Consider the following 61,868-nt stretch of genomic DNA (forward strand, 5'->3'; position numbering starts at 1 on the left):
AATGGAAAAGCAACTGATGGTAGATAAACAGGTGAGTCATCTGAGTACCTGGAGTGAACAGTCTGTGGCATTTCTGTTGCCAGGTTCAGTGCATGTTAACATCTGGGAACATCAGGACAGGTTGCACATTTATACTTAAAAAAAAATTATAGGACATGATAGGACTTCTTATTGGAATGATCCACCACAAAATTAGACAATTATCTCTTGCTGAAGCTCTATTAAAGTTTTATTGGCAATCACCAAACATAAAGCATTCCATCCAACCCTTATCTTAAACTGCAGAAAAACCTGGATAAAACTTTTCTACACAAAAACATAGTCAGTTCATCACCCTCTGTGTCCAAACAAGACTAGGAATTCAAAGCAGTGCTAGCGGCTCTATGAAGCTGAACAGTAGTGCTTTGAGCTAAATGCTAACATTACCATGCTAACATGCTCGAATTATAGTTAGTTATAGTAGCTGACAGGAATGTCATCACTTTAGCTGGTATTGGACGAAGTAAAAGTTTGACCTGATTATGGTCAAGGGATTCACCAAAATTATTGCAGTTCATCCTGAAGGGGTCATGAATGTCTACACCAAATTTAATGGCAATCCATCCAATAGTTGTTGAGCCATTTCACTCAAAATCAGAAATGTAAATGTTATGGAGGCACCATGGAGGAAGAGTAAAGGGATCAGGATACTGTTATCTGGGAACCATGACTGGCTGTACAAAATTTTTTGCCAATTCATCAAGTAGATGTTGGGATATTCTTTTTATATCTATCTTTTATACATATTTTCCTCATAATTATGCCTGACATACAGCATTTGGAAACTCTGGGACCTTGAGTATAATAAGAAAATTGTGGGGTTGAACAATGCAGCACAACATGTATTTATAGTGGTGGACAATCCCTGGGTTTAGCAGGATAAAGGAGGTTAAACGATGTGGAAAACACAGATATGGAACTACTATGTTCTGATGCAGTAGATGTTACCAATTTTTCTGTCAGTCTTGTTCATGAAATACTGTAAAGATCACCTCGGGAAAAAAACACATTTAGCTGCACACACTGTAGATTGGTATTGTATTAACTGTAGGTAATACACCCTTGCACACACACAGAGTACATTACGTGTTAACAAAAAGGGCGTTGTCCCAGATGATGAGGCAAATCTCTGAGGCTCCCTACTGAAAGCATCTTGGCACAAACATAATGATTACTTTGCCTTCCGGCAAAATGCAGCGGTGACTCCCTCTCTGCCTTTAAACTGTTTTATTCTTCTTGCTTAATTGTTGACTTTTTTTCTGTCAAACTGGCAGGTTTCTTTTGTGTCACGTAGCCACGGCAGAGCTGCCCGACGGGGTTACCTTTCACCTGCCACGTCACGCAAAGACAATCAGGTATCTCAAACCTGCAGAGTATAATGGAGGAGTCAATGCAGGGAAATGATTAACCCTGTTTCTTCTCTGTTTCTGTCAAAAACTGTCAATAACCTCTTATTAATATTTTACCAAATCTTGTATCTCCTCATAGACAGGATGTTATCAGCATCTTGCAAAAAATGTCATTAACAAATGTTTTTTAAAGCCAAGATTTATGATTCATATGGCCAATGGTGAATGGACTGTGCTTATATAGCGCCTTTCTAGTCTTCTGACCACTCAAAGTGCTTTACCACACATCAACATTCACCCATTCACACACACATTCATGCACTGATGGCTGAAACTGCCATGCAAGGTGCCAACCTGCTCATCAGGATCTAATCTAATCTAATGCACATTCACACACTCACACACTGTTGGGGGCTCAGTATCTTTGGGGGTTCAGTATCTTGCTCAAGGACACTTCAACATGCAGACCCGAGGAGCCGGGGATCAAACCGCTGATCTTCTACCTGCTCTACCTCCTGAGCCACAGCCGCTCATATCAAACTTGCCAGCTGAACTCGGCACTGATGCCAGCTATTCCAAAAATTGTAGCATATGTTCACACAAACAGTTTGTTTCTTCGGTCTGAACTGTACACATCAAGTTTATTTTTAACACATTTTTGCATGTAGTTCATTTAGATTCACAACCGCTCAAATACAAGCAGCGTATGGCCTCCAGTAGCTTGATCACTGGTCAAAGCTTTGGGATGTCATTTTTCAGAGTAGGTTCAGTGAGAGACACATGTCAAGGAATTGACAGTTTATAGTATAGTTACAATTAGATTTGATGGAGCTCTCAAAGAGTCTGAGCAGCAACACAGATTTTGCTGGCAGAATTGATCCCCCTTAATAAACATACATGAACATTAAATCTCAGTTAAATCAACAATATCAAAAGCTTTGCATGTGGCATAACAGCAAAGTAATAGTGAGAAGCGTCAGGTTATAAATGCTGCCTTGTACACCTGTCTGATTGTAAGATGTGCATGCATTGGCCCCTCAGTTCAGTCTCTGTCTGAAACAGGCTGTTTAAGCCCCTGTCTCTTTAAGGCCTCCCTCCCTTGGTTAACTTCAAGAAGCTGCCCCTAACCCTAACCTTCAGCAGCCTGCTCGAGAGGCTACGTAAACAAACAATAGCAGGATTTAACTTCTTTTTCTTGTTCTTTACTCAAAATGTCAACTTATGAAATACATCCGTACATGTTTGAGTTGAAATGTGATCTGAAATATGCAAGTGGACAACGTGAAGAAACCATGGAACAACCTTAACAACAAGTAAGTAGAGTAGGGAAGTAGAGGTAACCTTGCAAATGAAGTGTTCGGAGCAGGCTGAAGCCCTGGCTTTTGACTTAAAGGCGGACTTTTTACATATGATCACCTCATGTTTTGGAACTTTGACCACATTATTATTATTATCAGAAAATGACAAAAAGCATGTCCCCTTTAGGATCAACTAAAAGAGTAAAAGAGCTTTTTTTTTTAATAGTAAATTTGCAGGCCAGAAAACCAAAACAATGGGCTGAAACACACTAAAACACTGCAGAACTGAGGTGAACTAGTTAGGTGATAATTCTCACTATCAGAGACGCCTCTCACTTTACATATAATCATTTGATCCATTATTAATGTATAAATATTGATAGTGCACCTTGAAGTGACCAAAAAGTCCCAGTTTTGAACAATACATTTATGAATAATACACAAATATCCCAGAAGTCAATAAATAACACTTTGACAAATGACAAACCATCTGCTGACATTTTTATGGTTCCTGAATATTTCTCAAGTTCCTTCCTGTTCATGATATTTAATCATAAAATAATCAGTAAAGATTGAGAGCTTTGATATCTTCCAAGAGGTTCCTTATCAGGACAGATGCATCATCAGTTTGGATGAGTGACAGCAGCTAATGGTTTATTTGCACAGTAGATGAGTGAGTGGCTACATTTGAGGGCTTGTTTGTTTAAATGATGTTCTGTCATCATTGATTTCTTCCTAAATTTCCGCTCACTATTTACTTCCCCACTTTGACTAAAAACTCCTATTTTTGAAGAAAAATTGCGCTCAAACATCAAAGACACGAGAAAACTGATCTATTATTTTATGAATTATTTTATTTCATTGCAGCATCAAACAGAAAACAGAGAAAAACAGCATTGTTGTTCTTATTAATTTGTACATAAACTGGTGAATTCTTGTACACACAGTAAGTATCAAAACCAGAGAAAATTAAAAACACATTTGCATACGACCGATCTAAAATCCCATTATTTAAAAAAAGAAAAAAAAAATATTAATATTAGAATGCAAACAAACAAGTATTTACAGTCATCTGAACTAAAAGTACAGTTATGTACACTTTGTGTGGTCACTTCTCCTTCCATGAGAAAGACAGGAGAACTTGTTTCCTTGGGAAGGAACTTAAAAAAAAATAAAATCATAGTGTTGAAATAACAGGATGCGTTTCCTCTCAATGAAAACAAGTCAGACAGATCTAGGTCAATCAATGCTTAACGCTTGTTTTATCCTCCATGGAGTACTGTGTGGGTGCAGCCTCCAGCCTCGGTGCAATATGAACCGATTGAAATAACAATCACATAAAAATGCTTATGTGACTGTTTAAACGTTCTGCTATCACCGACTTGTTACTTTTAATTAAATGCCAAGTGTAAGTATATATTTTTTTTCAATTTTTCTTTTAAGATTCCTTAATGACATTTTTCCAAGACTTTGAATGTTTCAGTTCAGTTCAAACTGACAACTAATGTCATGAAATCAAGCGAATGTTAATCTGCTGCTCATCGTGTTATGAGGACTGACATCCGTGGGAGTCTTTCACCAGCTGCACTGTGCATTAAAACAATCAGGAAAACAATCTTGATTACAGAACAGGTCTATCCACCCATCTCTGCCTTTCTTGAGTTCAAGTGTTGAACAAATATGGGAGAGAAAAAAAAGGGGATAAAAAAAAAAAGCGCTGAATAGAAACTGCAAGCAAACCGCAAACTGTTGTCAAAGGAGCTTGGTCGCTGTGGAAACGGGCAATGTCATGGATACAAACATTGGCAAATCGCTCTGCTCTCTGAGCTCGACAGGTATTACCTGTGCTGAAACAACTAGGTGATTATTAACTTTTCCATGGAGAGCTCTCGGATTGTATCTGTTGATAATTTTACTACTTTTTTTTAAGGCCCTGAAAGGAAGTTTCAACATGGTAATATTTCTCATATTAACATTAGTTTGATGAAAAAACAAAACAAAACACAACTTGTCAAGTATAAATCTCAATACATTCATTGTACTCACACACACACTTATGCACACATATATAAACAGGTATTTACAAAAGGACGGAGTGGATGTCTGCTTGATGACCGTTTCCACGTGTCCTTGAAAGTTCAAAATGATCAAAGATGGCGACAGTGATGATGATGTTGGCAGTAGATTTGTAGAAAACAAATAGTTCATGTTGTTTACAGAAGAAGGAAGCGTTTCCAGGATGTAATCAGAAGGAGTCCTGAATGCTTCATAAGAGCCTGTTAACCACAGTTCTCATGACAGCAATATTTGCAATAGTTTTTTAGTGTGTGTGTGTGTGTGTGTGTGTGTGTGTGGGCATGTGTGCGCTGATTATGTACCGCATGTTTATTTAAATCAACATACTAGGTTCTCGCCTGATCAGTGATGACGGCACGCACCAAAATCATCTCATAGTCCCTGGTAGATCATTAGCTCTGGTGCTAAGACTTCAGCAAACAATGTATTGACTGATAACAGGTGACCAATAAAGGAAACAATGAGAAAATGGAGAGGTTATGAAGCTTGACAGCACGAACTTTTGCATGATTTACATGACGGTGGCTACGACAGCAACTAAAAGTAACTGTGCAGCAGATGAAATGTCTACAACAGATATACTGAGCATTAAAAGATCCCCTTATAAGTGATGGAGGACAAAATCCACAGTCCTCGTTTTGTGTAAAAATGTATTAAAAAATAAAGTGGATATCTTCCACAGTTAGTCTTTTTAGTAAAAGTTCCCTCTTTGTCTTTCCCTGGGCAGTGTTTTCCTGTTGAGACGCAGTGAAAGGACTGTAACAAAAAGAGGGAACTTGGCACTAAAGAGACTGCAACTTTGAAATATATTGACTTGATTTGACTAATTTTGGCGGCTGAAGCTTCATATTAGGTTCAAACAGATATTTAAATACTTTTTCTGCACAAAACAAGGACTGTAAGCGCTTTAGGAAGGATCTCCTAATGGTCAGTACGAACAGGAGTCAATTCAAGTCAGTTTTATTTATATAGCGCCAAATCACAACAGAAGTTATCTCAAGGCACTTTCACATAGAGCAGGTCTAGACTGCACTCAACGTTCCCTCTTGAGCAAGTACTAACTCCCTTTCAACAGGAAGAAACCTTGAGCAGAACCGGGCTCTAGGTGGGTGGCCATCTCCACTACAATTGTCACTGTTCACATCAGATTCCCGTTGGCCTATAGAAGGTGTAAACTACCAGGTGAACCCTGTGACACATCTGCTTCTTTCCCTCGCCAGAGAGGAGTTTCACCAGGAGATCATAAAGTGTTACGAGAGCTCACTCGATCTCCCTCAGACTCATCCACTGAACAGGAACCAACCAGCACGTGTTGCAAGTGCAGAGACAAAGACACGGTCCCTTCACTGGCCTCCCACCTTCAAAAACACCACTAGCTGCATTTGTTGGGAGCACCAGAACAAAACCACAGGTCCGCAGGGATGATTTTGGGGCTGTATCTGTTCATGATTCCTTTAACGCTGTTCAGGTTCAGGTGGGCTGTCGTGTGTGGATACTGCTCTATTTGTGTGTGCTTATGTGTGTTTGTATATACAGGTATGTCTGTGTTAATTCTGGTGGCGTTTCATGTGCAGGGCAAGGTGGTCGGAGCGTGAGAAGCAGCGGCTGCAGGCGACACATTTGAAAGGTTTGGCTCCGGTGTGTTTCCGGTAGTGCCTGGTGAGCTCGTCCGATCGGGCGAAACGCCAGTCGCAGTTGTCCCATGTACAACGGTAGGGCTTCTCGCCTGCAAGAGAGAGGAGGAGAAGTTGTTAGAAATATACATAACATTTTCTCTACATTAAAAACAAGATGTTATTTCCTGCCATGACAAGACAGTGTCCTTGCTCATGGACAGTTTTTTAGGATTTTAACCACTGACATTTAACCACCAGACATTTCACCAGACACTAACCGGATTTGGACCAGAAACTCCACACTCAAAAGACCAAATAACACCACGATGGCAGTGAAAATTCAACTACAAAATGATTTAACATGAAAACTATCAGTAATACAATAATGTAAACGCTGAAATTCTATAAACTATCAGACTTAATTCCTTCCTTCCAGGCAGTGATTGATTTCTCTTTACATCCATTTGCAATAAAAATCAACTCCCGCACACTTGAAACTTGCTTGAAATAGATAAATCATCACAATATGACACCTTCATTTTTTTTGCCAAACGTAACATTATTGAATGGTAACGCAGGAAATTTGTTTTTACTTGACATCCTGGGGCTTATTTTTGTAGTTCTGTCCATCATTTCTATCAGTTAACATTTTAATCACAATGTAATTGCTGAAATCTGGCAGTTTGTTTCCTACCAGCCTGTTCCTGTATTATTGGATGCGGCTGTACGTCTAAGTGGGGGTATAATCGGTATTTAGTCATTGTTAAATGGCAGTTAGCTGTGTGAGTGAGAGAGTATGTGCTTGTGGTTTTCAGAGCTCCCTTCTGTAAACACCCCGCTCATTTCCATGAAGCCAAACGGTGAGATAAAAATTGCACGGTGCAACATTTGAGACAATGTGCTCCACCACTATGTCAGGTGTCATGCACCCATGCACCCATACACACACACCCACACCCACACAGCATATAACAAGATATCCAGGTTGTTTTGCTCTGTTAATACATACAACTTTATTTGATATGAACAACAAACAAAGGAAGAGGTCGCTTCATTCACAAACCGTCACAGAATTAAAAAAAATAAACCGTCACAACTGCAAGATGTTGCTTTCATTAAATTCTTGACAGGGTTCAGTTTGTGACAAGCTGACAGCAGTAACTGCTGTGTGTGTGTGTGTGTGTGTGCCATCACAGCTCACTTTGTTAATAAAGAGTAAAGGTAACTGACACACCTTTATTTACAGTTACATTTGTCATTATCAGACCAAGTGCATGTGGTTGCATGTGCCTTAGGTTAGGCAATCCTAAAGTAAAAAACATGTCTTAAAGCAGGTTACGCCTGAAGCCTGGAGGAACTCTAAAACGGCTTTTTTTCCATCCCTGTAGTCTGTCTGCAGTTTTATTCTCTCTGATCCTCAAAGGCAACGTGAGTGACTGATTTATTTGATTATTTCAACATCAATTCCTGACATGCTACCAACTCTTTTGAGTTTTTGTGAGGTTATTAATTCATAATCAAGATCATTTTATTTTTTCACAATCTGATTAATGAATGCCTTATGTGAAATTCCTGCTCGCTGGGGTAAAAGCCATTATGCGTGGGGGGTTTCACCTACATCTACAGAAAAACTACCTGTGTGCAAGGAAATGTGTGCGTAGCCTAGGATGTGCTTAAGACACACAGGACCTGGGCCGACAAGTCCTCATAACTAAATGACAGAATGGGTTGTTTGTTTTGCCTGCTAAAACCACTTTGTTAAAGGTACCCAGTGGAGTTTTCGGCCACTAGGGGCACTATTGAGCAATGTTTCACGAGTGATGAGGATGCACATGCAATTACATGCAGGCAACGCAATACACATTTATGCCAATGGTTTTATACTATTCCACTGATGGACAGCTGGTGGTAATGCACCAGAGAGAGTAGCGTTACACTGTCAAAAAATACAAGGAAGAAAAAGACTACAAACTAGCAAACCTGGATGTAACAAAAGCACAATTTAAAATATTAAAAAAAAAAAAAAAAAGTCTTTGCAAGTGTTTTATGAGGACAGAAATGCATTCATTATGTTTGTGAATGTAAACAGAACATTGTTTATTTAGAAGAAAACCCTATAATGTACCTTTAATATGAAAAATACTGATTAGAGGAGGTTTAAAAATGAACCCTACACCGGCCTTTCACAGTGTGCTTTGCTCTAATTTTTTGTTTCATTAAAAAAAAAAAAAAAAAAAAAAAAATCCTTGTTTTGGAATGAAACTTTTGATAAATAGCAAAATATATCCCTAACTCATGCACTTACTTATTGTACCTGTAATGTTGATCATCTTGGAAATAAAGTGTATGCCGCCGTTATATAATTATGAGGTGGTTCGGGATACGGATGTATGAAGAGAAATAGCATGTAGATACACCCAAACATTGACATTTCTCTGCTGTGGCACAACGTGCTATTGCCAAACAGTGAGCTAATCATCAACAAAGAGAAAATAGCTCTGTTGAATAGGCCCGTATGCACACAATAGGGAAAAAAAAAAACATCTTTCATAGCCAAGCTGGAAATTAATGCCTGAGAATCAATGTGAGGCATGAGCACAAACAAAACTGAGAAGGAGATAACTAAACAATGAACATCTGCTGAAGCCAAATTCCTTAAACTGTTTGGTACTTTTCTGAGCCAAAAGTAAAAGAGTTCATGTCTTGAGCAAAATATTAAATGCTGTTTATTTGTTTTTGAAAAAAAAAAATATCTGAAAGTTCATCATACCAGGATATAAAGGATCTAGTCTGTGTTAATCATTGGTTTATAAAACAAGGACTCAAATTAATGTTAGCTCAACGTCCTCCATCTTTTTCAAGAAGTGTTTTTCTATTAAAAGTGTTGTCTTGTAGATTTTTAATGCCTCAAAATGTAATTTCTAATCTGTGTCCTTGGCTGAAAATTCTTGAAGAAACCCTTTTATCAGCCAGCGTCGAGGGAGTGTGACTGTCTTTGGCCATTTGGGTCATCAACTGCTCATTACCAGCATCGGCCCCATTAGTGCTGATTAGATAGCTTCTGCTATTGACCATCAATCACTCTCTCATAGCCATTAGCAAAGTCAAGGGGTCCAAAGAGCAAAGGGGTGAAGCAGGTGACAGGAAAAACTGAAAATAAAGATAAAAAAGAAAGGCTACATTTGTATGTGAGAGTCAATGTCAACAGTTTTTAACTGAAAAACAGCTTTTTGAATCAGCATATTTCTTAAATATCCCATCCACAAGTAGTTCAGTAACTGTTATAAAATGATTTTGGGATGACTAAAAGTTAAAAACAGTATTTCACAAATGTTTTTGAGTAAAGAATAGATGTTTTTTTACAGCTAGAAACAGGATAATAGCTTTAAAACACTTATTTGGGGTACCATGGATCCCCACGATTAAAACTGAAAAAGTTTTTTTAAAAATCCAACCAGCACCTAAAGCCCACATGAGAGGCTCAGAAGTACTCCAGCCTCCTATCTGGACAATATCCTGTTTCTAGAGTTAACTGCTCTTAATGTGTGTGTAGAGGTGGAGTACAAATGTCTCCATATAAAAGGTTGAGGCTCTTGACCCGCAGGTGTGTTTGGTTTTGCTCTATAGCTGCGCCGTCGGGGTCAAAAGCACAACCGACTCTATCAGACTATTATCCCTGCGGGTTAGCAAACAGGCTGGTGAAATACGACACATACACACACACAGAACAAACACACTTCACTGGTATATATTTCTAAACAAGCTGCCAAAAAGGTCAGGTGCAAGCCTTCCCTCTATCCATTCATCTGTTCCTTTCCCTTTAGTGTGAAGCTGAGTTTTGGGGAAATTAACGTGTTGATCGACTTACTACCTGTGAAGTGATAAGAGCAATGACACCAGCATCACTTGTGTATGTTTGACGACCCTGTCCGCATTATTGCACATTTAGAAAAGGTGAAATTTATATTTTTTTCCCTCAGTTTCATTGTTTTTTACCACTTAAAGCTGAGTCCCCCTAATAAAATACAGTAGATCAACTTGAAAACAAAGCTTTTGCACTGTTATGTGGAGAACATAAACTGAGCTTGAGCTGCATAATGACTGCCATGTGAAAAACCTTTCAGAAACATGGCCGATATCTTTGGGATTGTGAGCAGTGCTGTAGTGTTAAAAGCCAACTTTTTACGTTTGGTTTTCATTTTCATTTATATCAAATCTTAAATCATTCTCTAAAAACTGAAAATGAGTCATCGAGCCAGGAGAGTTAATGTAACTTTTATTCATGTAAGTTTTATTTTTGGAAAATATTTTCTTTGTGCACTGATTTGTGGTTGTGTTCAGTTTGTCTTCTTCTTTCCACTTCTTACAGAAACCAGTCTTTGGCATTTGGAAACATTAAGTGAGCTTTATTTCACACAAGAATGATTTTGGTATCTATGATCTCATCTCTTGACATATAAGTTCACCGCAGCTCCTGCTGTGCCCCCCCGACCATGCAGACATCTTCCTCAAAACTAAAAAAGGCATTAGCGCTGATAGGCCTTTACAGGCATTTCTACATAACAGACAGCAGCTGTTTGATCAGGTGGCTGATTAGAAACGGCCAAACGATTATCTCTCTCTGAAATCCACAAACACACTAATGTAGTATGAGTGCACATGTGAACATGTCATGAACCATAACAGACAAACAACAGAAGTCTCACCCACACAAAACACAACACACTCAAATGTACAGCTATAGTGCATCAATCATTCAGGGACACAAAAGGCTTTTGTTTCTGGCTGCTACGCACGTTTTAAGAAACGTACACTGTATATTTACTCTATAGGAGGCTTCACGTCTCTCTGAACCTGCTGGATGAAAACACACTTACTCCTCCTCTGATTCCTAGTGATTCTATGTACAATAAATACACTAAAATAATTGTCTTTTTTTTATTATTCATATTACTCAGTCTGACTCAAGAATTAAACATTAAACTTATGTTCATTTCCTGAAGACGCATCATTAATTGCCACCAACAGTAAGCGCAAGTGCAAAGGTCAGAATCATAGTGAAATAACAGGAGATATAACAAAATGTTTTCACTGACCTTTAATTATCTTACATAAATATTAGACATTTCTTAAAAAGAAAGAAACAATGAGGACATTTTCAAGATTTTTCAACAATTTCATCAACTTCAAACTATTCGTGCCATAAATGACTACACCCAGTCCAGTATAATATGTTTCACTGAGTCAAAGAGCAAACATATAAAGGCTCTCCAGTACGCCCATAAACTCTTTGTGGACCTCTTAACTTTATCAGCTCAGTTAGTGTTTGTGAAGAGGGCTGGAGGGATCCTTAATCAGGTTGATAGCACTCTACTCTTTACACACACATACACATACACACATGATTACACAGGTCAACGTGCAGACCTCTGATGGCTGCTGAGGCCATGGTCAAGGTTGGCTCCCCGCACCAGTGGGAGAGGCAAGATAGTTATGATAGCAGAGCTGACAATGACCACAGATAGTGATGCAGTCTCCCTGCAATTTGAATCTGTTTGTTAAATCTAGTTTTGTTTACCATTGGCCTTCTTCCTTGATTAAAACTTTACTTATCCAAGTATAAAGTTGACTCAGCATGCTCATTTATATGTTTTGCATTCACATTTGCCTCTCAGCTGAGACTGTACACAACCAAACTGGTCATGTGCTGGCTGCGGCCACAGGAAGTGGTTCAATGCATTCGTCGGTCAGAGGCGTCTCAGCAGTAGTCGCTGAGGGAGGGCTGAGCTATGCTGCATTCATGTCATATCTGAAATACCGTTATCACGAGTTTCAGACTTGTAAATAGTTTTCGCGTAATTATGAAAGAGAAACTGGAATCTTTTTGAAAGCTCCGATATATATATATATAGTACCATTCACAAGTTTGGATACATTTTCTCATTCACAGATTATAGACATGAAACCTGTAACAATGGGTTGCAAGTAGATATAACTTAATTTTAAGGGTTCCTAGTCAAAAAGAGTGGGAACCAGTGACCTGTTGAGGCTGTTGTGCATGTTCATTTCAACAATGTGTGTCTGTCAGTAAGTCAGTTAACGGGACGTTCACTGTCCGCATCGCCTCAAAGCCCTGCAATAACAACAAATAACCATGCTTCCTACGGGGAAGTGAGGAACTCTTTTCTAAAACAGGTTTAAAACTTCCCCCAGGTGCCAGATGGTTTTATAGCTGTAATTTGAAAGACAGCCACAGATGATTCAACTATTGAAAACTGGAATGCTAAACATCTAAACATTAATCCATACTCCTTCCTGATACTGATATTTCCCTCTAATGTAATTTACATTTGTGTTGAAGTTGAAACAACATACTGCTCTCTTATTGCTTTACTGTGTTGTTTTGTTTATCATTCTCACTGCATATTTTACTGCCTATTTGTTTTTTTTGGCTGCTTTATTCTGCTGTCCAACTTCCCCACCGAGATCCATAAAGTTTCATGTTATCTATTTATGACCACAGGGAGATCTGTTTCTATTTGCACATTCATTCACGTGTTTGCTCTTCATCTCTGTCACTTTTTTCACAATCCGAGGAGCTCTGCAGCTTTTATCGGATGAGTAAATCTCCAAAATCCACATCTGAGGCTGCTGGGAATCCACAGGTTTCATTTTACAGGAGGGAAACACATCGATACCAGCCTTCCCCCATTCTACAACCCCCCCCCCACCACCACCACCACCTTCCTCCTCCTCCATCCTCTGAAAAGGGACTGAAAAGCAGGAGTAACTGGTTTGGCCTTTGTTTTAACAGCGCATCATCCCTCCTTCCCTTTTCCCCTTTTCTTCATCCTCCCCTCCTCCCTCCTTTCTTTGTTCTCTCTCTCTCTCTCTGTCTCTCTGGGGAAGCTCAGAGGACAGGTATGAGCATGTATAAAACATGGTGGAGAAAAAAGGCGAACTCTTAAGCAAACAAATGTCGCTTCTATGTTGTTTTTTCCTTCATTTGTGTTTTTCATCTCTATTATAGTTACTGGGCGTAATCGAAACTGGCGATGTGACAAAATATGCAGCATACAAATAAATAAGCTGAAGCCAACTGAACTCTGCACCTAATGGTTACAGAGGTGAGATTGTGACTAGATGGTAGCTGGTTTGAACTTTAAGATTAGCCTGGAAATCTGGACAGAGAGGGAATAAATGTTTTTTTTTTTCCTCACCAAGGTTGAAAACGTGAGTGACCTCACACATTTTAATGGATTTTCTAGGCTCTCAGAGTTTAATATTTTATTGGCCATCAAGTGACATTAGGTTGTATTGTATAAAGTCGTCATTTTTACTATTTTAAATCAGATGGCCATCTATCAGTGACTGAATCTTAACTGGAAAATCCAGGCACATGTTGCTGATGTTGGAGGAGGTGAATTGGACCTAAAATCAGCCTGGTTATGTTCTGGTGTGTTAAATGGAGCGTTGCATGAGGTCAGGCAGGGCACCGACGTTGTGCTTGCTTTAGCAGCATTCGTCAACTGCTTGGCTACTAGCTGACTAGTAACGTTTTTGCAAAAAATGTTCAATTGCCATAAGTGTCTCTGACTGTATGTATACAAAGGATGTTATGTTCAGCAAACCTGCCCTGCATTAAGAAAAACATAGGAAGCAAAATAAAAGTATGTGGATCTGACGACTCTGATCATTTACCCGTCGGAAAGTTAATGCAGTGATGTGCAATTATGGTATACATATCATGGCAAATAAACACAGGCAGATAATATCTAACTTTAAGTTTTCTTACCTGTGTGTGTCCTCTGGTGTGCCTTCAGATGAGAGCTCTTTGTGTAAACTTTAGTGCAGCCTGTAAAGAAAGAAAACAGAGAGAAATCATGAGCCAGGCAGAAATATGCTCACCTGACACAAACATAAAGCTCAACATAAAGCTGGGATCCAAGGGGAAAATGTGCTGCAATTTACCAAGTTGTTGGTGTGTTCTGTAATTAAAGCCAATGAAATCCTGCATGATTCAAGCTGCCGATTGTCAAAAAAGCATGCAGCAGTAGAGCTTTATTATTTACTGAGTGTGTCTGGGGAAGATATTAGATTGCATACTGTATTATATATGTTGCCTAAGGGTCTCTACGCATGGACAGTTGAATGAGCTGAGCATAGAGCACAGTGCAGAGGCAAAGTGTAATGTAGGTTTACATCACCAACATGTGCCATGTAGCAGAAAAGCGCCGGGCAAAGGCTATGAATTTTGCATGTCAGTCAGTCAGTGAGCGGTAAGAGCCCAGCGAAAGAAAGGTTTGAGAAGAACATCCTTGCTCCCGGTGGAGGATTATTCTCTCATTCTATGAAATATTTTTCTTAAATGAAGACAAACATATAGTGAGATCTACTGTATTTGCAGTGAGAAGTAAATAAACCACAACAGACCTGGGTAGTCACAAAAGTGGATCCTCCTCTTCTCCAGCTCAGGGTTGTTCCGCCTGTTGTATTTGGGACCCGTCAGGACGCCCTGGCCGTGTGTCATCAGCATGGCGTGAGGAGACAACCCTTGCACCTTTATCCCTGCCAGACGCTGTTGGTATGGAGGTGGAGGCTGGGTTGCTAAGCTGAGCAGCTCAGCTTGACCGTCTGGGCTCCCTGGTTGGGAGTTTGGGGGCGAGGGTGGCAGGCTATGGGGGGCCGTGTGCTGGGATGAGTTGGTCACTGAGGCCTGATAGTAACCGTGATGCTGATGATGCTGCGGTAGCTGGTGCTCTGCCATCATGTAGTTTCCATTTGTTGTAGGCAATGTGGCGCTGCTGAGGTTCAGCATGGTCCTGCCGCTGGAACTGGATGCTGCCGGGCTGGTGTGCGACAGGGTCATGGTGAGGTCGGCACAGCTGCTGATGGGCATGTGGTAGACCTGCGGTTGGGGAGCAGGGGGTCCGATGTGAAGCTCTGTGTCCAAATTCTGCTGCTGCTGGGACCCTGTGGCTACGCTGACCACTCCGTCAGAGCTCATGTCTGGTTTGATGAAAACGTTGTTGACTACAGGCGGCATACTGAAGACGGAGGTGAAGTCCGGCAACGCCTGGGTGGCGGTGGTGGGGATTGAGCAGGGCACCTCCAATCCAGGTTCTATCTTAATTTGCTGGGGTGTGAGGGTCTTGGTGTTGGGCCGGTAGAGGCCTGTGCGAAGGTGAGTGGTACTGGGAAGGATGACGTTGATGTTGAGGCTGTAAGGGGTGCCGGGTTTCTCATCTGAGAAGTACTCATCGACCACGGAGGCGCTCTCTCGTCTGTACTTCTTGTCACCAGTGTCTATCATGGGACTCAAGAGAGGACTGTTGACCTGGGGGAGGTATTTGTCCATCTCCAGTCGAGTCTAAACAAAGGAGAGAGGAGGATAAAGGAGGAATTTAATGTGTGTAATCAAACTGAAATTTACAACAACGCTTCACTCATACTCTACAATGTTCTGTACTGTTTATTGGTGCATCAATTTTGCGCTTTCCTCCAACCTGCTTTATCTTAATTAACTAAGCAATTTACCAAATTTCCCAGAATACCTTTCAACTTACAAAAGAGAAGGAGCATGAACCTGGTCTCAATGAAAGGTGAACAGACGTCTATGTAAACAGACACAAGCCATGAGCACTGAGCTGTGTCCAGGATTGCAGCTGATCAAACTTACAAACCCCACCTGTCTAGGAGTTGCAATACATTCAACTTTAACTTAAGGATAAAAAAAAAAAACATGTGTCATGTGACAACAGCTTTATAGGAAATTAACATCATTTTAAGCCAGGAAAACTATCAGTGAGTAAATTGCTGCACCATCACCGCTAGAATTGTGGTACAGCAGAGCACTTTGGGTAAAAACTTGCAAATGCCAATCAAATGCTGACATTTAAAATCGGAAAAGCTTTCTGTGGAAACATCCAGAGTGGCAGTGCCTACTGTTTGGCAAAATATTTGCTTAACACTGACACGGATGGAGTATTTGTTTAACTGCTGTAATTATTTTGTGAGATTAATGGGCTGCAGATGGTGATAAGGTGGTTGTAACATGGTTCAGTTCCACACAAAGCACAGTTAATAGAAACAAATGAAGGCACAAGATACAGAGGCTGAAAGACACAGTAAATTTGAGAATGAAAACAGTTAATAGAGTTAAAAGAAAAGTTTTAGCGATGGTGGTACCAGGACTTCCTACTCCATCATCCTCCCCTCCTTCATACCTCACATTCCTGTTTTCCAGTGGAGCTCACTGCCCTGACAAATAGCCAGGAACAAGAATTAGGACCTGCATCCAAATTCCTGTTATGTCTTCTTGCCTCAAGGGCTGCCATGTGTTTCATTACCTTTTGCATGTGTGGAGATGTATTAATAAGTAATGAGTAACTATTAATGTGATTGATTGGTATCAAAACTGTCAAGTCATAAAATGAAATAGTGAAGAACTACTGAGTAGATGACAATGATGCAACCACAGTAACAATCCCGGACTTTTTCATAAAAATACACATCAGTTTGGTAATTGATATACAAACATATACTTCAAACTACTAGATACACAATTAAAAGTGTTTTAAGCGCTGCCTGTACAACAGCCTTTTCCCAGGAAAGATCCATGGGGAAACAGGAAGTGATTTGTTTTACATTTCCATTTCAAAGTAACTGTCAAGTAAAGAAAAGGGGGAAAGTCAAACAACAGAATACAAGCTATAATGCAGACACAGAGTTCAGCTACATCAGATGTGTTTCAGACTGAACATACATGAATTTTAGCTGAAACCTGAGTTGAGACTGAAACATAGAATCTGTGGATTTGCAGCTGCAGGTGGGTGCAGCGGGTCAGTAAATATGCCTTTCTAGTTATAATACAATGGATTTGTTTCTGGTCTTATTGAACATCAGAACTTTAAACATAAAAACGATATAGCGTGGGGTTTCTTGTTTGAGGCCAGGCACTGGCATGCAGAGAGTATACTACCCAAATGACAACCCAGACTTTCCTTTTGTTTCTTAACCAACTCATGTAATTAAAGTAAATTAAAATTACCAGCAGCAGCAGCAAGAATTGCTGACTTACACTCTCAACTCTTAAACATGGTATTGCAACTTTGTGCAAGGCTATGAAAACCTGTTTTCTACAATAACACACCATTATCTGCTAAATATAAAACCATACCAGTTATATTACATGAAACTTTTCTGTATTTGTTTTATTCTAACTGGTTTGAAGTAGGCGGGGCTTTGTTGGAAAAAGGTGACTTCCACACAGGAATCAGAATTTGATGAAAGAAAAACATTTGTTGCTTTTTTTTTTTCTTTTGTTGCTGGGACTGTCAATCAGATCTGATCAGAGGTACCTGTGTGACAGCTGTGGAAATTGTGTCTTTGTGTTGAAATACAGAGAAATGTTTTTTAATGCAACAAGACTAGGCAGGTAGAATGTATAAGAAAATGATTGCAGGTATTTTCCTGTTGTAATCCAGATGAACTGGTGTGTGTGTGTGTGTGTTTCAGTCTATGAAGCAGACAGTCACTCCTTTAGAGGTGCACAAGCCGTTAAAAATAAAGAATCTGATCTGCAGACCACACACACGCCCAAACGCATAAATGCATGTGCGTGCATGCCACAGAGATGCAAAAACGAAATGCACACAAATTATGGCATGCATGCACAGATACACATTAATTTACCAGCACACCTAACTACACACCAGCGAACACACACACATACACAAACAGGTAGAGAGTTCCCTACATGGGTGTGGCTGATGCTGCGGTAGCATGCATGAAGAATAAACCGAAGAAAAAAAAAAAAAAGCTCAGCCAAACCAAAACAAAGGCTGAAGGCATGAGAAAGATGCAGCGAAACCTAAACACTGTCAAGTAAAAATAGACCTGCCAGACAAATCTGATCCTCACAATGACAACAGATACACTGAGGAAAGGATGGATGGCGAGACAAAAGGGGGAGGAGGGTGAGGGTGGAGATAGAGCAAAAGAAAAAAAAAAAAAAGAACCACAGAAGGGAATGACAGAAAAACAAATGAGCAAGAAAGAGAGAGAGAGAGAGAAAACCACAAGAGATGAAAGTGAGCGGCTCATTATGAAACTGATACCGATGCGTGAACGAGGGGGATGATCTGATGGTGACTTCTGAAAGGATTTAAAGTGGCTGTCGATCAGAAACTCCTGATGGGGAAACTGTTAACATTTCTAAGAAATCCGGAAACCAACAAACAAAAAAAACAGAATTCAGAGAAACACGATGTTCAGTTATGATGCTGCTGCTGCTGCACAGACGTAATGACGACTTTCAGTTAGGGCTGTAACTCTTTACTGGTTGATTCATTGACTGATTTGCTTAATTTAAAGAGCATGCTACTGCACAATAATCAATAGATGTATCAGAAATGATGTTCACAACTGATTTGATTTTATTGGTTATTTGATAAAATGTCAAACATGATGACAAATGTTCAAAAATGTACAAAAGGATAAAATTATTTATAAAACTGTTCACATTTGTGACCTGCAGCATCAAACCAAACTACTAAATAAATTCCAAAACTTGATCATTACAATTAAAATACTTTCCAGTTGATAAACTACTTATCATTTCAGCAGTGAATTATTATGTTCTGTGATTAAAGTGATCAAATTAAAGTATTCTCATATTTTACATTAGTTGTGATGATTAGTCAGTTAATCGATTAGTTGTCAACTATTAAATTAAAAGCCAACTATTTTGATAAAGAATGACTCTGAATAATTAACCTATTAAGAAAAAAAAAGTCCAAATTCTCTGGTTTCAGCTTCTAAAACCTGATTATTTTCTGGTTTCAGTGACGTGACTGATGATATATTTGAGGTGTGGACTGCTGGTCGGGACAAAACAAGACATTTTAGGACGTCATCTCAGCATTTGGGAGACGGTCATCGGCATTTTTCACCATTTTCTGACATTTCATAGACCAAACAACTAATCGAATGATCAAGAAAATAATTGATAATGAAAATATTCATTAATTGAAGCCCTATTTTGCATCTCCGGTTTCATGACATTTTGAGCATTTTCCACCAGAAAAAACAGAAACCGAGTCCGAGTTCCTAAGTTGTCTTATCAGTAGGAGCTGAACTGTATGAAAACATCCCCCCCCCCTCCCAAAGTAATCAGAACCCGGAGTGAACAGTGGAGTCCTGGACTGAATCGTTCGTCGGATTCAGGACAAATGACCTAACGAGGTGCTGATGTGCTCGAGGTCGCGTCCAGCAGCTGAACAGGTGGCACAAAAGGGAGGCAGAGAAGGCCTCATTTCAACGCTGTTATTCTGCAGCACTGCTTCAAGTGCCAGCACATCAACACACAAGACACACGCACAAACACACATCCCTCTGTTAATAACCTGCTGATATATTTTCATACACGAACTTTAACCGCTGTTTTTTGCGTGTATATTGTATAAATTTTGTTCTAATGTGGTTGTCAGCTGTAATTTTTCTTTTTGTTCTTTCTGTATGTGAGTGGATGAGAAAGCAAAATTCAGTAAGTCAGAGTCAGTATGTGTGTTTATGTGCGTTTATGCATATTTATGCAAATGCATGTCTCTGTGTTTTACATCTGTATATGTGTACGTGCTTAAATGTCTGTATATGTTTTGTCAGCGGTGCTCGTGGGCCTAATAGGTGTCCATCACTCATCGCTGGTGAACTCACCCGGCCTTGTCACCAGTGCAATCTGAGCACTTGGTGAAATTAAAGTCTGGGGTATTTACTGAGGAAAAAAAAAGAAAACAAAAACAGCCTCTCTGTTTCTTGCTCACTGAGGGCTCCTGTGTGCCTTTCAGGACAGGACACAAACAGGCCCTGTACTGCTGGGGTGCTGGCAGCTGTAACCCTTGGGTGCCCTTGGCCATGTCCCCTGCAGGTTTGTTGTTGATCCCTCTTGCTGTCAGATTCACCTGCATCTTTGGACATTTTAGCCTCTTTACCGGGCTAGACGTGCAAGACTTTGTGCATAAGGTTGACGTTATCTGGCTTGCAGTTTCCTAAAGAGCAACCAACTGCTGTTCTGCACCAAAAATTTAAATAAATCTAACATCAAACAAACTTACAGATACCTTTACTCATGTATCTGCATGCTGTTTGGAGGTATGCTGAAAGATGAGGTTAGCCTGGCTTAGTTCAATTCACAGATTTCTATGGGAGCAACTATCAACAAAACATCTCCAGTGATTGATGATCTAACTGAGCCACACATTGTAATTTCATGTATTGTTGAAGTCACGAACTTTGCACACACACTCAGCAAACCATCGACCAGTAAAAAACAACATCCTTAAAAATCATAAATCATTCAAAATTAGTCCCTGCTCAAAGCAAATACCTCCTCATCCTCCCTTTCCACTAGGGAAATTAAAATTTCTGGTCAGGACTTGCAGACTTCAAGAACAGTTTGATTTTACATTTTTCAGTCTTCAAAACATCAAAGGAAACTTCAGTTATAATTTAAACAGCTAAAAGGAAACCTTCGCATTTTGATGTTTGTTTATTTGGGGTGCTTGTCTTATAAGTTAATAATGTTGACTAGAGGCACGGCAAATTCAAAAGGCGACTGAGTCGATGAACTACAATTCAAAATGTCTTGGTATCGTTTCATGAAGTAAACGAGGAGAATATCTCCGGGTCAAGAATGAGTCAGTTAATGATTGGAGAACATGTACAACTGCTCTGCTATGAATCCTTCTGCCCGATAACAAACAGTAAGAGTCTCTTATCAGCTCTGCTCAGGTTTATTGGATGGAGTGGGAGTTTCCATACTTCTGGTCCATCTAACATCCATCCTTGACAGGCCTTCACATGTTTTAGACCCATTTTCTACAAGGAGAAAAACTTAACGCTGCTACACATTTTACAATTTTCTTCTCATATTGCTTGCAGCACTTGTTTTCCATTCAGTGCACTAACAGTATGAAAACATCTTGTCTGCTTTTGCTGATAAAGTTATATTATTGTTGAATGCGGTTGTTATGATTTTGAGAAGCCTGCAGCTTGTTACCACACAAAAGCATGAATTCCACAAAAATAAAAGCAGACAAGATGTTCACGGATGTTCATGTGTGACTCGAATTTATTTACAAACAAGGTCCGACTGGCATCTAGGTCGTTTCCATTTTCCCACACTGTCAAAGAACAAAACCACTCATTCACTAATTTCACGTTTCTGACCAATCAGAACTCTTCCCACTTCCAACTATTTAATTAATTGACTGGTGGATCTGTAAAAGTCACCAAAAACTTTTCTTCTTATGAATTAAGCTGATTGATTGAGAAATCTTTAACAGTAGGGCTGCAACTAACAATTATTTTCATCATTGATTAATTTGTCAATTAATCAATTAGTCATTTAGTTTATAAAATGAGTCTGCGATGATGTCTTCAATTTGCCATTTTTTTTTCTGACCAAAAGTGCAAAACCTCAACCTTTTATTTACTGTCACATATGACAAGGAAAAGCAGCAAATCTTCACATTTGAGAGGCTGGAACCAGATAATATTTGGCCTTTTTCCTTGAAAAATGATAAAAAAAATGATAATTTCATTATCAAAATAGTTGCAGATTAAACAATTTATTGTTGCAGCTTTACTAAACCCATGTTTATTTCATACTGAACAATGTATCAGTAGAGAAACAGTCAAAACAGCCCTCTGACCTAAAGTGTCTGAGTTATATATAGTTATAAGGTCCGCTATATCAGACCTCTTCCCCTGCTAACTGGCTGTGTCTGCACATCAGTTTTCCTTTATGGCTCTTAGGAATGCAAAGAAACAGTGGTCATTCGCCTTTGGATCTCCATAAAAGCAAGACTGATAGCGCCGGGGCCTCTTGGTCTGCTCGCTGTGAATCAACAGAGTAAAAATCATGACAGGGTCGTCAAAGGAAAAAACAAAACCTTTGAGACTGTGATGATGTTTTATGACCACTGATGGAGGGAGAGATAGGGAGAGTTATTTTGGCCTCTCAGGACAGTGACTGATGAAGCCAAGAGTTACTGCCAGGAACTCAGTGTAGCTCATCTGTGAACATCTGGTAAACTGAAAAGATTTATTTAGCATTTGGTAACATTTTTAGTGTTAAAACATCTCATTTACTTGTGTCTAAACATCCAGAAAACAGAAAAACTGAAGTCCAGAGGATACTGTATTGTGTGAAGCAGAGAGACAGAATGCTACAACTAAATGCTACAACTCCTCAAGATCCAAGCCAAGTTACCATGTCTTGCTTGCCACCTGCTTATTAAAGTGAAGGGACTCAGCCCTGAACCTGATCAGGCTCACTTAAGGTGGACTGATCCTACGGAGAAATATCTGGCTGCTGAGCAAAACTCAGCTGACGCTAGCTGGTTGAGCTGATGTTGGCCGGTAGGAAAATTTTATCGCTCAACCCTATTGCAGACCACAGGTATTAGGAAACAGTAGAATATGACTGGACTGTCTGTAGGCAGCGTGTACTGTCTGGTACAGAGACACGGCTGGGCATGATGGGTACAGATGACATCAGCACACCAAAGAACCCAAAAAGAGCAGAACAGCATGAGTCAAATGATGAATCTGCTCAGTTTCTGGTTGGTCTGCTGGTAAACTGAACACTCTGTGTTAGGATCAGACTGATTGATGTGTTTGAACATACATAAGGTCCACATTAAATAAAAAAATCAATTTCTTGTGCTGAAAATGCAGCCATTTACACAGTCCTGAGTTTACTGAGATTACTTTGAAGAACAGCTGAAAGCAATTTCTTTTACTTGTGGTATTAGTTTTGTTGTTGCGCTAAAGACCTATTTAGAACCCAGCCATACTTCTCATTTTCAAGCACGCTGTTTTGCGTCAGGTACAGTTTGTTGTCTTGGCGGTGGACAACGATAATAATGAAACAGTCAGACTGAAGTGCACCCAAGAGTTTGAAACACAACAAGTAACCCAGGTCTGTGGATTGAGTTGAGTACTGCAATAACCTGCTTATTATCTTACTCTGATCACATCTGAATTCTTGACTGAAGCTCACTATGACATCAGGAAATACTCAAAAAATATCCAGCTGTGAGCATCTGTGAGCTTTATGGAGACCACAAAAGACCCAACAGATAACTAACAACATCTGTGAGAGATGATATGAAGAAAAATGCAGCACTGACAGACAGCCAGCTGAGTCACGTCAAGTCATTTTTATTTGTATAACTTGATATCACAAATCACAAATTTGCCTCAGGAGGCATTACAGCCTGTACATCCCCTGTCCTTAGACCCCTGGTTTGAATAAAACTGCCTAAAAAACTTAAGAAACCTCAAGAAGAGCAACAGAGGAGGGATTTCTCTCCCAGGATGGATAGATGTGCAATAGATGTTGTCTGTACAGAACACAAATTATAGAAAACAGCATTGAGCAAGATAACAAAATCATAATGGATTTATAATAGATAAAGGTGAGCACAATAACAACAATCAAAGAAAATGTTAAAAACAGAAATCAATAAATTCAAAGACCAAAAATTAAAAGTTGGAGCTCTGCCTTTGCCTCAAACCCATTTTCCAATCTCAAAACCAAAACTACAATACATTTTTAATAAATAAAGAGAAAAAATATCTCGGTCTTCACAGATATTCAATTTTCTCCAATGAATCATGTTGTTTCCTAACATCACACCTCTCATCACCAATCACTGTGGGATTGTGCGAGCTCAGACTCGTCAGCAGACGCCTGCTCAGATGCAAATCAGCTGCGTGTGTTGTCCTGGAAGTCAAATCATTAGTCAAACCAAAACCATTTCAGCCTTTTGCAGCATGAAAAACATCTGCCAGCAACAGTGGGCCTAAAAAAAAGACATGGGGATGTAGGACAATATACCGATATATTGGTTGATATGACACAAACCATGTGGAAAAGGGTCACTCTGTTCAAAATAATGACATCATAAGCATCAACTAAAACACAACAAGCTCCAAGTACAATCCCAGGATGTAAAAAACATTGCAGCTCTTGAGACAAGAGTCATTTTAAACCATATCTGAGTATTGATCTCCAGGAATCATTAGGCGTGACTAGCGACATGCTCTTGATCTGTACGCCATTAAGTTACTCTGTAACTTTGTCTGTCGTCTACGCTCAGTCTTACAGGAAACCCATTGCTGATACAATGACAAAAGAATCTGGAAATAGGTTTCATATCAGTTACTTATTCTGTCATTACTTCTCATGGAACATGAACAGATTAATTCAACTAAACAACAAGCACTGTTTAAAAGTTTCTTTTGATGAGCAGGCTTCAGTCCTAGGCTGACAAAATGTTGGTATTTGTAAAGGCCGGATCCTGTGTAACGTAATGATAACAAGTCATTTCTAAAGAAAACTGACAAAGTTCTCTGTTCCAGCTTCTCAAATGTGAGAGTATGCTGCTTTTTTAACATTGGGCACTGGGTTGTGATGGGTATTTTTCAGTTTTCTGATACTATAGAAACTAAATGTCTGTGCTTTCTACTGAACTGATGAAAGACTAATGTCTGCCAACAGACATTTATGTAAATCAACAATATTACAATACAAATTGGATCTTTGTCATTATGTTCCTGACACTTCCTGTTTTTTTTTTTACTGGTTTCTTTGAAACTCCAATATATCTGATTTGATGCTTTATAACACAGAAGTGCCTGAAAATGAAGCAAATAGGTATGCCTCACCTCTGCCAAAGCATGTCGTGCAAAGTGATTAAACCCAAATTTACTGGATATGCTGTTATATCATGAATGCACAGTATTTATAACCCTTACTCTACCAGCTCTGTTATCACACAACTGTCTTGAGTTGTTCTGTGACGTGAGTGATTGCAACATTGGAACCTTTCTCTACCCTCCACGCCATATAAACGTGAACACGGCACTAGCAACAGTTGGCCACCAAAGTATTTCAAAGTCAACATATTCCTTTAAGTGATAATCTAATGGATTTTCATATGATCTGATGTCTATTGTTGATAGCATGAGAAACAAATTAGGAGCATAAATGTACTGAATACTTTGTTTGGAATTAAAAAAAAGAACAAGGTAGTTAGCATGAGCAATCATAGCCATCATGGCTGAACAGACGAGGAAACGCAGGCCATGTAGACAAAGTATCATCAGCCAGGTGACCTCTGACCAGTGCAGAAACAGACACAGACTAGACATAAAAAAGTCTTCCTCTTTAAATAATCACTGTGGTTTTACACTTCCAACGGTATGTTAATTAAAGGGGAAATTGTGGGCCTACTGTTTGCTTGCTACACTGAACAACAAACACAGACTCATTGAAAACAATTACGGAACAAATTTTGCAGGATGATTTTCCAGAACAATAGCCTTCGGCCAAAATTTTTCCAATTGCTACTGACAAATTACCTGAATACCTCAAGTGTAAAGGCGACAAAAGGAACTAACGGAACTAACAGTATGTTCTTAATTCCTCCAGTGACTCAGAGAAAACTAATTATAAATATATTCATATTAACAATGGATCAAATAACTACTGTATGTGTAACGTGAAAGGGCTTGTAGTGATGAACAGGGACACAGTAACAGATGAATTTTGAAATTCAGTGTTTTAGCATCTTTCAGCTCACTGTTTTGGTTTAGTATCCTGGAGATTGACTGTTTGGTTCAGTCTGCTAACAGCTTTTTTTTGGCAAAAAAAAAAAAAAAGCTCTGACAAATCCACTGTTCGATACACACCCAGCAGTAAACGGCAGACACATAAGTCTGCAACAAGCTGATGAACATTGTGCATCATTTCACAGATAGTGAACCACATATTTTCCTCAGGAGGTGGCGGAGACCAAACTAGAGCAAAAACAGGAGTTTTTGTATTAGACACTTGACTCAAATTTTGTTTCATATCTGCTGGATGTGTAAACAGGCAACTGCTTGCTAATATGTCAATGTTGTGTTTACAACTTGTTGCACAGCCCCAAAGTTACCAAGAAAACCATTTCAACTGTATGAAAAAACTCCAGACTGCAAGTTTGCTAGATTTAATTTCACTCCATTTTCCTCACAGGCGTTGAAACACAATTAAAAACAACGGTAGCCAAAAGATCAGTGAGCTCGTTTACAGACAGGTTTTTGACAAAATTACTCAGCAGTAAGGGGCATGTTTTGACATACACAAAGACAACATTACATGAAACCAAAGACCTGCATGTGACTGGTGTCTCTGGAGCCTCATCAGCTTTTTACTGCTGCTGTAACTTTCTCATGATGTCGACCTTTATCATCCTCCCTCTTGCCTCGAGGCGGCTTATGGAGATGTGGGCCCTGCTCAGACAGGTCGGGCAACATACTGCTGTCACGACATCAGCTCAGTTAAGCGGTCTTTAACACACCAACACAATGACACAAAGACATGTCTCAGAGGGGAAAAAAAAGGCAAGAGGCAGGCTATTTTTGTACCCAGAACTTCCCAGAGTGCTTTGCTTTAGTCAGAAACACTGTGTTTGAAACACAATTAGAGAGAAGAATAAAAGGATGAAATGGAGAGTAAAAAAAGGGTGACAGTGAAAAAAACAAGACAAACAGAGAATGACTTCCGTGGAATGCGTTGTGTGGAAACCAACAGCATGCACCTTCACAGTAAATCAAGAGCACATAAGGTAAACCATTTCGGCTTGTGGTTGATATTAATCTGCCTGTGGGGTAACTATTTCACTTAACCTGCCGTCTTTGTTCTTGACAAAGTCATGCTTTGCATAACACTGAGCACTGCATGTTACAGCTGCAAGAAACAAGAGAAAAGCAGCTGAATGTTGGCCATTTTGTCTTGGGTAAAAGCAATACTACATATATTTGTGAGTTGTCATCATACTTCATTTGAAGCAACAATGTTTACCATCAGAATAGAGCTGCAACAAAAAGAAAATTAAGCTACTTTGATAATCTATATATCATTTTGAGTCATTTAGTCAAGAAAAAGTGACAAAATTCTCTTGAACCAGCTTCTCAAATGAAAATATTTTCTGGTTTCTTTAGTCATCTATGATAAGAAACTGAATATCTTTGAGTTGTGGAATTGTTGATCAAGCGAAAACAAAATATTTTAGGTTGCCTTTTGGGCTTTGGAAAAAAAAAAGTGATCAACATTTTTCCCCATTTTCTGACAGTTTATAGACCAAACAACTCATCCGTTCATTGAGAAAATGATCAACAGATGAATCGATATGAAAGTCGTCGTTAGTTGCAGCCCTACATCAAAGAATCCACATGCAAACAAGCAAGTTTTTCTCATAATGCTCGAGTCAATAATTGACAGCTAAAACCTGTTTTCAGCTACATGACATTATGATTCATGGAAGCACACAAACCAGTTCATTTAGACTATAAAATGTCTTTTCTCTGTTTATGACAGCCATTGTGTCTCACATTTATCTGTACAAAGGCAACTCTCTGTGTTTCTCACATTGCACAGAAGACAAAGGATAAAACCTGAAACAAGAATGACTGAAACATCTCCTAGAAAAAAAAAGACTCTAAGCTTTGTCGTACTGAGAGAGGAACTTCAGCCTTCACCTTTTTGGTCATTATTATACCTGTTTAAACTTACTGATATATTATATATAATATTTTCTGGGTGTATGAAGACTTGGTTGGTATAGATAGAAGAAAGCAAGTGTCAGTGGACACATGAACATCTGTATTTCTGCAGGTGCTGCATCATCATGTGGAATTAAATAAGATTTGTGAACACTTTAGCAGTGTGTGCGTACTTTTTTGTTCTTTCATAGATAAAAGAAGACATAAAAAATATATATACTACTGATATGGCAGCTGTATGATGCTGTAAGGACAGATTACTACAGATGTCTTGACTCCCGATCCAATAATATTGAGTATCTGCCAATAATTATAATAAAATAACACCGATATTGGACTTTTCTTGCATAACACGGCTGCACAATGCTCACTTAGCCTGTACGCATAAATTCAAATTACGCAGACATACAGAAATCTAGATATTGATTGTTAATCAGTTTCTTGGGCTGTACTTGTCCAGTGGACAATGCCAATGAAGTCAGTTCAAAACAGATCAACCACGTGACTGCGTTCGTTACATTTTTGCATGAAAATCAACAGTACAAGCTGGGCCCTCTCTACAACACTTGATGCTTTCTGTTGAATGTGTTGCACGCATGTACAACACATGAAGAAGAGTGCATCATATCCATATGCATCAAATCTTTCACCTATAAAATCCACTGTAGGTGTACAGTATTGCTGTTCGTGTGAAATGCAGAGCAGTTTTAGCCTCGGGTCTTGGGGTTGGCTCCCTGTTTACCAAACACCTTTGGCGGGAGGCCAAACTCAGCACCGTCCGAAGGCATCCGGTTTCAGTTTGCGCTGTGTTGTGATCACGCAGGGCCAACGTACAATCCACAGCCATTTAACTTTAATGCAGCTGTCATGTCTCTGCTGTGATCAGTTGTTCATGTTTAACAAAAGAGGTGCTGGGGAGGTCACAGAATGTTGTTAATCCTTTTTGTTTAACTTATTTTCTACAATTGATTGGCATGTTGCCCTGCTGTAACACGACATCTGCTACTTCCTGAAACGTTCAGGCACATTTCTGGCAACGGAGCGAACCAAGTGTTCCCGGGACACAGACAGGATCTTTAAAGGAGCACGATGATTGATGAAGAAGAAGCCATTTTGCAGACTAAGATTCAACCTGCTGCTCCATCATGTGATCACATCCCATGACTTTTGCAGGCAGAGACGGCCATCATAATGTGAGGAAACAAACAGGAAACCACATAGCACATGCACTCAGGTTATATCCAGCCCAATGTACTGTAGGTGTTAAGTAATCCCAATAATTAAGGCCAGCAGGGTATTAACTTTACAGTATATTGATATCAACAACACAGCAGGTATAAATTGTGTTTGTTTTCAAATAAACTACAGCAATTACAACACAGCCAACTACAATAAGCTAGTTCTTGCTTTTCAGTGATGTAATGCATCACCTTTTCTGTATCCATAAATTATTTCCCATTATAAATCAATTACAATCATTGCAGATGCATATTAGAGGCTTTGAATGTCATTATATATATATATATATATATATATATATATGTATATATATATATATATATATATATATATATATATATATATATATATATATATATATATATATATAGATAGATAGATAGATAGATAGATAGATAGATAGATAGATAGATATTTTTTAAATACATATCTTAAGAGAAACTTAAAGCTAACTCTACTAACATGACTAAGGAACACAAATAAAGTTTGATCAAATATTACAGAGCTGCCACTAGTTGCTCCAAACAATTTATGTGTGAACTTGCGTTGTCTAACATGTCAGGTGTCTGTGTTGGACTTTAACCTGCCTGCCTGTACAGGTGAGCTGCTTCCTCTCACAGGTAAAAGCAGCCTAACAAGTGGAAAAGAAAAGCAAAACATGCAGCTCAACGGTAATTAAATGGTTTTTTAGCAGTTTTGTTTATCCTCAAAACGACTTTCTACTTTGGTTGAAGAACCACCTGCAGCCACGTTGTCAGTTTAGACGTGAAAGTGAAGGGTAGAAAAAAGTTATTAAAACACCCGGAGGAGCCGGACCTCCGGTTCACCAGGAGCCCGGCCGGACCTCAGCGGGTGGCAGTGACTCTCACCGCGGGTTTGACGTCCTCAAACACGGACGAGTCCTCAGCGCCGTCCGCTCCCGACAGCCTCACCGGCTTCAGCTGCGTGAAAACCGCCCTTTCTTCTGTCGCGTGCGGCGGATTAATGGGCAATCCTACACTCGCTGCCATTTAGCTTAATTTATCACTTAATCAAATATGTCTTCAGAGTTTGGCTTAGCCTAAAAGTACATTAAGATTTCTAATATTTTCAGTTGAAAGCTACGGAACAAGTCCACGGCCCTCCCCTCTATTCTGGCTCCCAGGTAGGTTTTACCTGTGCTCAAGTATGGACCTGCTACCTGGAGGCTACAGTCGACACACATAACAGCCAATCAGAGCAGAGGATGGAGCTCGCGGTCCAATCCGCTGTGTTGAGGAAGGCGGGACTCACCTGGGAGATTTCAGAAAAGGAGGAAAATAACTGGAAGGCATCAGGCAAAAGCAATGTTTCATCTGCTACACTCTCTCTCTCTCTCTCTCTCTCTCTCTCTCTCTCTCTCACTCACTCACTCTCTCTCTGTCTCTTCTCTCTCTCTCTGTCTCACACACACACACACACACACACACACACTCAATTATAATTTAATAAGGCTGCAAAATGGTTGATCTCAATTTATTTGTCAAAAATAGACAAAAAAGTGATAAAACTGATAAAAGTCAGAAAGCTTGGCTCCTTTGTTATTATTATTATTATTTTTTATATAATAAACCAGCTGCCAAAATTATGACTTTTTATTTCTTCTTGGTCATATTTCAGATTTTTTCAATAATGTGTATCCCCTATCACACAAAATAAAATAAGTGTCATGCCAATAAAGTTTACTTGTATCTGTGCACACAGTTAAAACCTATTATATTCAACAAAAGTCTATCAAGTGAAATTTGGAATGAAGAAGACAACAGGCTGTTATGTCCAGTATTATTCTAATGAATAGCCTCGTAGGATGTTATATTTGGTCCTTGAGCATCTCCTCCTTTTTTGACTTTTTATCTGCGTGCACATGAACATGTAGGTAATATTAAAAAGTTACCATGACTGTATTTTTTTATAGCATGTTACAACAGAAAATGATGAGATTCATGGTGAGTAATAACAGCAACTTAATAGAATAGAAGAAGAAAAGAGGAATAGATACTTACAGACATGAAAGAGATTTTGTGTGAAAACCAGGCTTGTTGTTTATGGCACTGCAGGCCAGAAAACAGTCCAACAAACACATTTAGAGGAAAAAGAAATCCATTAAAAGCTGACTGTATGTTCTCCCACAAGTCAGCGCTCTAATAAGAGATACGAGACAGATCCTCATTGATTCCTTCACTGAGATTATTTTTGCTTATTTAAAGCTGATTCATATAGGAATAGATCAGTATTCTAGGCATCCTCTTCTGTGAGCTAATTACACCACCAGGGGGGCAGATTTTTCACTTATACTGTAGTTAATAATTAATAGTTAATAATTCATATTTTCAATGTGACACATGTCCAGTTTTGTCATTTTATTGAAGTTTCAGTGGCTCGGCTCCAATTAGATACAGCAGGATAAACTGATAAATTGTGTGTGTGCATTACGTTGCTTCTGTCTTTCATTGTCTCTGAAACATTGGTTATTTATTTTAAACACACAGGAATGAATCGCAGTCTTGTTATTGCTTACAGGGTAATTAGAGAGACTCATTGCTAAAACACTTTTTTTTTTTTCCTACGCTCACACCTGGCGTTTGCTCTTCTCTTGCAAAGCTGTTTGCATCATCCATTTATTTGTTTAGCTCCACCCAAATGTCACCACAGCCTCTAACATAACATAGTTCATCATAGATTCTAAAACATCCAAAATAAATCTTCAGGACAATAAATAAAGCTGTCAAACATAACTTCTCAGCCTATTATTGCAATTGACACACTCAACTCTTCTTCCACTGAACAACAGCAGACGATGGGAAAAAAGACGTAGCGTATACTATAATTGCAGCGTCCCCAGTTTGAGTCATTTCGTTGCACGTCATAACTCGTTAACTTACCCTTCTGCCGTGACAACCTGTACAATTTTCATATCATATCCGTGAGATGCTAACAGTGACACCAAAACATAAATCCTATGGATAACAAGTATAACAGGTGTGACACAAAACCTTAAATGTTCATAACACAGATGGTTAGTTTGCTGAAAGGAAGCAGCAGATTAAACTCTATCGACTTCATAGCAAAAAGTTGCTGACCTTTACACCTCGCTCTCGTGTTCAGACAGAGGCCTTGGAACTACTTTGAGGGAGGTTGTGTTAAATGTTATTGGCAGACACACTGACTCACTGCAGCATCATAAAGCAGATACTAATGAACTGAGAAAGTGGGGCTTATAAAACTAATGAGCAAGTTAGTAATACATGAACCATGCAAGATATCATTAACTTTCAGGGCTAAACATGACCTTAATTCAAATCAGTGTAAAATTGTTTTCACCATTTAGATCCATTGACCTCTGAACAAAACACATCCCCACTTTACTTTAAACTTCTAGCTTTTATCTTTCACTTATCATTGCAATAACATGCAGTACTTCTTATTGTAGGTACTAAACTGTTAATTATGTTTGCTACAAAGACAACAAGCATATATGATACAGTTTAGTTTATTTCACCAACCAATTTGTCAGACAATTTGTGAATCCTGTTCACCACATAACATTGGAAACATTAGTTAGGCAGTTTATAATAACAGGCTGTCGTGCACTTGTCAAACCTGGTTGGGACGACATGAATAAAAACATACCACTGAGGTGTTATTTTTTCAACACGTCAGTTTACTGCTGGCCCAAGTGTGATCACCAACCGTGAGAAAATTCAGCACCGATGTGGATTCTGTTTATACTGAATATAATAACAGGAACTTTTCTCTTCTGGTCTTGTTCGTCCCACTGGTCGGCCTGCATATTTTCAAAGTATAAATACCACTGTAGAGCATAGCAAGCTATGATAAAGGAGCTTACCCCAAGCATTAAGGGAATGCAAGTAAGCTATAAAAAAAAAAACAACAACAACAGCAGAGTATTGCACAACCCATCACAGTTTCCATCACCAGCATGGAGGTTCACCCAGCAGTGTCTAGACTCCAGGGGGGAAACATGACCTATCTGCTTGCATTATTCTATATATTTCTTATATTGTCAACAAATCCAATGAAAAGACAAAAAGTGTTGCATTGTTTGCTGGTTTCATCTTCTCAGAAGTGAAGAGGTTAAGCTTTGTCCTCTGTGATGATACACTGAATGTCTTTTGTTTTTTTGACTGTTGACATTTAAAGATTTTTCTGACATTTTGTAGATAAAACAAAATCATCAAAAAAAAAAAAAAAAGAATAACTGGCAGATTAAAATAATCATTAGTTGCAGCCCTGTAGAGCGCCAGTGTTCAAGGTACTGAAGGAACATGTCAGTCACAGTAATGGTCTGGCTCATTTATGTGTTTTAATCATTTTTTTTAATGGAGGCCTATGGTATGACTCAGCGAAATAAGATATACAGGTCAGAAGAGTTTAAGGAGTGAGGAATAAAAAGTCAAATCTTGGTTTACAACCTGTGTGCAACATACAGTCATGACTGTCGAAACTGTCAGCTTTGGGTTTAGAAAAAAAACAAGGCTGAAAAGACTTTGCTCATGATGACGAGTGCCTTCTAAGTATCCTTTTGTCTACTGAGAAGTCTTTTGTAAAATTCAATCAGGAAATCTTTTGTTACATGTATGTGCTGCTTTTGAGGAAGCGGACGGACTGGAGCCACAGAACCTGATCTGTCAGCTACATTATACGTTATAAAGATTTAATTACGCTTCTTAAAATTACGTTACGCTACTTTTGTTATGCTTTTATGAAGCAAACACAAGCATACCGACAGGAAATTAGTTTAAAATGATACTCCACCCAAAATCTATCTTTTGAGTATTGAGAACTCATTTCCCATATACTTAAAAGGTGGCTGTAAGATGTTTGTGTTTGTGCTTTCAGGCAGAGTGGCTGGTCACTTTTATGTCAGTTGTAATTCCAAAAGTGACGAGTTTTTCATGGTGAAGAAAAAAAGTATCACAACATTCATACATCTGCTGAAACCACTGCTGCAGCAGAACCCAGTTCTCCACTGTCCATCCACTTGCTCAGTATGTTCCAAACCATACTGGCCAGAAACATTTTGACCAGTACGGCTAAATACACTGCTTCAGTCTCAGTCCTCATTCACCACCCAGAGGAGCTTGTAAGCAGGTGTGTGTGCATTTTTGTGCATGTTGGAGCTTCAGCTTTTGATATCATTTGACTAAGAACTTGGCATCAATCCAGTCTCCAGTGGAGCATAACAGTCATAAATGCATACGTTTTTCATCTCATACAAGCAGAGTAAACAGTGTACTGTGTACTACAGGGTGACACAGGGTTTCAGAAGTTCATAACGACTAAAATATTGGAAGGAGTTACTGTAAACAATAAGAGAGTTTTTAATGCTTTTTCTTGCTCTATTAAAATGGATATATATTGAATGTATCCATATTTATAGATACTAAAATTCAAACAAACAAAAACAGGGTGTGAATTGTCTCAATAGGAAATATTTCATCAATATTTCATATCTCATGCTTCTCAGATTTCATGTTCAGGTTACGGTAGGTATGGAACATTTGGTTACAATTACAAATGTAAGTCTCTTTATTTTTTTAAACAAAGAGTTTAACTCCTAAGTTGTTCTGAACTCATCTTGTGCAATCAGACACACTTCACTTCAACTTTTACCAAACATATGTCAGGCTGAATTCTAGGGAAGTGTGAGTGATGCACAAGGCATCTTGAGCATTTCTATGTGATGATATAAACCATAAAAACACGCAGTCTTGTGTAACATCATATAGCTTCAATGAAGAGCTGAAACAAGCAGATAAAGAATATACTGTGTTTGATACTGTCAGGGAGTTTCCCAATAAGACTCCTTAAGCTCCCTAAAGGGGAAAACAGTGGTAAACTAATAATTAATAAATACATGCTGATGATGATGCAGAGCATTTTAAATATTGAACCTTAAAGACAAATAACTCATAAACCTGCCATGATTAAACCTCAGACTTTTGCTCCGGGCATGTTCCTTCCCATCAGTTTCAAGCTGAGTCTCTTCCACTCTGATCTCTTGCGTCACTCTCTGATTTATCATACAATAAAAATTAAAAATGATAAGAGGTGTCTTCACTACCTTGGTGCATAAAACAGGTAAGTATACCGCCAGTATAAGATGTTAGATGTATGAGAATGTGCTGAAATGGTTCAGTGAGGAACATCTAATAAGAACATTAAGCAATTTTTCCTTTTTTTTTTTTTGTTGCATTCAATGGCTTTCCAATTTCTATTTAATTCTCCCTTACCTCCTGTACTGGAAACCATTTATTCATCCACTCTGCTTTTTTTTTTTTTTTTTTTTTTTACATGGAAGTCAAATGAATACAAGATCGCATGACTTGATAAAACTGCTGATTTTCCAGTTGTGCAGCTGAAACTCTTGTTTGTATCAGGTAACACAAAACACTAAAAGAAAATCAAACGAATCTCGACAACAGATAATTACACAGGTCAAACGAGGCAGAACCTGTATAACAGCCTAAATTTTGTCAATTGTAATTTTTGCATGTATTTGTACGTGTGGACAGAGTAAATTAAAAAAAGAACAGAGAAACAGAAAGGTGTGAATGAGAACTGAAAGAAAGATAGAAAGATAAGGAAATAGAGGAGTAATTCATTTGTTTTTTTCAAACTTTATCACCTAATCGGCAAGAGAGTAACATCTGAGGATGAGAGAGAAGAAACCGGATACACTGCATTCCTCTCTGTCTCTTTCTCTCTCTCTAACGGCGGCCTGTTGGTATTAGTCAAAGGGCAGATGAGGACACGGTCTCCTTAGTCAGCACCTCAGCTCACAAGAGTAGCGGTTAACGTTAAGAGGAAGCATGTATGAATTTTCATACCTCCTAACGTCTATGATAAAGTATATCTGCAAGGTGGTGACAGGTGTGTTGACCAGTACCAACAGCCGATTGATTATTGTGAGATATCTGAGTTCAGGGGTCACTTTCTGGACTCGTAATGTCACAGGAAATAAAATGTGAATTAACAATGGTTCAGCTGGGTTGCAGTTGAATAAGTAAATAAATAACATTCTGTAATCTGTAACTGTAGATGCTTTTCAATCAAGGAAGAAGTGTCACCTGATGACCAACAGAAAAAGACACACACAAAAAGAGACACAGGGGGATTGCCTAAGTTTCATGTCAGTTCATGCCAGCCTTGTGTGCTGCTGACTGCATGATGAGAATATCTGGATCATCATAGGAAACTGCTGATCAGTCAGATGAGTTGTGTGTCATAATTTCTTCCAAGTGAGCTTCAGTTGTCTGTGAAGTGCATGTTTGACAAAAGCAAAAACTGTTTCTATCCAGCTTTTTAAAAACAGTATCTTACAGAGGGATGGGAGATTAGGTCTTCCTTCGCAATGTGAATTGTTTTATGTTGAATGACTGACTGACTGCCCAACAAAATCAGTAATCAACCCCCAAAAAACAGCATCTTATACAATGCGGATGAAATACCTCTATGATGGGTGAATTAAATGGAAATATTCAACTAAAGTACAAGTAAAAATAATAGAGTACAAGTTAAAATTGCAGATCTTAATGTACTTAATGGTAGATTCCTTTGCAGTTGGCCATGATGGCTGTTCCAGGCAGTTAGTTCCTTTGTTTACTTGCGGTCTGACTCAAAGAAACATTTGAAATGATTGTGTTTATTTGGAAAGGTGTAGGAGGCTTGCGCAACTTACCCCAAAATATGTTGTCCTTGTTTCCCCGAATCTCTATAATGGAACTGGCAAGGGCAACGTTAGCATGACACATGGAGCCACATAGGCCACATTTAAATACGTGAAGTTGAAATAAACCGGAATTACCCTTTAAGGTACAGTACATGAGTAAATTGACTTAGTTACATTTTATAGTGGTGCAATTAGCATTGTCACCTCAAAGGAAAAAGGTCTTGGCTTTCCACCTTGCTGACTCATAGTGTGCAGCTGGCTGCTGCTTGTAGCCTAAATGTGAACGAGCACACAGATTACTTGAGGTTGTTTTTGTTAACAAGCATCTTCCCACTCCTTTCTCCTCTTCTTATTGCTAGAGAAGGTGTGAAGACTTACATCACTTCTCTTCTTGGCCTTGGACCTGGAAGCGGCACAATGTAGCATTGTATGAGCATTTTCTCTTCGATGGGCCAAAATTAGCAAACATTTTACGTCCTTGGCCCAAAGTACATTGACCCAAAGTAATGACTGCCTTCATAGGTCAAAATATGTATTAAATGTTGATTTTTTAAATAATAAAATCTTAGTAGTTGGAGCTCCTTTTAACACAAGACAACATGAGGCAGTGTGAGTCAGGTTTGTTGAGTTCTTTGAAACTGTGTGTCAGGGCTTTAAGAAAGGAAGTAAATATTGAGGTGTGGTGCTCTTGGACACGGGACTCACCTCTCTCAACCACTCATACCTTTTTATTGTACCTTTAAAGCATAACTAGTATGTAAACCCAGGCCTTTAAATGATTGATCAATGTAATATCACAAACTCTAATACCAGCAGTTGTTTTTAAACGGTGTCGCTCAACTTGTATTGAAACTTCTTATGCTCTTCTGGCTTGCAATATATAGCGAAATGTACGACGCTGCGTGAAGTGCTGCTATGAAACAAGATCTCTATTTGATTCTTTAAGGAAAGCTTTGTGATGTCTGTGTCTTGTACACAGTACAATAACCTTTGCCACTTCTTGTGCCACCACACCTGTGAATAGATGATTGTTGAGTGGGACACATGCGATTCGTTTGAGAGAATTTCACAAGGTCTTATGTGGAAATGCAGGTAATGACTCAATAACTAAACATTCATTAGGCCTGAAATCATCTGAAGGTATTCAACAGTTGTGTCAACACTTACAGTACTGTACATATAGTACTTTATCATGTAAATGCATTATAGTTACTACAAGTATTTTCTTATGTTTCTTTTGTGATGATACGTTATTGAAAAACATGTATTTTCTTTGCTTTATTTATGAGATAAATTAACTCTAAAACTAAAGTCACCTGCCATTAACAGTTGATCTATTACTGCTCAGAAGGCCCATAGATGTCAGTGGGTGCTGCTGCTGCCTTGAAGCTACGGTGCGGTGGGGGCTGTAAGGAGGAGGTCACCTGTTTGAGACTTCAAGTCAAGAGATGAAAAGATGTATGAATGCCTGTATGGATTTTAAGGCTCAACTGGCTAAAGTGTTCCAATTGGACAATCTGTATTGCTCAAAGTTAAAGAGAAGATTGTGTTGAAACCAGCTGCAGTGAGGGACTGAACTCTGCTGACATTTGTGGAAATGGAAACAAATCTTTTGAAAACACCAAAATTGCCTCCTTTGACCCTCTGGTTTGGCCCTACCAGTTAGCTCAAGGACAAAGGAAGACTTGCATGTCGCATTTATCCAGATATCTCAAAGTGCAAGGTTTCAACAGGTTTCAGGAAGAATATTCAGGAAGAATATGCATATCTGACTTTCATTATCATACATTTATTTAACGATTGTCCCTTATCTTTACCTTGCGAGGCAGCTGGATTTGCAAGATCATGACGTTGTGTGATCATGCGAGAATCCATCTTGTCAGGCTTCAAGTTATGCGCTTGTTTCTGGACCACCAGTTGTTTGTACCAATCGGTGTCCTTTGAGGATTCTTGCACGATCTTGTGATCTCACAAGTCCAGCTGCTTCGCAAGGTAAGACGATAGTTGATGATGATAGACAGATGGTTCATCCAATTACCTGCCAATTATTTTTGAGAGTGCCTGCCCTTTTCCAAACAGTTTCCAAGGAAGACTTTACAGGAAAAAACAGACAGACCTGTGAGGCTTACATGACCGAACTGAACCGAGTGATAAAAGTTGGCATGACAATTGTGAGATAAATTAAACATTAAATGCAATATGCAAAATGTGTAAAAATACAATCTATTATTATGGAAAGAAAACAGAGTAAGACTGAAATAACAGCAAAGATTTAGAACAAAAATAAAATAAAAACTATGGGTTAGTGAAAGACCAGGAAAGGAAACAGACTAAAATCTTTTTGTAGATTTCCTAATTTTGATTTTTTTCCCTAATTTTTTCAGATACATTTTTTTATTATATGTGGAAGGACTTGTACGAGACCTTTTCTTGCACAGTAAAAATAGTGAGAACTAAACCTCTCTGAGTGGAGTGGACAGCGATGGTCTCAGACGGTCAGTCATTTTGGCTCCTGTTTGTTGGAAAGGAACCACTCACTGATGCTATCTGCCACGTCTAGACACCAGACAGCCTCCAGTATTAACCCCTGCTGTGAGGTGGTGATGGTGGTGGTGGTGGTGGTGGGGGGTCCGAGCTTCCCAGCTGACCGCAGATCAGATCTCCTGCCTCAGTCTCTCTGACGATTATTTGACAGCTTGCTTTTAGAGTGGAATGCTAACAATGCTAACAAGCCATGTAGTGTGCAGCCAATCTGAAAGACAACAAATCTGAAAGTTAATATACAAAAACTTATTCCACAAAAAAAAAAAAAAAAAAATCACCCAGTCTGTTGTGGAAATCTAAAAAATTGTCCTGCAAGATGAGGACAGCCTCAGTGCTGAAATGTTCATGCCTCTGTCACTTTCCCTTCGTCTTACAGGACATGACTGTGGGACCATTACGACCTTTTGAAGATGTTCCCAGTTGAACTATCAGTTCTCTCCGAATTTTCAAAATTGTTTTTTTTTTTTTTTTTGACTCAAAGATCTTTTGTGATTCACTCTTAGACCAGTTTGCCTTGCACAACCAAACTGGAAGCCTTGATTCTTGATTGATACCTTTGTTCAGTCAAGCACGAACATGTGTGTCAAACAGAACATTAATATTGGATGATTCTGGAAAATCCCAGGTTTGTCTCAGTGTTCATATATTATTTGTATCTCATTCTCTACTGAATATATGTTCTTTGCTTTGTATACTTTTTGTGTGCAAGTATGTTACATATCATATGTGACAGTTTTGCCTAAATGACAGTTACAGTAAGGTTGAACTATGGTCAACAAAAATACTTTGTGTGGAAAGATTTTGGTTAACAGAAGCAACAACATTGGTCTGAACATTGATCTGACAGGAAACGCCATTTCCGACCTCTGGTGACAAAAGTTAGGAGTATGTTATACGCCCATCCACCACCCGGACTTCCACACACTTTGACATTGGACATAATTGTACTGCAGAATCATCTTATATAGACACAATTAGGGTTGGGCACTGCAGTTCCAAGTTGGCAAAAGACTGAGTCGTTAAGCTCGGAGGCTAACTAATCCCTCAACAAACCTTTTATCTTTTTATTAAGAACAGTAGAATATAAATGCAAGTTCTAGGAGACAAGGTAGCTTATTTTTTCTGTAAATATTACAATAAGTTTTTTGGGTAAAATAATAACAGCACAGATACATGTCAGATGTCAATGCAATCCAACAAAATCATATCTAATGTGCGGTTAATCTGGTTATGCAACACATGGGTTTTTTTTTTTTGTAAAACCACTTGAGGAGGAATTTGGAGAACGCCATCAAAAAAACTCCACAGTATCAGCCTCAGGTGAATGTAGACTTTCATGTGGACAATTATACCTCTGCTGCAGACGGCTGAGGAGGTGGAGAGAGACGGAGAGTTACAGATCACAATTAACAAACCACACATTTTGAGATGGCCTGCTTGATTAACTACTATTAACTACTTTTCTTCTTGACTTCTGAATTTCCTCTTTCCTCATCCTTCTGAGAGGTTCAGCTGGTTCATGAAGCCATGCCGCCCTTTGAGACAAGAGATGTGATACAAATAAACTCGATTTATCCTGTATTAAGTTTACTATAACTGACCATTTCCATTAGCTTTAAAAAAAAAGATTAGTTAATCTCTTTCTTGCATGCATGAATGATCATGTCTTATTCAGTGTTAGAGGAGAGCTATAACAGACTGACAGCCTCTTTGAGGTTTCTGGGAATTAAATTAACATTTCTAGCACTGAATTTGAAAGAATTATATAAAATAATAAGAAATGAAAGAAGAATCAAGAGAGTAGACAAATGTCATGGAGTAAGAGTTATTTTTTCCTGCTTTAAAATGTCCTTGAATCAGTACAATTTAGTTGAGAAAGCAGCACGAGTAAATGTTCGACTCCGCCACCAGACATAATGTTGATTTTGGATGACATGCAAAACTCCCTGATTACAATATCTGTGAATGTGAACTATGGTATGGTTGAGGTCAGGAAAAGATTGTGGTGACAGGAAATAAACTATGGTTGAGGTTGAGCAACTAAAACAATTGGTTACGGTTGCAGTTTAAAAAAAAAAAGTGGATTGTGTCAGGACGCAACCCGGTCTTCTCTTTCATTAAACTTGGCTCTGCTAGACATAATCCTTTCCTCACCCTTACTTTAATCTTGCTACTTAAAGGAACACAACCTCTGGCGTTGGCACTGAATTTTTGTGCTGGATTTAAATTGTAACCTGCGGAGTCATTCAGTACTTCCTAAAAATACCAGGCTGACCCGAGGGGAGTAACGTGCATTGTAACAACTTTGATTAAGAGTGTGTTTGTGTTGAGTAATGTTTGGCAAGTTTTCATTTGTTTGCTTTTTTTAATCAGTCACGGGAGAAAAGATATTGACTGGATGAAAAAGATTGCACAATGTTAAAACAAATTAATATGATGGGCATGACTGGAGATATATGATAATATTTGTGATAATGATAATGATAATAAAGGGGTAAATGGTTCTTTCCATTGTATCAGGAGGCCCTACCAGAGAATCGTGGGTGTGATGAAGCAAAAGCCTCGGATTGGCCGTTTGGACTTGGAGGCCTCTTATTGACTGAGGGAGGAACTTGTGAACAGCCTCTGATTGTTCTCAGGAATGACGTCTCCAATAGAGGCCTGTTTACCTTTCTTTAAGGTAAGAGCTTAAGCATTGATCCGAGCAAACTCTGAACTGCATATGTCATTACGTCAGTTATCAGCAGTATGTACAGAGGTGACACCTTGTCAAGTTCAAGGTGGTGGAAGGAGGAGACGGGACAAAAGGAGGCAACAAAGATTTTCATTCTGTTTGACTTATCACAAGGGGTTAGGGAAAGAGGAGAGGCTGCAAAAGATGTTAAACACAAGCACACAAACACACACATGCAAGCCCAGAATCATCTTTCAATTTTTATCATAAATAGAAAAAAAAAGTTAAATTTGCATTAACTATTTCAAATTACTGATGGATCAAATGGCTATAAGTGTAATGTGAAGGGGTCGCTTGAAATGACAAAACCTCAGAATTATCAACTAACTCTGCAGTTACCCTCAGCCATGAGGAGCGTTTTAGCATCTTTCAGCTCATTGTTTTGGTTTTTTGGCCCACAAATTTATTATATTCTATGTTTAAAGAATTAAATGCTTGAGTTCCATATTATATGTTAGGCTAACGTCATTAGTTCATGGTAAATTCAGAAACAAACTTCAAGCAGCACAAAACAAACTGGTAAGAGTCATCCTTGGGCTTGAGCCATGTTGGCATGTGTCAGTTCTTTACGACTTTACGACAGAGCTTGTCATATTCAATTAAACACGGCTTTAAGGATATTACACAAGAGTGCTCCCACTTTTTTCAATTTTTTAAGAAGCTGTGTGATACTCGCAGAGTCAGTGTAGCAAATTTAAATCTTTATGGATTCAAGTCAAAGATGGGTCAGAATTATTTTCTGGGTTCTGGGGCAACAGAGTGGAAAACGCTGCCTACTCATATTAAAGTTGTCAAATCCTTATAGCTTTAATTCAAAGGCAAAACATTGGCTGCTAGACAGATGGTATCTTGATTTTTTTTTCATGTCTAAACTTTTATTCACTTTTTTATCACTGCATTTTGAACTAGTGTCACACAGTTGTTGCCTGTTATGATGGGATATTATGTGAGTTTATGTTGACTTTTGTCTTGAGTACATGAGTGACATCGGATAATGAACCCTGGTCCCCAGCTTGTTGAATGATTGAAGATCTGTGAAAACACCAAAGTTTTATGTGTTGTTTTTTAAAATATATCGAAGTGTATTGTCAATAAACCTAAACCTAATTCCTTCCATGTAACATATACATACATCTATACCATATAGATCCATCTTTACACTTTATATATTATATCTACATTGAACCATTGATGAAAAGCACATACACTGGAAAGTTCAGAGGCTAAAATAGGAACCTATACAGTGGATGAGTAATATACCCTACACAGAATCACACAACATAAATGAAGGTCATGGATTTAAAGAAAAATCATGGTGTGTGCTCAGGGATAAATATCAAGAAATGAGGTCCAAAATTTTACGAGAAGGTCACAGGATATGTGCCTGTGAGTGATTCAGTGGTGTTGTAATAGAGACGCAATGAAGAAAAGGAATTTTCTCTTGAAACGATTTCATGACATATATATACGTAAATCACCATATCATCTAGATAACGCCCAAGTGATCATAAACTGCTGACACCACCTCACTTCCTGTGATGAAAATGACTCATCACTTTTGATCTCTTATCCGTCCAGACATGAAAATTCACTTATCAATGCTGCCATCATTTTATTGATGGTATGTTTACATGAAAGAGTCAGACAGTTTATAGCCGTTATAAACTTTCTGTCTAAGTCTACGGCTCATCACTGTACAAGACTGAGAACTACTCAACACTAAGGAAGAAAACAGTTAAGATAAGTAATGAGTGATTTCTAAGGGACCGATGTCATTACATTCATGGTTACATACAGTTTTTGGATTAGCACCAAAACATACAGACTGCCAAACGAATAGGCAAATTGTACCTGTATAATGTAGAAATATTTGGACTTCAAACACAATAGCAATTATATAATATACACAATAAGCAATTATTCAAATTTGCAAACGTTTGTTTTCTCATAAATAGCGACTTCTTGATGAGGAGGAGACAGAGTTTATAGTCTATGGTAGTGTTTCTGACCCCTTAACTGTAAAAGCGTAAGAATACACTGTAAGCCTGCAAACTTGAGAAACTTGTTAAACCACTAACATTATGAGCACAGTTACTGACATCTTACTGACATACTGTAGAGTTTCTTATCATTAAGGGAAGCAGTTTATGACCGTCCCTCATTGTAACTGTCAGGGCTATATAATGTACGTCAGTAATACATTGCACAATATGTCAAGGCTGCGGAGAAAAGATGCTAGCACTGCAATATATTTTCAGACTAATTCTGTGTCCAGAACATATATATTTCTTACAGTTTTTTAAATCATAAAAAAAATCCACAAACATCAGGTCTGTCCGTCTTATCAGACAAAATACTGAGTTCTATTGTTGAAGCTGAAAATTGAAACATACACATAGGTTACATGTGTAAATTTGAGCATGCATGGTGTCAATTAATGTATTCTAGATGAGATATTTGAAATTATAGAGAGAAAGCTTTTAAACAGTGGAAGCATATAAAAGTCACAGAGACAACCTGGTAAAAAGTAAAGAGGCTGGTTCTGATTGTAACTGGTAGATTACAGAGACCTTTGAGATGTCTCACGTCTGATATGTATTTGCATATTAGACTGTCTACAGTATCACATAACAGTGTATTCCTCTTGCCAAATGAAGCAGGAAGAGAGAAAACAAGAAATGTATTTCGCAATTCTGATGTTGCTGATAATCCTACAGGATGTGTGACCATATTTGGCTTTCAGGAAGTCCTGGAATTCCTTCAGGTAAGATATAAAGTTGATGACATCATCGTGCAGAGTACAGTGGGGGAAAGAGGGGGGTTAGAGTGCACTGAATGCTGTGTTATTTGTTTCCTGTTGCTGAGGCAACGCACACCATTCACATATTGTGTGATCCTGAATAGTGCAAATCAGCACCATCCCGTAACTACACACTGACACAGATTCACACTCTGATTAACTGTCGGGTTTTGAATTGAAAAAGCAAATACACCTTGCTACAAAAAAGATCTGTACAATGACTGTAGCTTTCAACCGTTTCTGATATAGTTAAATCTATTCTATTCTTCTTGGTCTCATAAACAGACGTATTGCTCCAGAGCCCCCCAGGATGAAGCATAAACAGCAGATTCTTGAATGTTGTTTTAACCCCTGAAGACAGAAAGCTCCCACCATATCAAGTTACCCCTCCACCTGTGTGAGGGGGAAGGGGGAAGTTGAGAGAGAGGGACAACTACCAGGAGACAAGAGAGGTGGGCTAAGCTATTATTAACGTTTCATTGTTGGTGTGTAAAGTGGAAAACCTCCCTGAAGGGTCATATGGATTCCAACCTTCTGAAATGTGCAGCTTTTCCCTGCTGACCTGTGTCTTACCAGCAGCCACCTGTTTCTCCCCGAGAGACCTAATCACCACTAACGTGCAACACGTTGGCTTGCTGTGTGCCCCAGTTGCACTATTTAAACCTGCATTAACTGATTTATTGGCCACTTGGATGCAGCTTAAACAAGTTGTGAACACAACACTGACATTTCATCACCTTTTAAGTTGACATGTTGAACTTGTTGGCAAATAGTTGCCTATTTCCATAGCAGTTATGGAGCAACTTTATTCATTTGGAGTTGTGTTTCTGTCCACCTGGTGAATGTAAGTCCAATATTCACTTACTTTTAGCTCTGTTTTTGCTCTTTACCAACTCCTGAGGGAAATATCTGGCACTTTAGCTGTTAAGTGCTCCACTATGTTCAACAGCTTTTCACTAACTGCTTGCTGTTTGGTGCAGAGCAGGTAGTGTACAGAAGGTTTTTAGAGCTTTTTCTCTGAAAACAGCTGCCTGCTGTGGCAGAAAACGACACTATGAGAGTGCTGAGAGTGAACCCAAACAGTAAAGTTGCAGCCGGACAGATAAACAATGAGCTGAAACTTTGTAAAGCCGAGGTGCAAAGTTGCTGCAGATTCATCACTACAAGCGACGTCCAAGACATTGCACAAATACATTGATATTATGAAAATTATTGATTACAGCTGCTTTAACTATGAGGTATACAACTTTGGCAGTATTTATGTTTGGTATCATTTGTACAAAAAGGGAAAGGTGCAATGTCAGTGCTGACAGATCAGTTGACCTGCAACTTCAAAACATTGTCATTTTCAAGATGTGTTTCAAATTATCATCAATCAGTTTTACAGTCCAAATGTTTCCAGTTTTACATGGAAAACAATAAGACTAGTGAATCAATAGTGATTTCAGGTAGTGTATGCAGATATACTCAAGGGCAAGTTACAAGACAAGCACCAGTAATTCTGATACAACATGGCATTTTATTGCTGCTTCCTACCTAAGTTGGCGTTAAAGCTGCAATGATTAGTCGATTAATTGATTAGTAGTTTCAGTTATTTTTCAAGAAAAAAATGCCAAATATTCACTGATTCCAGCTTCTTAAATGTGTGGATTTTATGCTAGTCATATATGATAGAAAACTGAATATTTTGGGGGTTTTGGACTGTTGGTTGAATAAAACAAGTAATTTGAATACATTACCTTGGACTGGTTGAAATCACTTTTTTTCCCTGACATTTGAAAGACAAAATGATTAATCAATTAATCAAGAAAATAATTGGCAGATGAATCACTAATGAAAATAATAGTTGCAGCCCTAGTTGGCATTAATGTTATTTTACTAATTTATTTGTCTCATATGCCCCAACAGACTAGAGAGGAGATGCAACATACAGCAAATGTCCACAGCTGGAGGGATGTTTGTAATTACATGGTATGTTTCTCAGGGCACAGGGCATGACGTCCGGCTCTTATTTTTAGCCTTTTTGGTAAACAGTAGTGTGTAATAGTAACTGACAGAAAGACACTAATGCAAAGACAACAGCAGGTACTACAACATAACAGACTCATTTGAAAAATGTTTTACAACCTCATCTTTTGAAGTCCCATTGAAAATGTATATTCAAATACGGAGTGGATACTTCCTCACAAGTCTAACTGGTGCCAAAAGTGGCTGTAAAGTCAACTTCCAGATTGCTATACTTGCTCCACTCTTAATGATATTTATTTGGCTCATTAAAATTTGAAACTGTTCAAAATAACAAAAAAACAACAACAAAAAACCCCCAAAATACTGGCTCATTTTTCTAAGTTTGCAGACACAAAGGGTTACAAAATATAGTGAGAAATCTGATAAAATCCTTCTTTCTTGTAATGATGCTGATGTTTTGTAAGTGTAATCTATCTTGATAAAATGCTAAACGAGCCAGCTGGCTTGTTCTACCAAAGACACTGATGATATAATTGTAACATGTATCTACAAGCTTCTGGCAGCACCAACAATTGCTTTGGCAACCTTAACCAGAGGAAATGCGTGTTTCAACAAAGAAACACATATTTGGTTTTTATGTAACTTTGTGTTGGTACATGCATGGTGTAAGTTCATACACTGCTTTTCTTAATATGGACCAGAGAGGAAGTACTTGTTGCCAAAAAATCTACATATCAATTAACAGTAATAAATTACTAGATGATATATGAGGACGTTAACTCATTGTCTCACAGTTTTGTGAAGATCTGTATTGCCTGCATTATAATACCTTAATTCACAGACCCTTAGGTTCCTCCCATGTATTTAAACAACAAGGGAAGTAGCTGGAGATAGTGGAAAAGTTTTGGGTGTGTGCTTCAAGAAACAAGATGATAAGAATCACACAACATCTCCAGGGTAGAGTTTTCTCCTCCATGAAGCTTGTGTCTAAATTGAACCTGTTGCTGGCAATGTGAATGAGTAATACTGGAATGCTCATGTCCGGTCAGGGTAGGTATACATTGATGTCACCTTTTTAACAAGATAACACCCCCTCTACCCACATCAAGTGGTACAATAAACTCACTATGGCTGCTATGAGTGGGCAGAGCTGCAATACCAGGAGAAAACTAAGTGGTATTCTAAAAGCGTTTGTGTAAACCATTGTGTTGGGGTAGATGTGTTACTTCAGATGCTGGTGCGAAGACAAAAGTACAAATCTATGAGGTCTAGTTTGAGTAATACGTCCATTAGTTTTTACATGCCAGGACATTGTACATACATCTTATACAGCACAGGATTTTACATCAAAAGTAACATTTTTAGCCTCGGTCTTTCTCGTGAGTTACACAGTAGAATTAAGCTGCTCATGTTACTTTGTTGATTGAACTGCATTGCTGGGTAACATAGCAGCGCGTTCTGGCAAAAGTTGAACCAGGTTCAAATTGACTCCTCTGCATCATCATCTGGAACTATACTGAGGTGAAGAACACCATTCTTCGTTCCTCTGGTATTTTGATGATGGTTTTGGAGACCGCTTTGCTCCAAAATCTCCCATTGATTAAGGGCATTTTCATATCTGCAATTTTTAGTCTGGTTCCATCGGACTCTTCTTCGTTTTCCCCCTTGAAGCGATTCGTTTCAGCAGGTCTGAAAGCAGTAATCATACTCGGGTGCGGATCAAAGCAACTGTACCAAGACCCTTTACTAGAAGTGGTCGCAAACTAACTATGGAGCAGATCCAACCTCGATCAGACCCAACTACTAAGTGTACTTTGCGAATTTGAGTGAAACGGCTCCCGTAGCCAGATGCGCTTTGCAAATTGAGATGCGACTGAGGGGATTTAAAGGTATACTATGCAGGATTTTGCTAAAAAAACAATATATAGACTCATACAAAAGTAATCCCTTTTAATCATGAACTGAAAACACATTGAAATAGCCAAAAAAAAAAAAAAAAAAAGAAAAAAGCTTTGCCTATACTCTGTGAATCTGGGGTTTACGCCATGGTTACGTTACCTAACCAGTGTTGTCAACATGGTAGCAACTTGCCAGCCCTAAAGCATACCCTGCTTTATAATTTACAAAATGAACATCATGATGTATTGATGTACTTTGCTTCCCTGGAGTTTTTTGTGCTTTCTCATCTCACAGGAAATCCTGGGTTCTGGGCCGAGCCTTCGTGGTCCTTCACAGTCCTGATGGCATCCTTCCCTGGCTATTGATACTTATACTTATTGTTGTTGTTATGATTGTTGTTCTTCTGTCCCCCCTCCCCCTTTCCCTCTCTCTGTCTCTTTCTCTCTCTCAACCCAACCGGTCAAAGCAGATGGCCGCCCACCAAGAGCCGGGTTCTGCTTGAGGTTTCTACCCGTTAAAGGGGAGTTTTTCCTTACCGCTGTCGCCAAGTGCTTGCTCATGGGGGAATTTTTGGGTCTCTGTAAATTAAAGAGTACGGTCTTGACCTGCTCTATGTGAAAAGTGCCTTGAGATGACTTTTGTTGTGATATGGCGCTATATAAATAAAAATTGATTGATTGATTGATTGAAGAAGACTTGAAACAACGAGTGAGACCATAAACTCATCAGGAAATTTACTTACTGAGGTAATACATCAAGTGAGAGGTAGGGTCATTTTCACATAGGCTTCCATAGACTTGTTGTGTAGTGACCAGGTTACGTCGCTATCTCTCCTCTGCTGCGCTCTGCTCTCTGTCTCTGTATCATGGATGTATAAAGAGCTGCAGGTCTGCATTCACACAAAACCCAGCAATGCGGCACCCCCCTGCTGGGTTGTATGGAGGCGTGGGCGTGTTTATTTGTGCTTTAGAACGTAACAATTAGAAAACAACTTTTATTTATCTGATTCACGACTTTGTTCTTGCCAGTGCCGCTCACTCTCTTCATTCAGCTCATAGTGCAACAGGACAAACATGATAACGCTCAACACATCATGTAATAATAAAACCATAAACATAAGTGTCTACAGTACAACTTCCTTGAGTTGTAAGAATCTAATTTTCTGAAACCATTATAGTTAGTTTTAGGATAAAATAACATGCTAACAGGAGTACTGTGATATTTAGATTGTTACATTTTATTTTAAAGAATTCACACACCCCTCCAATCCAACTGCAGGAGCAACCAGCTGTGTGTGTGTGTGGTAATTCATTCAGTGCTGTGATCAATTGTTTTTATAACCTGTTATTCCTGTAGTGGAATTCAATGCCAAATGTGACAAAACTGATATGCAACACTGTGTGTGCGTGACATGACAAAAGTGATAGCAGGAGCACAAAAGACATATTCCTTACTTGAGTCACATTACATTTCCTTATTTGAGTCATTGTAGTCAATTCGAACTGGCAAGGAACTTCTGGAAGAGCAGTAATTGCGGTGATTCATTAATTTTGAAGTTAACACCATAAAACCTCTGCTGTCACACATGCAAACTCATTAATGAACTGTCAGAGACAACTGGACATCTACACAGTTTCCATTTTGGCAGCTTGTATTATTCCACTACAGTAAGCATGTATATACACACACACACACACACACACACAAACACTACTAAGCATCTGATCTGTCAGCATCGGGTTCTCTGGCTCTCCAAGCGGGTGTCACGTCAGCATAACTTCACCCCGTCACAACACTTTGCGTGTCAACAGGAACACTGTGGACCACAATGCACCGGTAAAACGATGCACCATTGAATGGGTGACAGCCAAGTGGAGCTTCATTTACGGGCAGGCAAACCCCCGGAGACTTGAGACAATCTGTGATCTGTGTGTGTGTGTTTATGTGTGTGTGTGTGAATTTGAAGTTTGTTTGTACTGACGATACAGGAGCAAAGAAAACAAACCCACTCCGATTGTGAATTTGAGATAAGCACAACTGTGTGTGTTCGTGTGATGATGGTGCACTTAGGGTTGCATCTCTGTGTAGAATTACAGTGCTCCATTGTGTTTCAACGGGATCATCATTTTTTCCACTGATGTCACGACTCTCTGTGTCGCCCAGCAGTAAAATAAGCTAAAATGTTGCAAGTTTTTATTCCAAAACTGATCGAAGTCTTCATGAACAGGCATGTTCTCTGTCAGGAGGACCTTCAAGTGGTACAGAAGTGTTGAAGCGTCAAATCAGTCCTCTTATCAGCAGCACAGACAAACTATCATCACCAAGCTGACTGATATCTAAAATTCAATGGACAGAGGTGGTTAATAATAATAATAACAATAATAATAATGATAATAATAATAAACTTTATTTATGTAGCACCTTTCATAACATAAAATGCAGCAAAGCAAAGTGCTTTACAGTAAGAGGTGCAAACAAACAAACAAGCAAAAAAAAAGATATTTTAAAATATTAAAAGAAAGGAGAAAGATAAATACAATAAACAATAACCAATCACATACCTTGCAGTAAATAAGTTTGTTGCCATTGTATTTTGCAAAGCTTTTGGACTCTTCATTGCATTGTCAACCTGTTGAAGAACAACTAAAAAGCTGAATTTGGACGTTGCGTATTTGTAGAAATTAAAGTGTAATCTGTTCTTTTAAACTGGCAAGTGAAGGATGTGAAGATGTTCCAGTTGGCCGTTTGGATTGCTCTTAAAGACAGTAGCAGGTGACACATCATATGTCTGAAAGCCAATTACCTTCAGCAGTGTTGTTACGTGGTAAATTGACAGCCATTAATAATGAGTGAGATAATGTGTTATGCCTGGTTGACTGTGGAACAGACACCTAAACCTACTGACAGACACATGTCGGTCAGTCCGATGACCCAAGACAGCTAAAATAAACAGGATGATATCATTGCTGTGAGACGGACATCAAATTTGTCATTTTTATTTTTTTACTTTAACTCATAAGGTTGCATTGATTTGATTCTCTATTGGTTAAAAAATCAAACTCTAAACAACTATTTGAAATTCAAATAGAAAAATGAGGGAATTGATTATGAAATCTGTCTTCCAACAGCTTCCAGATAGGACAAAAATAAATGAATGACAAAATAATGAATGAGTCATTTATTTTTGTATCAGAGACGTGCTTTGCATATGAACATCCACCTACTGTGAAGATGTATGGAGACACACATTTTGTGTGTATTAAATCTGAAATTTAGCCCTTTCCAAACATACAGTCGTCGTCCCCAAATTCTGGGGGGCAGAAAATTACTGGAGAAAAAAAACAACAAGAGGCATCAGATTTGATATTTCAAATCCTTCAGACAGTGACTGCCTGCAGTCCGTGACCCACAGATATCAGCAGACAAATGGTGCGTTACCTGCTGATGCTTTGTCAGTTCAGTACTGAATCAATGACAATCTTCACCTCTTGCCTGAGGGTCTTTTTGAGTCTGGTCTGACCTTCAGCAGATGAAACACATGTGACTGACTTGCTGTTTGACAGAAATGGATGGTTGGTGTGTAGCCTATGTTTACAATCATTCATATTATTAAGAACTATTATGGGATTTGTCTTTTGTCTCTTGTGACTGTGATGGAAATTTGTTGAGATGTTGAAGTTGTGTACTGAGAAGCCTAGTCTCTGTTAGGCCAGGGTCATTCATGATGCTCATAAATATGTGTTTTCTGATATACTTCACTTCCAGCTGAAAGATAAGCTACGTCCTTGCAAGGAATCTTCTTGTATTGATTAAGGTTTGCCAGGGTTGTCTCCAAGTGCGAGACAACCCTGAGACAGTGAGGTTAGGGGGGTTGGAAGTCTGCATTAAGTGGGAAGACTCACTGTTAACCCAGAATAAAAGCTTTCATGTAAGACAATAGGGACTTGACCTGAGAGTTTCATTTTTTGCACAACACTCTTATATCCAAAATGTTCAAAAGTAAGAACAAAATTGATACACACATGCAGTTTATCCCATTTTCAGATCAACTGCCTTGTGATTTGCTTGGTATTAGATAATGTCACATGGTGTAAAACATGTCAGTATTGTTGCCATGTTTAAATAAAGCATAGATATTATTTCAGTTTCTAAATTACTGATCTTTATACCTGATATCTTTAGTAGGATGATAGTACTGGTGTGTGTCTGTTCAGTCACACTTCAAAGCAAAATGTCTGAACTTTGTTATCTCCTGGGAAATACTTTATCTCTGGTGTGTAAAATATCACGGCCAGGCAGCTAAGTTGTTAAACTTGGCTGTTGCATGCAGTTTACAGGCATCATCTCTGAGGATTTCTTTTTATTGAAGTTCAGACATCACCTAAGGGAACTTCTTGGTATTTAACTTATAAAATTATAATGTACAGTAGTAGGCTTACTGCTACTTGGACTCAAAAATGCAAGTTCCCTTCAAAACTGAGGTAAAATCCTTTGCTGTGTTAGATAAACAGAGGACTCTTAGAAAGTGGTGAAGGCACAAGACGACCTAGAAAACCCTGAGGAGATAAGCAGGGAAACAGACAGTACATGTCTACAGAGGAGCCTGTCACATCAGGAGTAACATGGAAGAATAATTCTAAACCACAAATGTTAGAGTTAGTTTTAGACCTTTTGAGACAGCCTCAAGCAAGCTAACAAAAGACTAGACTTAATTTTTGAGTAATTGTTGCTGGGCTGCTGCCTGAAAAAAAGACTGATTGAATTATTGATGTGCAGATGTTTCAGACAGACACCCTTCCCCAACTTACACTTATATGATCTTTTAAATAAATTAATGGGGTTTAGTGAACTCTGCAAACTCCCTGCCCAGCTCTGCCCATATTCAACTTAATGAGGTCTAATCAGCCACAATGACTGATAACACCTGTGTGGTGTGCAGGGCCTTTAATAATTAAAACAGAAGGCTGTCCCACTGAAGGCTTTTTGGGTAACTCATGATCTAGTCATAATGACATTAAGGGATTAACACAAATGAAGTGAAACCATGCAAACATCATATTCTGATTGGACCAAATCAAACATAATTTCATGAGAATTATTTTAATTGAAGTCACATTGTTACATAAGCACAAACACAACAACTACTCAATAACCCGAGATATTCCACTGTTAAGACACTTAACTGGTCTGTTCTATTGTTTCTTGATATACCTTATTGGACATTTGGCCCATAAAAGTGTAACTAATCATAGTCATGACTGTTTCCAAGCACAGGATCTTGATTTTGTGTATACTGGCTTGCCCTCATGGCTCGCTGACTCTCAAAATGGTCCAGAGACATCATTACTGTAATCAGTTACACCTGTGCATGTGCTGATAGGACATGTCAAAACATCCTCTGTGAAAAGGTTGGATTTGTGAAAGCTCCGTATGCTTTGAACAAACGATATGGGATTCTGGAGGAAATGTTGATTTTAATTAAAAATTTGTCAGCAACCATTTACAAAAAAATATTAATCTTAAGCAAAGAGAGGATATGCTTTGTACCAGATTTTTCTATAAGCTACTACTTTCCATCTGCAGTCCTTGGGCTGAATACTAGAGGCTCTTTTGTTGAAAATATCTGTGGACATCCTCTATTATGTCCCCAATTTGCAATGTTCATCTCCCAGCACTGCAGGTCTTGGAGAGGTGTAGATGTAACAAGGCTCCTTGCTTCCCTCACTCGCATCTCCTCCTTGGCAGCACAAGGTCAACTGTGTGGATAGGTTACCAAATCTTTTCCTGGATAATTATAGGGGTGTTACTATCTAGTAAAACTTCGGCACAGGATACACCTGTGGTTCCTATCTCCAAGCTCTGGAAGCCTCGTCTCTCATTATAAAGGGATTAGAACATCCTCGGTGGTTGCAAGGCTTAATCGATTTCTGGGTCACACGCTGGAGGATGGAGGAGCGAGGTGGAAAGTATGCATAATTAGCTAAATGGAAAGCGCTAATTGTATCTTTTTTACCTTCCAGTGTTAAGCTTCACTAGAACAACTATCCCTCTGATCCAACTGCTGGAGCAACCAGCTGGAAGTACTAATCCAGCAACTAACTGAAAGAATACTTTTGAGTTCATCTAAAGAAACGGCTGTTGGAATTTTTTCTAATCCACAGAAGAACATGAAACGTTAAAAAACAAAAAACGTTACGTCCAAATTCCAAAAATTCCTTTTGATTTTTAGCTGCTCAAAGTCTCCCACCACCCATCTTTGTACACCCTTATACCCTATGGGAACAGAAAACTTATCCTTTATAGTTGCCAACATTAGTTTTGCACCACATTTGTTTTCCATTTTCATCATTTTACCAGTATCTCACATATACAGTAAGGCTCCTCACCTGCAAACACACACATTTGCACTCTTTTGAACAGACAGGGGACCACTGACAAGAGTTGAATCCTGGGTCCTGCAGTGGTGAGAAAATGAAACCTTGAGCGAATGAATCAATCCCCTTTTCCAACTTCAAAATAATGTCTCTAAATAATTTTATTGCATATTTCCACAAAATCAATCACAACTCTATTGAAGGGTTGCATCAGGACAGAAAGATCAGGTCTGAGGTCGAATACTGGAAGGGAACTGACATCACGTGAAATAGAGACATCAGCAGTCATTTATCTGATTCTGTTTTACAACAGAAACAGGATTATTAACAGAGCGCCTCGATAAACAAACCATGTAAACATCTCAGTAGTGTATGTTACTCTGATAACTGCCCATAATTGGATTATATGAATGCAGCAGCTGCCTGAGGGAGGAACTGAACCGGAGACAATGCAGTTACATGTTTGAACAAATGCAAGCGAAGAGAAAATGACTTCGTTTGATCCCTTTCCGCACGCACACATCATCAGCAGAAAGCAGAGCACTTCTTCCCATTGCGTCACAAACAACATTCCAGGCTTCAATGAAGAATCCTGATTGGATGGATGAAGCACAAAGTCAGGTGATTCAACCAAACTCTTAACTGCAGTTGTGTTTTGGCAACCGCAACCAAAACATGATGAAGAACAAAAGCCGCAGGGCTGTATATGGGATTCCGGTGAAACATGCATTCAGGTGTGAATCTGTGCTGCATGAGCCATGTGTCAGAGTTTAGCAAGTATGTTCTTTAAGAGTTGAAGCAGAGACTCCTAACTAAAAACCTACAAAACAGATAATGGTCTGAAAAATTCAGTAGTCGTAGTAAAGGCTGTTGAGACCAAACAAAAAGATACTGTAGCAGCCTTTTTCCTGGTTACGGTATGCAGGTTGTCGTGGATTATCACCCACACATGGTCACAAGAAAATGTCAAGTCAGCTTTTGAGGAGCAGCAAGTTGCAGATACTACAGCTGTACCATTAAAAGGATCACACTGGTACATTTTTTAATCTCCTGAACAAACCCTCCTTTTATGGCTCTGCCTCCTGCCATTTCATCTCCTGCCAAACTGCTCTGTGGAAAAGCTCAGAGGCTTTTGGACTGGTTGAGGCATGACAAAAACACCAGAGTTTAGCTGGAATCAACCAGCAATTCATGTTTGTTGATGGGACAGATTGTTCCTGCTCTCTGGAAGTTAACCAAGCTCTTTTTGTGCTTAAATCATGTTGCCACATCATGAAATGTATTTGTATTTTTTAACACTGATTTGTCATGGTTTTGACTCTGTACAGGTGCACAAACGCAAGTGAGAGACATTACCTTTGTTTGAGGTTTTATTCACAAAACATATAATATTTAATAAAAACCTGTCCTGCAACTGACTTATGAGAATTAAACTGAAGTCATATGAATAAATCTGCAATTTTACAGAACAGAACAGAACTTGGGGCCAGCAACCGCTATATCGGAAGTATAATTACCTGAAGACTAAACTGTTGTCTCAGGTTCTGAAAAGTTGATGCTCTGGAGATGACAGCTTTTCACTTGAGGGTTAAAAAAAAGCTCCGGTGGTTTTTGTGGTATTTAACAAAAACCACCGCAACAGTTTGAAAAAGTTCAAACTGTTCTCAGACATCAGACAGTATGAATACTTGTCTGTCAGGCACTAATTGGGAACATTACAGTTTAGTGTGTCAACCACAGAGCTGCTGCTGTATGACCAGAGGTTGACTGTCGTTGCAGTATGTCTGAGAGGAGTTTTCCACTCACCCTTGTTCTCAATGAGGCAACATTTTTCTATTCAAAGACTTCCGTTTTGTGGGCGTCCGCTGTGACCTCATCACTGACGTGTGCCGCCCTCTGTAAGTGCGCTGAGTCAGATTCAGCAATGTGCTCACACACGCCTATATGCAAGGCATGTTTTAAAGAGAGAGAGAGAGAGAGAGATAGAGAGAGAGAGGTGTGAAGACAGGTCTTCTTTGTTTTTTCATTCAAGAGACAATTTTCTAAAACACTATAAGAGGCATATACAGTAAGGTCGTAAAGTTAGAAGACCACTGAAAGTGGATTTGAGTGATGCCTAATTTCAAAACACACCTATTGGTTACAGTCATCAGCCAATAGTGGCATTTTGTGATGCATCCAGCCTAAATGACCAGTTGTCCTTAACTTTTTTTGACAATTTATGTCTTAAATTGATCATCTCAAAATGCTAAATTCAATCTGTGCTGCAGTCTTTGTCCCTGCTATGGATAAGAGGTTAGTGTGGACGTGTTTCTAAAGTTACTGGCATGAAGATAAAAACTCAATCTAAGAGGTAGTTTTAGTAATACACCCATCAGAATAAAAGCTTGCAAGATGCTAAAACACAGCACAGTGATTTATGATAGTATGAGACAAGATTTTATGACGACAATCATTTTATGCTCTGTGTCAACAATCAACTTTAATGTCGTTCAAAGTACTATATTGGCCTGAATATAAGATGACCCTTATTATAAGACGACTGCCCTTCCAACACGTGTTTTTGGAAAAAGACTTTTTGAAGATACATCACAGTATAGTCACATCAAGTTCTTGGAACTGGTCAAAATGATTTTCTCCAGCAGTTATCATTTTTCAGACTGTCTTGTTTGTCTTTTTGAGCTCCTCGTCATCTGTGAAAGCAGTAATTGGCAGCTTGACAGATTCAGTCCTTGGTCGAAAGATGCTTTGGACTCGTTTTCATTTCCTCAGCAGAAGAAAAAACACATACAGAATTTCCTGCAGGTTAAAGTGCACTAAGCAAACACTTTGAGGGCTGACTAATTCTAACAGACTCTAAGAAACAGACAACCCACAATGCAACACTCTCTGTAGGAGCCATTTTTACACCGGTACTCTTTACATTCAAAAAGTATCTCTGATGTTGTGAACACATAAATATCTAATCCTCGAATATAAGACCAACTCCATTTTGTCAAACGTAATTTCCAGAACAAAATATGATTTTATATTCGATTCAATCCAAGAATGTCCGCTTGCAAAGTTGCAATGCAGCCAAAGTTGAGCCTATTTAAACTTAAAAAGTGAAAAGTGAAAACTTGAGGCTCCTTTATACAGAGATCCCGCATTATAGCCCCAAACAAGACCCGTCATTAAGCCTCTTTTGCTTTTTTACACCCAACCAAACAAAGCCACGGTAATGCCGCCCCCGTGTTTCTGGCATTCTGGATTCAGACGTGTAACACAACCGTGTCAGCTCTCTGTCCCGCAGCGCTGGCCGTCCCTCACACACAGTTGATGTCAGGCACTACCTCTGTAGCCGGCTTATTGGTGTAGCGACTCTGCCTCCCCACCTTTTATACAGAACAACGAGGTGGAATAAAAGCGTTTGTTGTTGTTGTTTGGTGGGAAGCTGTTGAGGGATCGCATGCTTGTCACATTTTAGGCACAAAAGCATATTCATCTCTTTGATTTCTGCTTCTTAGGTTGAGGTATACAAATAACCTTGAACTTGATGATAACCTAGCGTGAGAGAGATGCTGATGAATACAGATGAGAGAAAAGAGAGAGAGACACACAGGGGCAGAGAGACGGAGGATATGTGGGCTGTTTACTTTGTCATTGCTCAGTTTGGTTTGTTTTTTCTGAGATTATAGCAACAAAAGCTGTGATATGGTTCAACCTTTGACCAGGTTCACTCTGACAGTTACTGTATGAGACCGTGATGGATGGATGCTAGAGCTAACTGACTGTCCAAACACTGACATTCACAGCCACATTCATACCAACACATTCCCAAAAGACTAACTCTAACCATAACTGCTACACACCTAAACAAGTCTAACCTTAACATCTGATTAAATAAATGATAAACCTCATGTGGAATGGGGAACTTCTTTTTGTCACCAGGGTTGAGCAGAGTCATCATGCCAAAGCATAAACCTGACGTTGCAGGGATTCATATTCAATTATTTTTCTTTTGAGATTAAAATCTTTCAGTCTCAGCTTCATTCAACAGACCTCTTACTGTAGAAGTGCACTTTTACAAGAATCTATCATCCCATGAGTATGAGTATTGAGATTAATGAATCAATAGCAAAGTAACTAAAAGAGTATATTAGCTGTGGAGGATGAAGGTGAGGGGAGGCAAAAACACGCAGCAGCTACAGCGTCCCGTACGGTTTATAGTTATTTGTATGCAGAAGAAGAGAGTGTGACTCATAAAATCACATGATTTTTCATAGCCTCTGTTTTTCTATTTTTATTATTTATTTTTGATATGATTTTTTATATTATTGTCATTGTTTTAAAGTTCTGAAGGTTATTGAAAGGAGACATGTTCTCACGTAGGCGTCGTGTTTGCAGCACAGGAGTTCAATAATTCCTTAGAACGTCATCCAAGCTGACGGGAATTCGTCTTAGTAAAACTCAAAAACACAGGAAAACATGCCTGTAACGTAAACTCACAGTAACGTAAACAATAACACAAAATACAAACTGCACAAGAATACCAATGTGCAGGTTGGTTACATCGCTATCTCAGTCTCTCTCCTCTTCTCCCCTGTTACATCTATCAGCAGGTCTCAACGGGGGGAGTCACATCCACCTGCTACATGACGCACATTTCCTTATTTGGACATCACTCACAGAGTTGGGGTTGTTCACCAGAGATATAGCTGAGCTACTGACACAAGCGAAGTGCTTATAAGAGACTCTCCATAACCTGTTGTTCCCCTTCTCCTTTCCACAAAGTTAGGTTGTAAAAAATAGGCAATAAATGAAAAGTACAAAGCAAGAATCGAAAGTTCTTCTCTACACGTTACACACTGTGCTGTCTCTGTGTTATTGGTGTATAAATCTCATGCATTGGTGATGCATTCGCTGTAGCTCAGTAGTCAGCGTAGACATCTATGATCTGGGAGACTCGAGTTCAAGACCCGGTGTGGGGACCTCCTTCGTAAGATAGTTTATTTATAAGCACTTTAATATCCTAAAATTAAATTGCAATAAAAACAGGATTTTTACACCTATTTCCACTTTTATTTGAATACAAATACAAATATAAATAATTTTGCTGCCTCAACAAATATAGATACAAATACTGGGCTCTCTGTACATCCCATGTCTGTCTGTATGTCTGTCTATATGTATGTATATGTGTATGTATATGCATATGTTTCATTATTTACCTCTTGCAATTGTCCCTAATGTTGCTGATGTTTTGAATTTCCTCACCTTGGAAATCACTTTGTGCTTATTGCCTGAAAGGTGCTCTATATATAATAATAATAAATACAGCAGGGACAAAACAGACTGTAAACAACCTGCTTTACTGTAGATTATGTCTCACGTGAGGAATTCTACATTTCCTGTTTAGTCTCCTGTATAATGGGAGCAGACAAAAAAGGGACTTAAGGGATTTGTGGTTTTAAGTGAAGCAATAGAAGCTTCTAGCCGGGCGTTGTCATCAGTGATTGTGCATCTGTTATAAACAAGTATTAGGAATGGTGATCACACGTGAAATCACAGCTCTCTAAAAACAATGTATGTACACAAAACATTATGAGCACAGCCATGTGAATATCTGAAATACTATTTCAAGCACCAGGGTGTGCTGATGTTGCGGTAAATGTTTGGGATAATTAAGATTGGCAGCCTGTTAGCCATTCACATTTCCCAGTCTCCCTATTGGTTAAGACTAAAGAGGAGAAAAAGCTCAGCACTCCAGTGAAAACTCAATTATTGTGAGATTTATTGTATTTCTACTCGTGTGACCTGAAACTGTGAAAATGTCTGCTTACAAGTGGTGCTTGTTTCCCAATTTACACTTCCAGCAGGTGATTTTTGCCCCAGGTGTTCATATAGATCAGCCTTTTTAAATCTGGCCAAACTGGCTTTTCAGTTCCCATTGCTCAGACAACAATCTGACCTGTCATGTGTGAACAAAATGTCAGATTACAGCCACATATGTGAACACAGCCAGTAGGTTTGACTGCAGTTTAGCGGTCCGCTCATCTCTTATCAGTGGGTCACACCACCCTCTGCTGGACAAAATAGAGAATTTAATTAATTAAGCAAAAAAGTAATGCAATAAAACAACTGCTGAGGTGAAACACGCTAACAGAGCTACTGGAGCAGGAGATAGAAGCTACTGTGGGGGGGGTTTGTTTCATAGAAAATAGAGCAGTGAACTTTCACAACAATGTTTTATTCCTTCTTTTATCAGAATGGATGTAGAGCATTTTATTTTAGGATTGTACACTATACTAATGTAACTTCTAGCTAAGTGTTCAACATCAACAAATAAATAATAAAACTGAGATAATATGATCAGTAGAATTAAGAAACAATGGTATGGATGAGATCTGTGTGTGTGTGTGTGTGTGTGTGTGTGTGTGTGTGTGTGCGCCCTTGTATTGTGTGTGGCTACCACATTGCGCCACAGTTGTCCGGCGTGACCACCCACACAGCCACATCATCATCATTATCCATGACGTTGTGTTATAGTGTAAGTCTGGGTTGGTCTGTTTATTCTGTTCTATCACTGTAAAGCCAGGATAATGGATATAGATGATCTCAGTGCAC

General features: G+C 38.8%; 1 protein-coding gene across 1 annotated transcript; it reads right to left on the bottom strand.

Moving 5' to 3' along the window:
• Window positions 1-3,520: 3,520 nt before the first annotated feature.
• Window positions 3,521-30,491, bottom strand: klf5l (Kruppel like factor 5 like). Its single transcript, XM_067608850.1, has 4 exons — window positions 30,102-30,491; window positions 14,812-15,748; window positions 14,174-14,233; window positions 3,521-6,488 (listed from the first exon to the last, which is right to left on the bottom strand). The coding sequence occupies exons 1-4, from the start codon at window positions 30,240-30,242 to the stop codon at window positions 6,310-6,312; spliced, it is 1,317 nt and encodes a 438-aa protein (XP_067464951.1). The 5' UTR covers window positions 30,243-30,491; the 3' UTR covers window positions 3,521-6,309.
• Window positions 30,492-61,868: the final 31,377 nt, after the last annotated feature.

This window comes from Thunnus thynnus, chromosome 13 (genome assembly GCF_963924715.1).
Source record: "Thunnus thynnus chromosome 13, fThuThy2.1, whole genome shotgun sequence".
Classification (NCBI taxonomy): domain Eukaryota; kingdom Metazoa; phylum Chordata; class Actinopteri; order Scombriformes; family Scombridae; genus Thunnus; species Thunnus thynnus.

Coding starts and splice junctions, on each gene's coding strand:
- klf5l (XM_067608850.1), bottom strand. CDS start 30,242: ATGGCAGCGAGTGTAGGATTGCCCATTAATCCGCCGCACGCGACAGAA. Junction 14,234..14,811: donor CCACTTTTGTGACTACCCAG/GTCTGTTGTGGT, acceptor CTTTCTTTACAG/GCTGCACTAAAGTTTACACA. Junction 6,489..14,173: donor ACACCAGAGGACACACACAG/GTAAGAAAACTT, acceptor TCTCTCTTGCAG/GCGAGAAGCCCTACCGTTGT.